Source organism: Nothoprocta perdicaria, unplaced genomic scaffold (genome assembly GCF_003342845.1).
Source record: "Nothoprocta perdicaria isolate Ctin4 unplaced genomic scaffold, notPer1 scaffold_275, whole genome shotgun sequence".
Lineage (NCBI taxonomy): Eukaryota > Metazoa > Chordata > Aves > Tinamiformes > Tinamidae > Nothoprocta > Nothoprocta perdicaria.
In genome coordinates, this window is record NW_020455505.1 from 657455 (window position 1) to 718402 (window position 60948).

General features: G+C 42.9%; 3 long non-coding RNA genes across 3 annotated transcripts; all 3 read left to right on the forward strand.

The window, feature by feature from the left end:
- Window positions 1–38221: 38221 nt before the first annotated feature.
- On the forward strand, window positions 38222–41195 carry LOC112948708. The gene is made up of 3 exons (XR_003249682.1): window positions 38222–38409; window positions 39693–39839; window positions 40317–41195. It is a non-coding gene; the product is annotated as an uncharacterized LOC112948708 (long non-coding RNA).
- Window positions 41196–44268: 3073 nt separating this feature from the next.
- LOC112948709 lies at window positions 44269–45349 on the forward strand. Its single transcript, XR_003249683.1, has 3 exons — window positions 44269–44332; window positions 44461–44624; window positions 45213–45349. It is a non-coding gene; the product is annotated as an uncharacterized LOC112948709 (long non-coding RNA).
- Window positions 45350–46566: 1217 nt separating this feature from the next.
- LOC112948710 lies at window positions 46567–60413 on the forward strand. Its single transcript, XR_003249684.1, has 2 exons — window positions 46567–46678; window positions 60088–60413. It is a non-coding gene; the product is annotated as an uncharacterized LOC112948710 (long non-coding RNA).
- The last annotated feature ends 535 nt before the right edge of the window (window positions 60414–60948 follow it).

A 60948-nucleotide genomic window follows, 5' to 3' on the forward strand; every position in this document is an offset into this window, starting at 1 on the left:
GCTTCTTGTGCGGCCATACCTGCCATCCACCCGTGTCCTTAGCATGCAGTCATTAAGGTGCCCTCGTGCTGTGTTTCAGAGTGAGCAGCCCAGATGAGACTCTCCAGGGTGAAACCATGAGCAGGGAAGTGGTCCTCTTGGCCTGGTGTGTTTGGGTCCCAGAGCATGGGAGCTGGGGCACTCGTTTCCCAAAGGCAATGTGCTGAATGCAGTACGGTATTTTCCATTTTGTCACATTTCCCTCAATTGATTTTCACTGGACACAAATACTGCACTTTGGGATCGTCATTAGCTGCCAGTTGATTGAGTTTCTCCATCCACGGGGGAGCGGCTGGCCAGTGCTGTGCCAGGGCTGCTCTGACTTGCCAGGGACAAGCCATCCACGCGGCTTCCCGAGAGCTCCTGCTCTCTGTCGGAGGCCTAGGGCTGGGAGAGGTGCTGGAAGGGCATGGGGAAGGGATACGTGGGGGAGCTGTGCCTGGCCTGGTTCCCGTGGCACAAAGGCTGTAGGGCAGCAATGCTTTTCTTTCTGACACAAGCTGAGTGAAGAGGCTCGGATTTTTATTTTTTTCTCTCTCTCTCGCTGTTACTGTATGTGATAGCAAAAGCTCCTGTCTTTGTTAAAACTGACATGTTTTGGAAATACATGCCAATTCTGACAACATTTCACATAGACACAAAAGAGGCAAAGTGCCTTAGTGTCAAAGCATCCTGTTGTGACATTTTCAAAGTGGAAAGTTTGGGGTTTTTGTTTCAGAAGAATCTTTCAAGATGAAATCCACTTTTTAATGCCAACATCATTTGAAAATTTTGAGAGGATGAAATCAGCGGACAATTTTTCGTTTGATTAAAAGGACATTCTAGCTAAGGCAAATGGACGGTATGGACTTTATTGCTCTGGATATTTTTTAACCTTTTTTTCCTTTTTGGAATTGCTAAAAATATGAAAACTTTAATTTATGCTGTTTCTAAGGAAAATATGCACCTCCAAAAGTAACTGTATCAAAAATCCTTTCTTCTTTGCTGTGGCTTGTCAGGTACCTTCCACTGCTATCATTTTTTTCCCTTGCTCTGTCTCACACCACGACCTCTACCATTTATATGAACAAATTCAGTTCTAGAACTTCCAAGATACAAGGAGATATTTGACTGGGAAACCAAAGTGAGTAAGGCAGAGCTTTTGCCGCTTAGAAGCAGGTCAGTGTATGATGTTGTTTTTAAGAGTGCAAAGAGAAAGAATGTGTTTCAGGAGTCAAAATGCCTCTGCATTTTGTGACTTGTGCAAAGTCCATAGCGAGACTGATAACTGGAAAAGGGTTCTGTAAGTGCAGAGTTTTAGTCATGTGAGCATTAATCTTGTTTTGTTCGTGTACATCAGCGTCTTTCAGGCTACTGAATACAGTAAGAAACCACTTGCATCAAACCAGAGGTGCTAAGGGAAATGGAGCTAACTCCAGGCTGCCTGAGAGCAGTCTGCTCTACAGAGCTGCCGCAGCGCTCTCATCCAGGAGTCCTGGCTTTCCCTGGCTCGTTATTGCAGCAGCCGCAGGCGCTTTGGGAGGCCCCTTTCATCTGCAGCAGGGTTCAGTCGTGAAGCCCACAGTGACAGTCAAGGGGCCAGATCCACCCCTCAGTTTCAGCAGTGTTTGGGGAGCGCTGAGAGCTCTGCGCCTGCTGAGAGCTGGCTCCCCGCCGGGCACCTGCAGCCTGGTGCTCCAGACACCCACAACTTGCTTTTCTCTGATCGTAGTTGTTGTTCTGGCACCCTCATTGCCTCTCAACTGCATTTATTGTGACATGGATTTAAAGCAAGGTAGTAAAGTTGTCAGAGGTGAAATACTGTCGACTTATTGCATCTGCATAAATAATTCACCCATACAATTGCACAGGTGGGTTAACTTAAAGCGTGCCAGCTAGCCGTTGAGCAGGCAGACCACAGAACAAAGTGTAGGACATCTGGCATCTCTTTTACAAGACTACAAATACCCAGTTACTTGGCACATATTGTCAAAGGCATTTTATGACACAGATAAATATTTGCAATATAAAGTCACAGCTTGAGTCCTTAGCTTGCTTTATCACCAAAGCTGAGGGAATTAAATGTTTAGTAAAATCTGTGTTAGCCCAGTGCCCTTTACAAGGCTACCACCCTGTATTCTCAGGATAGTCTACAGTAGGTCATGCTAAGTGCTCTGAAGCACAGAAGAACTAATTCCTAGAAACACACACACATTAAGGCAGCCTGTGCCCGTACTGCTCCAGCCTGTATCAGACTGTTTCCCCAAGACCAACTGTGTGGTTAGTGAGAATTGTTTGCAATTTACTCTCATTTCATATTCTGTCTGCTGAAGCTGCCTAAGAGAGCCAAAAGCCCACCATAAATGCAAGATGCTCTGGCTCCATCGGAGTCAGTCAATATGTCCAGCTTGATTTTCTTTGAGGCACTTACATGAAGAAAAGCAGCCCTGAACTAAATGTAAACCCGTAAAACTAAACCTAAGGCCCTAAGTAAGCAGTTAGAATAACTTTTCAGTGCAGGGGAGATTGGATTGCATCTATCCTTAGTCACCTCTTTATTGGCAACTAGCAGAAGAGACACATAATGCGTGAAGTAGCTGATGTACTGCTCAGCTTGCAGTACTGCAGCTGTGAGTCCCTCTTTGCTCATAGCTGGCTTACTGTGCCTATTGCCTTGTACAATTTCTGTTCCTTGTGTGCCAGTTCTCTCTTAGCTATGAGATGACTCATATGCCTGTAATATTCCAGCTGTATAATTTCCTAGGTCACCCGTACTATTGGTATGAAAATGATACTAATGTCACTGCTTTCATGAAGCTTGTGCCTATTTTGCTTTATCAGTTTTGTTCATTTTGAAGAGCTCAGCTAGATCTACTGGATCTAGGACCTTGAGAAGTTTGGGGCTGCTCAAGATGTGAAGAACAGCTATTAAAGACGCACAGTGATGGTGACGATGATGAGAAGGTGATCACTTTTTGGTGTCATTCCTTATATTCATATTATTTTGGGTGTTTTGAAGAAGGGGGTATGAGAGCCCTGTAGTGTGATTTTTCAATTCACAGGGTATATCTTGCCATAGGAATGAACAAATACCCTAGAGAATCATGTCCTCAGAGTCAATTTATGTTGATGCATTTCCTGCATCACAGAGATGACAGACCTAGCCCATTCTATCCCGACATTGGAGTTTTTCTTGAATGTTGGCCAAAGTTAAACTTGGCCCACCTCTGTGCAGATGCACTGCACAAAGTCTAGTGGGTAGAACATTTTTATGGGAAGGGCGTTAGGACAAGGTTTCTGGAGAAGTAGACTATAAAACAAAAAAAAATCCCATTATGTTCCAGTATTTTTGGAACCACAGCAATTTTAAAAAACGATTGACCAGTTGTAAGTGCAAAGAAATTAATTGATGATTTTAAGCAAGAAATACAGGATAGGTAATACTGTCCTATAAACACTTCATTTGGGCACAAAGAGGCTATTAATTTTCATGATTCTTCATACCACAAGACAGAAAAGTAATAGCTCAAGTCGTGTATGATGAAATCTAATGTTGTGGTATAATTTTTTTCCATCGATCGAGTCCCAGCCTATCTTGGTTGATTTATAGGAATAACGAGGAACAGGAACTTACTGCAGTATTGTAAGGGCCAGTTAAGTTTATGTGCTTTAGTGATGTTCAGAGATAATAGATTTTAAATTATAGTCTATGTTGTACTCCTACCGATGGACGCTTCCCTTGGGGGACTGCACAGGGGAGGTTGTTGGTGAGGGAGTAGCTGATGCAAATGGCAGTCATCCCACCACTTCCATTTGGATCTCTTGGGTACCGCTGGTCATCAGTAGGAAAGGAGGACAACTATCAAGGCAACTTTTGATCATAGCAAAGGAAAAAAAAATAAAAAAAAGACCACAAGCTCAAGCATCAGAGCAATCTAGCCTCATGCATGCATATAACTCCCAGAACCAAAGGCCCTAGCATCAAGAAATCTGGAGAGTTACGTGTTTGGGGCTGTGAATTCTCATACATATTACTGGTGCTTTTCCCAATTGAAAGACTAAAAGTTCCAAAGGGGAAAAGGAAACATCAGTGTTTCCTTTTCTTCCATGTTTTCTGCCTCATTTTCTCTGCGTTTGTGCCCATATTTAGCATGGCTTTTATCTTGATATTTTCGTTGATGCCAACACCAGCATTTTCAATTACTTTTGCTTTGCTTTCTCTCTATTTTGCTATGGGTAGCTATGGAAACCGGCACTAAATGTCTATTCGGATACCTGATCCACATGATTTTTTCAGAACTTTAAAAGAATGTTTTTTTTCATCAGTCCCCTGGTCTCTGTTTGTCAGCTTCTCATTTCTAGTCCATGCCTGTTCTAGCCTGGACATATGAACATGTTATTCAAGGGCTGCGTTGAAGAACTTGTTGATAAGTTACTCTCGGTCACACAACAAGCAGATTTTTGCTTTATGGTTATTACTTTTGAGGCAGGATCTTTTCCCGTCAGGGAGGCTATATGATGATGATATTCACATACATGTAGAAGACTTAAGTCTTCTGTATTCTGGATAGATATTCAAACTCAGGGCATGGAAGGAACTGCAGGGAAAGAAAGGGGGCAAAAATGGGAATGCATTATAAAAGATGAATAAATGATTCATAGGTACTTTAATAAACTGTTGATCTGTGTAATAGAGTCCTATGATTTAAGTTGTGGCACACAGATATCTATACTGCAGCTGATTGTGCCTATCCATGTGCCTATGCTTGGAACATCGATCCATCGTTTTTAAAGCGACCAAAGTTAGAAAGTGTAACTTTAATAGGGCTGTGTGTTCCTTGCTGTCTTTTGTGGAGGCAAACGTTGTTGCCTCTTAGCAGCTCTGTCAGTGAAGCAATGTGGCATTTACAGTTTCTGACTAGTTAGGCTTCTGAAAGTAACAGCTCCTACTCAGAGATCACAGGTAGCTCTCATCTACCACCTGAAGATACCATAGAGAGGGACAAGCCAATCTGTACTAGGCAAGTTTCTTTCATTCCTTCTGATAACACCTGTGGGCACCAGAGGCAGAAGGAGCTGTCAGCCAGCTTGGCAGTCCTGCAGATACCAGGTCATTCGTCCTGTTAGCACCTTCAGGTAGGCAGCCTCCCTGGGCCTTGGAAATAGTAAGCACGGCACCAATAAAGTGCAAGGGCATTCTTGTGAATATTTTTTTTTGGTCCTGAAGTCCTAATCAGGTCATATCATGCTTGTACGTCACTGAAGAAAAGGCAGCACATGTAAGTAAGCGTCTGGGAAAAGCCCTTTTTCCCCGGGTGCTAGTAAAATATTCCCCTAGGACTTTCCACTGCAGTGGCCCACTTTGCTTATCCTGGTCCTGATTACCTCCTAAGCTTCCCTGTATATTGGAGCAGTGTAAAGAGGCTGGGATAAGTCCTTCCTTGAATGTCTTTGAATGACTGTTCCTAAATCTTGAATTCTGCAGTCAGACAGAATATCTGAGCTCTCATACAAAATATTGATTTTCTTTTTCCTAATAATGGGATTACTGGAAGAGTTGTGCAATAGAGTCAGTGTTTTATTTCTATACTTTCATCTCTCAAATTGATGGCTGTACAAAAAAAGATCTTATTATTATTAATATAAACAAAGCTGATTTGCACCGAGGACTAGAATCAGGTTTCATTAGCAACCTGTACACAAACCAAATGTGACAAGGGAATTCTTACGGTCTTGTTGCATTCAGTTGCCATTGTGATTAGTCTAATGTTTTGCAGATTGCAAAGTGATTTCAAGTGCTGCATTCTCTTCGTTATGGTTTGATGGCAATTTTAGGTAGTCTTGTTCCTTGTGTAGTTGATTATGTCTAAAATATTTGCAGTTTCTGCTGCCAGCATCATCTGACAGATGCCTAGAAACACTGCTTAACTCCATTAAGGCTCAAGGCAGCATTAAAGAGGAAAAAAAAATCACTCTTGCTCTTTGCACGGGGAGCTGCTGAAAGGCCTCCTGCGGGAGAGGCTTTTTGGAGAGAGCTGGGGCTGGACTAGCCTTCCTGAGGGCAGCTGAAGGGCAGCTAAGGGCTGAGATTATAGATATAGAGGAGTGGCTCCATGCACTAGTTCTCTGAGCTGCTCAGAAAAGTATGGTGTGCTTTGACAGAGAAAGCCTGTGGTAGCTGGGAATAAAAGGGGTTAATACCAGGAAAGCTGTGTGGGATTCCCCGAGTGCAAAGATGGGTTCCCAAGGAAACTCCGCCATGTGATGCAATCTCCTGGGATTTCTGTGGCATATACAGTCTGATATCTTCGCTGCACACCTGGAGCACGTGGCCAGCACTTAACTGAGCAGCCCAGCGCAGCGGGAGCTAGGATTAGTGGACACGTCCACAGCCATTTTTCTGGCAAGCTAAATTTGTTAACCCCTTCTAGGGGAAATTTTCCCAGCTCAGATGGCAGTCTGCTTCCCTGTTTGATGCCAGAGGGATACATGCGAGGGAAAAAGTGCACAGTCTTGCCAGAGAGAGAGGAGAGAGCAGGGAAATGATTTTTGCTCTGGGTTTTTGCAAGGGCGTGCGAGGAGACTCGTGCTGATCTGCACGGTGTCACATGCTGCCAGAGCCAGCCTGGCTGCTGGAACTCCGCCAGATAGCACACCGAGAGAAAAATATTTTTAAGCATCTCGGAAAACTCTTCTCTGAAAGAGAAAGAGAAGTTTTACTCCCTCCTGTCAAGTTGCCAGCAAACCTGTTGCTGCTGTGCTCTGCGATACTGTCGTGATCACTGCCCAGAGATGCACTGTGCTGCATGGAGCTGCTTTGCAGGCTGGCGTAGGCTGTCAGGACCACTGCAAAGGGCCACCAGAAGCAGTCCTTCAGCTGCAAGAACACCAGTGGGGTGCTGCTGTGGGGATGAACATGAGCCTAGGTTTTTCTAGAACTGCTTGACAAAATGCCATTTCAGTGTCCAAAACAGAATATTTCCTGGGAAAAATGAAATTTGCATTGGGGAAAATGTCAAAGTGAATCATTTCAGGATTCCTGTGTCGTTTTCATCATAGTGGAAAGTTTTCTTATGTGATTTAGACATCTTTTCATGAAGTTTCCCATCATCTTGAGTTAAAAATTTTCATGGCTTGTGGAAAAGTATAAGAATTTGGGGAAATATTTGGAATGCTAATTTAGCATGTTAATTCCCAACAAGTACACAAAGCCACAATCTAGTTCAAAATGTTTGTATATCCCATAGACCAGACGGTCTAGTTTTGACAAGCACTATTGATTTCCAATTCCATAAAGTCACTTTCTCATAACTGTACCTCAGGAGAGAAACAAATGTGTTTTGACACGGAAAGAGGTCAGGCTGCATTTTGATGGCACTGCTCACACTTTGTCCCTGAAACAGACTGCACATTTGGAAGAGCGACACAATTTACTACCAAATGAAAGGATGTGAAGAACATTTAGGTTTATCTTCTCCACCAACAGGCTTTTTAAAGATACTTGTGGCAAGCTGTTCTGTTCTGATAGCGAAATGCCCGTGGGGATCTGTCATGCCAGCAGAGGCCCCAGGGAGCTCAGAGCTGCTGATGCAAAGCTCTTCGCAGGGTCTAGTGACTGTATTAGGTCAAAGCAAAGACCAGACTAGGCTTGCATACCTTAAGAGTAAGGGCAATAGCAGATGTTTCATGCAGGGCATCCCACAGCATGCTTGCTGTGCGTGGAACCAGCATTTGCTGACTGCTGGAAGAGGTGGTGTGGGGAACCCAGCAGCCTCTTCGCCTGGTCCAGGAAACCTCTGCCAGCAACACGCCTGCCACTTGCCGATGTTTGCAATGAGGGTCTGTAGGGCAGAGTAGTGACAGGAAAACGGGCCTTCCTCCTCTCCTCCTTCCTGCGCTTCTCCCTCCCACTCCTCCCCCTCTCCATGCCATCCATATTACTGAAAGCAGAAATTTTTGCCCTTACATGGATACAGGGGTGGGTGGTAGTCACCCTGCTCAGCATCCCACCCGCTCTGCGTGGGAATACGTGCACCGTGCTCCACATGCTAATATATTCCACATGACACCATGCACTTGGCTCTGCTCGGTCAGGCTAGTGCCGCAGGCAAAATCATGCAGAGAGGGATTAGGGAAAGTGTGCAGAAGTGTCTCCCTCTCTTCTCTTGTTTCTTTTTTCTTTTTTCTTTTGTTTTTACTTAAGGTTCTTGCCTATCTACGAGGACAGTTCCCGCTGAAAAGCCACCCCAATCTTTCTCTGTTCACCTCTCCTTGTCAGGCTTTCTCTAGGAAGCTCGCCTCATCTCCCTCCCACTCGTCCTCAGCAACCTGGATGCTTTGGATAGCAAATGGGGCAGAAGCCTGAATTCCAGCTGTGAGCAGAAAGCTGAAGCACCTGGACCTGCTAATTATTTAGAGACTTTAGTAGAAGCTTGCCATTTCAGGCAGTGCTGAGGGCACTGAGTTACTGAGTTAGTAAAAAAGCTGTGTGTGTCACGCGTTAGCACCCTGGACATGAATAGGTGCTCTGCTTGGATGCGAGATCCAAGCCACATGCATGGAGCCAAGTGTCTCCAGGTGGGAATACGCCAATCCATATGCTAGCAGTGGGAAAATCAGAACAGCAGTAGCTCAGTGAACAGATTAAATGAGTTGTGTATCTATCAGGCTCTGTTTCTTCTCTTTTAGGGTTCTGTTACACAGCCTGGCCTAGATCTGCAGAGCTCCACTCCATAAGGTAAGACATGCACCTAGAGTTCGTGAGGAGCAGGGAGAAGGGAAGTATTTTGGCTAGAGGAGTCAAAAGCAGTCTCTGGCAGCATATATATTTGAAGTCTTCCTCTCACAGTGATCTTTAAGAGTAAATAGAATATAGAGCTAGGATTTCATCTCAGAAAGACAGTCAGACTGTGAACACAGAGGTCACCCGTGTAGGGCTCAGCAGGTGGGACGCCAGCACGTGTGACTTTCTCTGCAGCAAGCTAAGTGGTGTTTTGTTCCTCCCTCTTTTTGCTTCCCTGCAGAGGGGGACGCTGCCCCCCTCTCTCTGCTTCCATCCATCCTTCTCAGTAGCACACGGTAACCCGTGACCCCCCAGATAAAAGATGAGAATGCTAATTGCTTGGAAGCACTCCACAGAAAGTGGACTCTAAGTGGACTAATGCTGAACGGCAATGGAAATTACAGCACGGACACCACCAGAATCCATCACAATTAATGCGATTAGAGGAGATACCACAAGAATTCATAATGATCTGTGCACAGAAGTTTTCTCAGTGCATCTGAGACGTGCTTTGCTCTTCTCCTGCCCTCTACTTGCACACTTTGAAGAGTACAGACAACGGAACCCTCCCAGGAGCCTTTCATCCTGCCCTGTACCTCTCTTATACCACCCTTGTTTCTAATTGTATGCAAAGACAACAGCAATGGCAATGACTTCATAACGAACCTTCCTAATGAATAAATCACCCTAATTTCAGGGCAAAGTTAGCACAACCATCTACTGTGTCGTTTCTATGAATCACAGTGAAAAAAAGGCCATGCTTGTTGAGACATTGCTTATGCAAATGCAGTACAGCACTAATGAATGTAAGCAAAGTACTGCTGTGCCAAGACAAGGCAGGCTAGCGCCAAAAGGCTCAGGAAGCGGCTGCCACTTTGTCCCAGGGAAGAAGTGATGGGCTGGAGCAGAGAGGCGCTCAGGATCTGGGGTCTGTTCTATTCAGTTATTTTAGATTCTGTATTATGCTATTTATTCTTTTGGGACATACTTTTCAGGCTTATCATTCCCAATTTATGGACCTTCCTCTGGTTTCCTGGAAGGTGTCATACCGCAGGGGACATTTTGAGCCAGGACTATTCAAAGATCAGCTGCTTGGTGAGAAGACAGCAGCTCACAGGAAAGGCAGCGTAAGGTGCTGGAAACAGAACACATTTAAAAGGATCCGTGGTACCTTGGATTGCTTTTGTGATTCTCCAAATCCTTAATCAACCTTAACACCTTACAAAGCAGGACTTCACCAAGGAGATATCTCTGTTCACACTGGTGTGTTGTGCTTGTGCTGATATTGAGTATCTTAATGTTATTGTTTATACTCCTTAAAAGCATATAAAATAGCTCTAGAGTCAAACAAGAGCTAGACTTGTGATGCTAACTGCTTTTTGTGCAGAGGGTTAAGAGAAGACTGGCTTCCAACAGCCAGAAGGGCAGCGTAGCTGGGTGGGGGATCAGATGAGACAGCTAGCTTCAGGATTTCCAGGACATGAAAGCAATTGCATTGCTCTCATACGGCGGATGCAAGGGGCACGCTCAAGTCATGCAACTGGGGCATCACTGCCTGGTGTTTGGGTTTTGAAGCCTGCCAGTGTCACTCAGGGCTCCAGATTCCAGCACCTGCAGTCTCCCTGGATAGGTGCTATTGCCCTTGGGATGCACAGGCCAGGGCTGGGAGCAGAGGTGCTAGTCAGGCCGCAGCGAAGCTAGTGAGACGTCACTTTTCCTCGTGCGTAACGCTACCAGAGTGTCTCACATACTCAATTCAGCCTGTGCCACAGCCTTCTTGCTGCTACCTGACGTGGTTTTGTTAAAACTATCTAGGCCAACTTAGTAATAGAAGGTGTCCGTTTACCAGCATTTTATCAGATTTGTGCAGTCTCGCTTTGCATTCTCAAGACAAAAGAAAAACATGCCTCAAGCACACTGATAAAGCGCCTTTGAATGGAGACAGCTGAGTCGCATGCCATTTCACAATTAGCACTTTAATTTTGCACATTAATTAGGACGCTGGTGTTTAGAGAGTACAGTTCTCATCGACCCACTTACACTGCTCAGAGAAGGCCTAAAGAGAAACTAAAGTTTGCAAACAAATCAAAGGGAAAAAAAAAGTCATTAGCAGCTGGGGTCCATGATCTGAATACTGGTGACCTGCGACATTCTTTACAGGAAAGGCTTCGCTTGCCAGAGCATGGGAAGAAACAATATTTCAACAGCAGCACCATGACACTAAACAAATATAGGCACACTGAAGAAAGGGAATTACTTTCCTGTGCAAGGCACAGGGCAAGTTACAGACAGGAATCCACGGTCCAGCTTTACCACCTCAGCAGTGTTGCTTTGTCTCCGTGTGCTTACATTTCCTCACCCCTAAAATGGGAGGAAAGTTCTTTCTGTCATCTGCCTTTTCTGTGTCTTAGTGGTGCAGGCTGTAAGGTTTTGATGGACTTTTGATAACCGCAAATATGCAAACCTATAGAGACGAACACTTTGGGATACGCATAATCTTCTGGTTACAAATGGAAATCCTTCTCCCAGAAATTGTTACAATGGTTCTGTGTAGCTGTAACACCCTTTTAAACATTATTATTGAGAAGAAACAAGAAGAAAAAAGTTGTTACTTATTTTGGGGTCTAAGACCGATAAATTTAACTCAACAGCATGTAAAAAGACCTGGATGTGAATTTATTGTTGATCACTCTGATAAAGTGGGATTTACAGGCTCTTGTTTGAGTAAGGATGTGAAATGAAACCTGGAAATAAAAATGGCCTGGGATGAGTATGTCCCAGCCATAATATAAACAGTAGTACTATTAAGTAGGAACTATGGATGAAGCAACAGATATATTTATCTTGAAGAATTAGAAACACTGAAAACATGTGCTGCTTTCCAGGAAGTTAAAAGCCAAGAGAGGATAATTCCTCCCAAACCGCAAAAAGAAGAAATGAGATTACAGGGAGGTTAGCTGGAAAATATAACTTCATCATGGCAAAAGCAGAGACTCGCTCATAGTTTGAGGCACCTCACATGGTAGCCAGAAGACAACAGAGATAATCCTACAGTAGGAGCATCCAAGGTAGGGTTTGTGGTATGGACTGTGTGTTCAGTTTTGCAGAGGGAATGAGAGGATAGAAAAAGGTAGTTTTAAAAGGGAGCAAGGAGAACTTCATGCAGTCAGACTTTGCTACAGCCCTGCCAGCATGTGAATGAAGACATTCCTCTTTCAGTGTCTCATCTCAGCATGCTGAAAGCAGTATGTTTTGCCTCCTCCTCCTTCCTGCCCCTGGCACCAAATAGGCAGGGGCTCTAACACTGAGCATTCATATCGGAGACTGCTGCTGGAAAACATACAGCAGGTTGGAGAGTTGCATGAATGTTATTTGTTTCCTTTGCACAGAGGAAAAAAAAGTTGCAGAAAACAGTGTCCCTTTACTCAGTAGTTTGCATGCTATTTTGCTTGACTTGAGTGGTAGAAACCTTGATTAAGGTTCTAAACAAGCTTCCTAATACGGTATATGGGATACAGTGTAAGGAAAGGAACATTTATCTGCTCAAAGCAGAGGGTGTTTGATCAGTTCCCCTGGGGGGCCCCAGGTGTGAAAGAAGAATGACATAGAGGAGACACTAAGTCCAGCAGGACAAATAGTGGGTAATTGCTATCATGTTCTTTGTATCTTCTGAGCTGTCTGTCCAGGCTGTGGTGAGCCTACAGATGTAATTGATAAACTGCAAGTGAAATCTGTGGAAGAAATTAGTATTACAAGACTCCTAATCTACACAAGGGTAAATCCATTAGCTTGAAAGCACTATTTCTGATTCCCACAGACATGAAAGAACTCAGAGGGAAATCTTGAGAGTAAAATTGCCCTGGATCATGGGCATTTTTTGGAGGCAAATGCTTGCGGTGCCATAGAGTTGCCTGGTACAAATCAGTTGAGAAAGGCTTTTTGGAAACACATATTTTGTATGGGAGCTTTAACACTGACTACACACTATAATACATTCCACAGCATCTGCACTTCCTGAGCCTTGCAGCCAGCCCTGCACAGTACATTGGCAGCCAGCAGAGGAAAAATATTATCTTGCTGAGGTGCTGGCTAAAATAGTATCCAGATATTGGAAAGCAACCACTGATGCTGAATCCAACTATGTGAGGATGAATTTGTGTGTGAAAAGCAAGTTTTATGAGGAAACTGTCTTCTTTAAAACATCATTTACAGGCTGACTTTGAGTTGTTTTCCTCTAGGTGAGAGCACTGCAGTCTCCGAAAGGAAATTTCGTTGCCAAAACCACTCTTCATGTAAGGGTGACAGCAGAGTTAAATGCGAGTAAAATCTATGGTCTTTTCTAGTAGAAGTAATGACAACTACTTTGCATGTATCACTTATAAAAGCCAGAGGCCTCTTTATTCATGCACAACTTCACATCCAGTCAAGCCTCAAAGTAAAAAAATGGTGCTTTTTGATTCAATTCTTAATCTTTTCCAAAAAGCTTTGTATGATCTTGCTCTGGAAGGGCAAAAATGAGCAAAGCAGTGCATCCGATTTACCATCAGTTATAGAGTCCAGAAACCTGGAGACTAACGTAAACAGGTCTGTTTGTTTTACAAGTGTCTGTACACATAATATTAAAATCAAATATTGGCTCTGGAGTAGGAACTCATAATGGGATTGTTGCCCACTTCATAAATAGTTTTTTGTGGGGATTCGTATCAGGTTCCATACAAACAAACCTGAAGTCAATATTTGCCTGTCTCACGTGTGATTTTGCTTCTTATGCAGCACCTCTCAAAATGAGACAAAATGTGCATCCCACTGAGGTCTTCACCTTGGGGGCCTGTTTCCTCAGGTGAATGTGGGCAGCAGCAGAGCCTCTGAGCTGGGGAGTGAATGCTGTGCCTTGTGTGTGCTCTAGCTCAGTGATAAATTAAGGAACAAAAATAGCAGAGGCAGGACTAAAAGCACCAACTTGGCTGCCTGCAGTAGTCTGCTTTCCAGATCTGCCAGTTCCGTTTAGAGCCAGAACAAAGATGACTTTGCTTTTCTTTCTGCTCTTCTTTTCTTCTTGTTACTGGAGAGAATATGTGAGCACCTCAGAGAAATTAAACAATTATAGTGTTAGTTTCCACTACAAGCTGCAGACAGGAAGTATTCAGTGCAATCCAGATCTTAATGCAGCAAATAGGAGTTTTGCAACTCCTATGCAGGCTCACAGTTAAAGCATGTACTTCACTGAAACATTCTGATTGAGGTCTGTGGTCCTCAGTGGTATGTAAGGTTACAGTCAGTCCTGTGCTTACATGTTTTCCAGATCAACACCTGGGCTTTGATGGATGTCTTGCTTGGCATTCTTGAAAATAGAAAGACATTTACCAGAACCTACATTCTGCAGGAACAGCTGGCCACAGACAAAGATGCTAAAGAGAAAAAGGATGGAGAAAGAGTAATAACAGGTGTTAGCACGTTTAGATAGTTGGGCCACTGAATTGAAGCTTGGGTTTTACACGGGCTTGCACAGTCCTAGAAATAGGCTAATGAGATTGCAGAGGGAATCTGTTGCTGACCTAAAACTGAATTTCATTTTCTTCATTTCTGGAGATTGTAGCTGCTCCTCCCACTCTACATCTATTTTTCTATACACGGATATATAAATACAGTTTCTAAAAATAGTAAAGTGCCTTTTAAATACAAATACAAATGTTGCCAATTAGCCAATGTCTTGCACGATGCGTGGAAAATATAAAATCAAAATATTCGTCCAAATCCACATATGACCACATCCTTAGTTGGTGTCAATGTTTGCAGCTCTGCTAATTTCTTTGGAGTGTGGCCACTTTATGCCTGCTAAGGATATGACTCAGTAGAATCCAATTGAAAGACTCTTTTTGTCTTTTCTAAGATATAGATCTGGTCTTCTGTCATTACAAATGTTTTTAAAAATCTGGAGTGTGTTAGGTGTTGGAACTACCGCTGCGGTAAACAATCACATTGGAATACTTTCCTACAACCTCAAATCCCAGCAAGCAGAAAAAGTAAAGCCTGTTCCCCTCTCCTTTGTTTATGCTGGGACCGGTAATGCTGATTTTCAAATTTAATTTAACATAAGTCTGAAAGTTGCTCGATTGTCCCAGCCAACAATTCAGCCATGTTTCTGGCATGGCTGAATTCAGACCGGACTATCTATGCAGACCAAAATATCGGCATCAATGAATAATAAGAATGAATAAGTATAAGGAATATAAATTTTTCCCCAACATGTGCCCAGTCTTTGATGTTTAGTTACAGCATTGGCCAGGAAAGAGTGAAGGGAGCAAATTCGTTTACATACTTACAAGGAGATGGGAAATCACCCTCCAGAGTATGGAACAGAGGACTGAATAAAGATAGGACTTTGAAGGTACTGTGAGGGAAGTTGAAAAAATAGAATAGTAACACTTGTTTATTAACCAGTCTCCAAACAGAAGATTAAATCTCCGGACAGTGAGATTTAAATCCGTTAAATCCAGTCAGTTCAGATGGTGTGTATCCTTTCTTAACAAGAATATTGTCAAGGTAGCATAATAAGACAGATGCTACGTTGTAAATAAAAAAAAAAAAAGAAAGAAAAAAAAAGAAATATAGCAATTAATTTCCAAACATTACTGCACAGAAGAGTTAGTAATGACATACTGTGATGGGGACTCCACCACATTGAACCAGATGTCTCATAAATTACAGGAGCCTTCTTAGAAATTCCCTCTTCAAAGGCTCACATTTTGGATGCAGATGTGAATAACTGGACATGGAAAAGCTGTAGGAGTCACTTGGCTTTGACTCAGGATGGCAAGAGAAATGCAGATGAGTTTGTTAAACACTGGCTGAATTGTCACATCTAAGGGCTTTTAATAATTACGTCCTCCACACAGTTGCTATTGTAAAATAAATAGGTAAAGGCTGCTCAATCCCAACTCCTGGTTTTGTTTTTACCACTTGTAGGTTATGGGAATGTCTGAGGAGATGGGAATAAGCTGGGTAATCTCTTTCCATGGCAATTTAGTCTCTCAGGTGTAACCACTGAAGGAGCTAGAGCCCTGCATGTATCTCTGTGAAACTTACCCTCTCTCAAAAGACATCAACACAAGCTCTGAGGTATGTGAGTTCTTAAATTCTTAGATGCATGTTTATTAATATAATCCCATTAAATAGGGTAGGTTTGATGGTAGAAGTGTCTATAAACAATGTGTTATTGGGAAAAGGAGGAGAGGAGCCTGCAGTGATTTATGTGAAATGTAACACATACTCTGATCCTAAGGAATCCTGGCTGAGATCTTGCTTGACTGTCCCACCCTTTACCTGGCTAACAAGATATTCCCCATATCAAGTCAAAAAATACTTCCTTTTTGTAGTGTTAATTGAGACATATCTTAATTTTGCTGTCTTTGGGTAAAAGGCCATAATTTGGACACTGCTTGTAGAAAGACAGAAAAAAAGAGCAATCTCCTTAGCAGAGGTAAATCACAGCAACTCTCTTGAGGCAGGGAACCCAAGTTTTATGCCTGTTGAGAATTTGGCCACACCTTCTTTCAATGTGTGAATGCACTATTTGTAACTACCAAATAAAACCCCATTTAAATAAGAGTCTAATTCCTACAAAGAAAGAATGTATGAGCCAATGAAAACTTGTTTTCTATTAAGTTCCAAACTCCATTATGTGGAAAGCACGGGAATTAGGTTGCACACAATGTACCATTTATTAAAACAATTGTTACTGACAATGCAATTTCGTCTCAGTGACAATAATGTTGGAATGAGAGGTAATAGCAGCTTTCAGAGGGAGAAGACATACAAGACGATATTTTAGGAAGAGAAAGAAGGTGTAGACAACTTGCCTTAGCTGGCACAATTTTCTCAAGACTGTGGACTTGCTTTACGCTTCTGGTGTATGGCAACTCAGAGGCTTCATGGCACCACAGGCAGTTTGGCCCTTGTAGAGGGGGAAAGATTCTGTGCAGATATTTGTCTGAGTCTATGCACAGAAGTGCAGTTCTTGCTCAGTTTTTTCATTTGGGAGAGTGTCACACCAGCAGCAATCAGAAGCAGGAAAAGAGGGGGAGAGAAGTTGATGCTTTAAAAACTCAAGTGGGCATAGTGAGTGTAAGAACCCTGTTGCTTATTTTTAATGCTGCAGCTCTGGGGCAGGCTTTGAAAAATGGACACTCTACATCACGCTCCAAATATGCACAAACATTGTGTGATTAAAGCTCTCTGCATCTCAGTACATGAATATGTATTATTATTTATTATTTATATGCTACCATGAATGTACACGGCACTTTTCAGACAAATAAAAGAAGATCTTTCCTGCTGTGAAGTGCTTCCAATCTAAATACTTTGTGGAGCTCTTAAAGTAGCTAATTTAGAAATCCAGCTCTTAGTGCTGCTTTTTAACAACAGCAGGAGTGATCCAATGGAAATCATTTGTTTTCATGCTGATGTTTTGTGAAGGTCTCCGCAGACTGTCCCTTGCAGCAGGTTTCAGGCTGCAAGAGTATCACTCGAGTCTTTGCTAGGGAGGAGCGCTGACATTTTGTTGGGCTCCTTGCAAACACTGCACTGGAGGAAGCTCATTGAAATTCAAGGTTAAATCCTCTGTGTGTTCAGGCCATCGCCTGTCCTAAATTTCTACTGGGATCTCAATCTCAGTGCTGGAGTGAGCTCCCTCTCTATACCATGGAGATGTGCAGCACAGCAGAGAGGAGATTTTTGCCTCCATTTCTACATGTGTGCCCCTAACACATCCTGCTTCTCTCTTGCGCTTATCCCTCTTCCAGTACGTTCTGGAAGAGTCTAGAAATAAGGCACCCACTGCATGGAGGTATATGGTAATTTGGCCAATGACACTTTCTGTCCCCATAAAATTCCCCATTACTTTCTGACCGGAGCTGCAGCTCATTTTTCCTTCTAGTGCATATTGTAAAGCATTACTTTTTCTGCCTGAGCTCCTGAGAAGGAGTTGTTGTGCTGCAGGTAAGGGTCCTGATGTCACATAGCGTCACGGAGACATAGAAATGTCTTCATTAGTTCAGACTTGCAGTATGTCTGGCTCCCCTGACTTGCTGAAAAGGCAGCCCCTGTGACTCGTCAAAACCTGATCTCTGGGCAGGAGCAGGGGCTGGATAGAGCTGCTTGCTGTGCATCTGTGGAAGCATTGCAGGGTTCTTCAGAAATCTTTAGTATCAACCACCTTAGCAGATAGGTCCCGATGGCAGAGGAAGGGTGATTCCTTCTGTTGTCTATCTTTCCCAAATATTTTGATAGCAGTAGATGTAGGAGACAAAGCTGCTATCAAATCCCACTCTGGGCAGGGAACCTAAGCAGGGAGACCATGGTTGACTAACACCCATCTTCCTCAGTGTTAACAGAGGATTTCTAAGCTCTCACATTAATTTGATTCAGTATAAAGTGGCTGGTTTACATTTAATTTCAGACTGATTATCACATTTCTCACACATTAGCCCAGCTTGTCAGGCTTGCACTAATCTTAAGTAGCTCCTGGATGGTGCCCTGAGCAGGAGAGCCAACGTTACTGGAGAGGAGATATGCAGCAATGAACTGTGCTGTGATCCCTTGGCTTGATACATCCTCTATTAACAGCCAAAGGTGCCACTGAATATGGTTGGTGTCTTTCAGTTACCTAAAGATATTTTTCATAGAATCAGGCCAATAGTCTTTTCATTTATAACTTGCTTGTATTACCAGAGCCTCTGGAAATCGAATAGAGAGAAAGACCCTTGTTGTGTGATGTCCATAACATGCACAGTGTCAGGATAGCAGCAGCACCAAGTAGTGCACAATTCATAATGTGTTTCTTGAGGCTCTCTTCCGGTTCTCATGGACTGAATCACCAAAACGACCCTGTCTGTCTTGATCCAACTGTATCACATCTCAGCTGAGATACAAACAAGAGATCAACCATTTCCAGATTCAGTGTTGGGGGGGAAAAAAACCCCAAACACGTCTGGAGAACATGGTGTCCAAATGGCATAAGATTCCCAGGAGAGCCACTGCTCTATGTGCCATATAAATTACACAATCCACCAGGCAGCAAGTTGGAGGCACTTCAGATAGCTGTAGCTACAACCTCCATTTTTACTACTTTAAAGTTCTGGCTGGAAGCCTAGAAGAGGGACTGCGAAGTGGTGCATTCAGCCTGCTGGTCAAACTGGAAGTGCTTGCAGTCCTCGGGCAAAGCATCAGGAGCACTAAAGGCATGGCTCTCTGCACAGCAGGCCTGGGGAGCCTCTGCCATGAGGATAAAGAGCAGAAATAGTCCCAGCAGCTGACTGCTGCTGCTGGAGAGGAGAGGAGAGGAGAGCTGGCTGCTGCATTTCCCCCAGAAGCGCTTCCAGGGATATTTCAGATGCAGCGTGACTGAGGACACTCAAGGAAATTTTACAGCCCCAGCATTCAAAGAAAAGGAATTTCCGCTGCATTTAGCAGAGTGCCAATGGTTCCTATTTTAAGGCAAATGAGAAAAATAGGAGACTCTAAGCAAATCTGCAGCCAGATCATCTGAATAAGCTGAGTGTGCTTGCCTCTCCTTCTATTTCATTTTAGTGATTCAGTCCAGTGCTATCTGGCTTTACATCAGACTGACACCTGTGATGTCAGTGCTGTTACCCCTTGTTTATAGCACCATGAGAGAGAGAGAGAGAGAGAGAGAGAGAGAGAGAGAGAGAGAGAGAGAGAGAGAGAGAGAAGAAAAAGTGAGCCGGTTTCAGTAAATCGGCCCAGCCTCATTGGCTCTCATTAACTCACCCTAACATGTCCAGTGCATATTGGCTTAGAAGAAAGGTAACAGTCACGATACACAGGGCAGGCTTTTGCAGTGAGCATTTTCAGAAGCAAGATAACAGAGGTTGGAGCTCCATCCCTGCAGAATATAACCTGCCATAAATATAACCTGCCTCTCACTGTCACCTGCCAATAAACTCTGTGGTTGCTGGGGCTGCCTGAACACAGTCCACTATGGAGATGGTAGCTGTGCCAGAGAAGGAAGGTAGCTTTTGCCTTCGCTGATGAGAACTGAGAATTCTTTCTGCTTGGAAAAAAAAAAAAACCTAAAAAACTTGCATAAAGTTCCCAGTTCTTTTCAGTTAAAAAAGTCCCCCTGGGTGGAAAGGAAGAATATGTCAAAAAAAAAAAAAAAAAAAAAAAAATGCACCTCTCTCTTAGCTGGCAGATCAAGAAATTTTGAAAATCATCTCAGAGTGGTGTTTCCTCATGGCGGGGGATGTATGGGAGGAAGTCAGCCAATTCCCCTGGTGTCAATCCCTCTTGTCAGTGATGGCAGCAGCTGAAGAATAAAGGAGAGGCACCAAAAAGGTCTGTTTTTCTCTTTTCCTAGAGAGCTCAAGTCTGTCATCCCGATTTAGACGAAAGGAAAGCCCTGGTGAGATGCATGATGTGACTTTGTCTCACAGGTCCCATGACTCAAGCTATCCTAGGAACAGAAACTAGCACAGAGCTCTCTCAAATCCCACAATTATCAGACATCTGCCTCAGAAATAGCAAGGTGTATTCTGTCAGCTATACAGTGCTGCAACCCTGGGAGAGCCACCATCCGTAGCCTGGGATGCCCAGACACTGCCAAGACGCATGAGCTCCTGGGTCATGTTGGGAGGGTTGTTTCTCCAGCAGTTTCATTGACAAGCTTCTTTCTCTTTGGCTGTAGAACCTCCCCCGGGGATACTGGTACTGCATTTACATGGAACCTGCTGCAGTGGTGATGGGCAGCTGTGCCAGCCAGCTGCATCCCAGTGACAAGCCTAGAGCGCTGAGGGGCTTGCTGTCTGCATGGAGGTGAGATTGTCAGTCCAAGGAGTGCATACCTAAGAGGAGGTGGGATTGCTCCCAACTTGTTCCTGGGGAAGCTTGGAAAAACACTGCAGAGGACAGCTCTTTCAGGGAATCTCTCCTTTGTTCTGTCCTCTGATACCCTCCAGGCGATACATTGCTTTGCTCTTTGCCATGGGTTGGGGTGACAGGTGCTCATCAAGTAAGACGGAGGACAGTATCTCTTGGGACATGGCCTGGCACACTTGTCTCATTTACCATTCCTCCAGGCAGCCGGCTCAGGAATCCATCTGGCAGCACAAAGGCTTGCTGCAGAGGCGGGTTTTAATGGGGCCAAGCAACAGCTAATTGTGTCTCTTCTCTAAAGGACAGGAGGCTCCAGTGGAAAGGTCAGGCCGCTAAAGGCTTGAGTATGCCATGTAGATAGGAGTTATTTTCAGTCAGATACAGAAATTCCAGCATGTCTCTTCCCTTCCTCTCGTTTCTATGGCAATGCCAGGGCCAGGCTGCACTGGGCTGTACGTGGGCTCAGACAGTAAAGGGAGATACTGCCGCATGTCAGTGGGAGCATCACGGCCCAGGGAGCGGGAAGCCCTTGGGCAGATATTGCATGCTCTGTACTCAGTGCTTCATGCAGAGGGCAGTGCTGAGCAAAGACAAATTCTCTCTCTGCAGCGATCTGGCACATTACAGAAAAACTACTACTGCATGAGTAGTGGAAGGCGGGAAGGGAAGCCAAGAGGGGTCCAGGGGAAAGACTCTAAAACCTAGGGAATGGAAATAAAAATAAATTAACTAGAGATAATACACTCCCTTCCAAAGGATTTAAAAATATATTGTTGAATTTAATGGCAAGGGTTTCATTCTCTGCAGGATTTTATAGGATGGCCCAAATGGCCCATAGAAAAGCAGCTACAGTCTCCTCAGGAAAAGCCTTTTATTTGCTCTTGCCTCTCACTTTTCCTGTTTCCTAGCATGGCTCAACAACTGCATAGAATGTGCATCTTTTGGGAGACCTTAAAAGAGTTTAGGAAAGCCTTATCACCTTTTCCTAAGACATCCAAAGAGACGGTGTCCCAGAACTAAAAATCTCATCTCTGTGCCAGGTGCTCTACATTCAAGTAATAAGAGATTGTCTCTGCCACTGAAAGAACATGAGATACAATTAGAAAAATCAAGTAAGCGGCTACAGGAGGTTCCAGCCTGCAGGAGCTGCAGTCCGTGTGCTCTGTCTGTTTTGTCAGGATGGTCGCGGCCCTTTCCTAAGGCACACTGATGGCTGAGTTCTCCGTGACAGGCAAGAGCGCAGCCTTGGCTCTGGCCCGTTCCACCCAAACGTAGCTCTAGGTGCTGCCTCTGGTGTGGGACACAGGTCCCTAAGGCCCCGACTTCTGAGTGGTGACATTTGTTCTGCTCCAGACTCATGTTGCCAGGCTCAAATCAGCCGTGCCTGGAGTCTCAACTCCTGCGTGTCATGGGTGCTGGAGCTGGCCCCCAGGAGCACTGAGGTGTGCAGGCAGTGGCCTCCTTTGCTGATGCTGGTTAATTACATGGCCCCTGCTAAATCCCTCAGGCTTGAAATAAACATTTTTCAGAGCCTAGCAAAGCTAAACATAGCATTATGTTCCATTCCCAACTGATTCCCATTTTAATTTCCCCCTCAGCATTGCTTTTCTTCTGCGTTTGCTTGCAAACACCAAGCACTTTACTTGATTGCATGGAGCAAGTTTGCTGATGTTGGAAGAACCTACCTTTCTTCTTGCTTTTTTCTCATCCCTGAGGGGTCACAGGCAGCGTTCCAAGGCAAGCACCGGACAAGCCAGTTAATATGAGCTATGGAGAAAGAAGCTGGAAACCTTTAATATGTGGAAGAAAAAGGTCCATTGAACACTTCCAGCAAGTCATGCCTGGACCATTCCCCCAGAGACACAGCCTCTTGCCTGGTACCAAATGCTACCTGTTGTAGAGACCTAGAAGTTTGAGAGACCTAAAAGGTAATAGAGACAAGTTTCACCCATGTGAGAATAACAAACTTCGGGGGGATATCCCTGCAGCATCTTCTCTTTCTCACCCTTGCTGAAATCCTCTGAGTGTGGCCAGAATTGCCATTAGTCCTTTCTCCATGACATTAACCCTCAAGGCAAGCCCTCGTTCCCTAATAACTCATGGCCAAAGTTAATCAAAACACACTAGGCTTTTCCTTCCTTTCAGGAGACGAAGAGCTAGCCAAAGAAGTTACATGGGGTTGCCGCCTGCTCTTTTCCTAATACATATGCACAACCCAGTCATCATTAGCAGATAATTTAATTAGATAAGATCGGCTATCAGAGCTAATAACCCCATACAAAATGAGCTTGTGCCAGCCATCAGCCGCGCCAGAAGAGGAGGCAGCTCTCACTCTCTTAATTAGTTTAAGGGAATGTGCATCTGTGTGTCCCGGCTATGAATCAATAGCGGGCAGCCCTTTTTTCCAGCCAGGTGTCTCTCTGGCAACCATGCCGGCCTTCCCCCCCCGGCTCCCAAGCCATGGAGCCACTCGCCAGATGTAGCTGCATCCGCCCCCCCGGCCCGCACCCCGGCGGCTCCTCCGCTCCCGCTGCTGCCTTTGTTCTCCTCCAGGGCAGCTTTTATTTATGGCGGGTGCTGAAGAAGTACTGAATCCCTGCAAGGGCTCAGCTCCAGCTCCAGGAGGGCGCTTGTATGGGAAGGGGAGGAGAAACAGAAATTGCCATCTGCCGGCAGTGGATGCAGTCAGAGAAGGTGAACGTGAGCAATGCCTTTTAAAATACTTGCAAGTTGTACCTTCGGGGGCTTGGTTTTGCAAAATAAAACTCAAGGCTGGGTCCATTTTGAGGACCCGGAGTTTAGCACAGAAGTGAAAGGATGTTAGAGCAACATTCATGCCTTTGACCTACATTTACTCTTTAACATCTCTGTCCTGTTCCACCTAAGCTCATCTGGGAAGGCTTGAGTAGCAGTATCTGAAATAGGAAGCAGAAAACATCCTAGCAACAGGAAACACTTTGATGGGGAAACAGCACAACAGGTAGATGGTAGTATCATTTGCTGCAATGGGCTTTCCACACGTTAAGGTGCAAATGAGTAGCAGGTGTTTGGTTAAAGAAAAACTCCACTCCAAGACCCTGCTGGGAGCCTCCAGGTCCTCTGGCAGAGAGAGACGAGAGCCCCTTGGGGAGAAGGTGGCAGGGATGTGCTGTGCGGGGCCTGGGCAGCCCTCCTACGCAGCCACGGAGTGCGGTGCCACGTGCTGCTGGTAAGTCAGGCACGCCGTTTCAGCTGATTGCTTTGGTGGGAAGCGCCTCTGCCTTTTACTGGCACGAAGCCCATATGCATGGGCAGTGAGGCTGCTGATTTTGGGGGGGTTCTTGGAGATAAGTGTTTCTGTAAGGGACTGGCTTGCTGCCTTCTCTGTGACCTCACAGCATTTTTTGTGTCTGGGTCAGCAGTTTGGAAGTTTGCTCCTTAGCATGTCTTGTCCCTAATTCAGTTGGGCAAAGGGATGTTCCTCCAAGTCTAGGGGTTTGTGACTTTATATTACTCATGCAACTAGAGAATTTTTCATACAATAAAAATATATAATGATAATATGCATATAATATAATAATATTTTTGCTACTTCTATTTGCTGCTGTTAATAGTTCATAGAAATGTGATGGCTACAACCAGGCTTTCCATTCCTTTTGCAAAATTACATATGTATATCTCCTACTGCTGCTTCCCATGTTCCCTTGTGTTCTACCTTCTCTTTAAATCAACTGCTGAGACGTTGAAGAACAGATTAACCTTCTCTCAAAGCACTTAGGAATCATTAACCCATCATAAACTAATTTAAAGAGGTATTGTATATCATGTAGAGTTACTGGCATGGTGCTGTTACATCAAAGATTAAAAAGCACAGCAAAACAAAGATCCCAAAGCAGGAATGCAGCTGGCTCACTACTCTCCCCACGTCGTTCGGCGGAGCAGGTGAAATAGATATTTACTGACAGCTTGTGAATGCCGTAAAAATTGCTACAAGTTCAGTTTGTTTCTTTTTTCCCCCTCACATTCCTTTTGTTTTGTTTTTGTTGAAAATGCTGTGCAGTAGACATAGCTTTAGCATGTCACAAATTCCTCTCCTACTGCTTTTCAACAGGAGATGAATGGAGAAATCCACAAAAAAGCCCCAAATCCATTTCTTTTCCCTACTGCTGTCTCCTGAGTTGTGCTTTTGCGTCAAAATAGGTATTCCAGGACAAGGATGAAGATGCTGTCAGTTGTGCTTATTCCTCCATTTTTACAACGCATGTTCCTCTCAAATCAAAGCATTCACGGACGTGCCCAGGAGCTGTGTCCTTCCCCATTCCGTATTCTTGGCCTGTATTTGTCCGTTGCCTTAAGTTATTTTAACAAATTAATTCCTTGATGTGAAATTTGTAGGAAAAAAAAACTGACACAGGACATCTCTGACTCATAAATCCCTGGGAGGTGTGAGAAATGGAAGAAATTGGGAAAGAGGGGACAGGGGAATCTCTGCCTACTTACCCCATTCTTGTATTTGTCTCAAAGTATCTGTTATTGCGCTCTCATAGAGACAAGCTCAAGGGTTAAGGCACCTTGGGTCATTGTAAATACAGATTCACTTATCACAGACAGAGAGAAGATGAAAGGAAAGCAACAAGCTAGAGCTGAGATCAGAAGGTCCACTCTAACGATGTTTCACTTTAGATAATAGGACATGAGGAACAAAGCTTTTCATAGGTTTCCCAGAACTGGAAAACTTTTCTAAGACTTTTCTAAGGGGTTTTCTGTGACGCACAGCAGTCTTCCAACGCAGCCTCTGTGTGCACTATGTGGGAAAGTGATTTTTCTCTGGCACTAAGGGATCCTGAACAGTGCCTCTAGGCATTCGTGTAATTACTTATTCACCCTAACACCAGCTACCAACCTGATGAGGGATGGGCACGTGGCAAGCTGTAATTAATGTTACTGCTTGGCTAAGAATTATGTATATCCTTTCCTTCATCTACTGTCTGCTGGTTTGCCCTGTCTTTTCTCCAAGCTCTTTGAGGCAATGACTCACTTTCTCTTTAGGTTGGCTTTATTTGCTTACATTAAGGCTAAGGCACCAATATGAAACAGAATGTCCACATTTATACCCCTTGCTGAGCTCCCTACAAAAAAGAAAAAGGGCTTTCCGCCAAAATGTGGAACCTTTTAGGTCTTAAATTCTTAGCTAGGATGCTCATCTGCAGCATATTTATATCCTCCCTCAGCTGGGGAACCTGCTTGCTGGCAGAAAGGAATGACCAAGTCACAAAGCATGTAATATTTGCATTTTAACTGGTATTGCCCAAGCCCAGCCCTCCTCCAGTGGCTCCCTCCAGTGGCTGGCTCCAAAAGCTGTGCCTCCAAAAGCTTCTGCAGAAAATGGCTCTGTTCACAGACATCGGAGGACTAGGTTTTTGGAGACGAGACTTTAGGTTCAGAGCCTGGGGGAACCAGAAACCAGCTGGCGACAGTACGTCAGCACAGGTGGGCTGCAACCCAGTATCAACCTGAAGGACAGGGATTTCAAGTGCAATTTCTTCCTGTTAGCAAAGATTTGGACCACATATAGGACACAGTGCTTACAGTTCTCATAGGGCTTAATATCCGTGCGGATCCTAGAGCATCCTCTTCCTTTTGCTTAGAAACTGAGCAAATAGCAATGATTTTGTCCTAGTCACCTGTTCTTAGTCTGGGAACCTGACATTTCCAAGGTGCAAGCTCTCTTTGCCAGGGAACAAAATGTCCAAGTATCTGAGCTCAGAGAAGCAGAATGGAAAGCTGAGTCCCCAAAGTCTGCAATGTCAAGGCGAAAGAGTTGCTTACAAAAAGGCCACTTTTTCCAGAATATTTTCCATATGAAAATATCCATGGCCAACCTGCCTCCTGGAAGCTCAGTGTGACAGCCACCAGCAGTGGAAGTGGCCACCACTGATCCACCTCACTTGCTTTGTTACCCAAACCCGAATGCCTTAGGATAGGGGAAGGCTGAATCCAAAGGAAATGCAACACCCATTTTTTTGCTGTGTGAATTGTCTGATGTTGTGCAAAGTACGATTTGATACAATGCAGGTGACCCCTTGCTTGGGAAACAAAGGCTACTGCTAAAACATTTCAACAGAAAGAAAAATGCCCGTATCAGCTTGGCGGTGCTTCAGTCACCGGCAGAGAAATTGGCAATGATCATCCATTTAGTTCAGGCACATTCGGGTCAAAATCAATCTTGTCAAAAATACATCACCTGCATTCAATAAGTTTTTTTTTTTTTAAAGGAAAGAGGGATATAGACTACAAGAATAAATTACAGCAGAATGGGACTTGGCTGGAAACAAAGCTATCCTTTGCTTTGAAAGGATAAATACGTTGTTCACTCTGAACACTTCCTCAGTATTTAACAGCCAACTTGGCAAAGAGGTTAGGCCTGCCATTGAAATGGCCATATCCCAAGGTCAAGTAATTGGGATGAAGTCAGCGGTGAAGAGGATACTGGGTTTCAAGCACCCCATTTTCCAGGCACAAAACTGGGGAAAAGAGGATTCCATCATCTTTAGTGCTGCATGGAAATGGTTGCTCATATAAATGTGGGGACTACGTGTCTCTCTTTTCATTGAGAAGAGACTGGTCCTGCAGACACCCAAAGCACCTGTTCCAGTGATGACTCCATCAGAGTCAGTCAGTGTGTCTCACCACAAGGATCAGTTTTCAGGACTGGAGCCAAAATAACTGTGGTGTGATTCACCTCTGCTTGTCTCCATTACACTGCAGTCATGCAGTCAAAAACGGGATGAAGCCACAACTAGCTGAAAGCACAGATTCTTTTCCTTTGATAGAAATGGATGCGAAGACCAGTTTGTGAGTTGACAGTCATTTGCGGTGATTGCTGTTTAAGGCTGTGGTTATGGTTGAGAGCAAGGTACAAGCTAGGGAGAAGCGGGGCTGGAAAAGCAGCTTTGTTGTCGAGAGTAGGTATATTTCTTCTGAAGTCTCATTCTGAATTTTCAACCGACTACTGGTTCCTGTCCCATTGGCTTTCGGGGGATGATTCTGAGATTCTCCTGCTAAATGAGAATCTTACAAGTGCTCTGAAAGATCTCCTTTGGAATCTCACTGTCCCCTAATGCTCATAGCCCAGCTTCCTAACATCATCATCCAAACAGGCCTCTTTGCTCGTGTGAATGCCCCACACATTTACTTGTTCAGGCTGGTACGGAGGGCTATGGTATCCAAAGCACAGGGTATCCAGACCAAGTCTCTTGTTCCGTCTGTGCCAAAGATGGTCTTTGCATTTTGTTGAGGGCAGCAAATCTGAGCACCTTTCACATCTTCTGAACACACCAAGCCGTTGCGAGCTGGCGCTGAAGCCATAGCTCCAGGCCGGCAAATGACAGTGAGAGAAAAACACCTGCCTAGCTGTTGTGAAAGGCATTCTGTTTGCCAGCAGAGAAAACTGCTTTTGCCTTGGGAGCTGGGAATTATAGCTCTGTGTGACATATATGCTTTCTCTCCTCTATACATAAGCCTAAGAGGCTTTGATCTCTCCAAATTTGCTGACATTTATCTCTCGCCTGTCCAATCTTTTGGGGTGTCTCTTTGCTAAAGTAAAACCTCTTCTCTTGATTACAAAATATTGTTGAGTTTCAAAGCCTGTAGATTTGCTTCACTCAAACATTTTAGTGGCAAATCCTCTCGTTACATCAAAGAGACACTTACTTATTCCAGTATTGCTTGGGTACTTGGATGGGCAAAATCCTTCCATTATTTCATATGTATGTTTGTGACTCTGGCCTTTTGTGTCTAGTAATGCAAAACACGGTCTGAAAAACATCACCATAAGGTACTGTAGCCAAGTGAGGAAAGCAAAACATAAAGACAACAAACACACAGGGCCGGGGACAGAGCTGAACACAGTAGCCACATCTCCTTATGCCTACTTGCATAAAAAAAAAATTGCCTGCCTAACTTTTGCCTGGTCTCCATCCATTCCTTACCAAGCCCCAGCAAGGACACAGCAAAAATCCATGTCTTACATGTGACCTGTAGAGGTAAGACATGGTGAATGTGATCTCTGCTTCTGGTGTTCTCCTGTGTCACATCTATCCTGTTAGCCGTTGATACACCGGTTTTATTTTGCTCGGAATATTTGGGAGCAGGGCGCTTTACAAAGAGAGCAAAGACTTCTTGCAAAGGTTAAATTTCCAGAGCAACAGCTCCCTGGAGAACTGTGCTCCCACTCAGGCATGTGAGCCTGGTTGTCAGGTAGAGATTTCCACACAGATTCAGTCGACAGGCTCTAGGCAGAAACATTACCCACCTCAGCATTCCTCTAAGCTTTGGAAGCGTCGGGGATCCCCAATGAGAATGCCTCTAATGTTCTCAATTTCACAGATGGCTGGGTGAGTGTTGCACCAGAAGAGAGTGTTTCTGCGACACAAGTGCTCTAAAATAACTTGTTCTTCTCTTTCTGTCTAGTTCAATTGCAGGTCAAGCTTTGGAGTAAATAATACAAGCAATTGCAGGGGAAAAAAAATCTATCTCCATGACCTACCCTCCGCTCCAGCTCCGAATTTCTGATTTAAATCATTTTTCATTTAGAAAGTAGAAAAAAATGGATCATGAATGCTGTGTTAGCCTAGTCTTCAGGAAGCTGGTGTCGGGACTGATCTGGAACTGAAGTGCTTGCAAGGATTAACTCTGTACATTCACCTTCCCAAATGGAGAGTCTGCATTCAGCTCTCTGTAGATCTCACCAGTCCCTTATGGCAAGTGATGTTGCTGTTCTTTAAGGAACAGCGTAATCACAGGGCAGATAACTCTGAGCAACCATACATGAAATAAAGCTGCGCTTACAGCTGCAGATAGCTCTTCAAAGAACGGTAACATTTGTGGGAAATGTCCCTGTTTCTAATTTGCAGTCAAGAGTTGGTGCATTGCTTTGTTTTGCTGTAATTGCTCAGGAATCAGCTGATGTTTCTGGCAGTAAGTGGACGAGCTGGCACAGATGATCCCTGTCAAGATAAAGGGGAGTTTTGTTGGTTGTGAGCAATTCCTGGGCTTCGCTGAAGTAGCAAGTCAGACTTGTAGAAGCACATGGCCAAGTGATTCAAAATATTTTCTTTCCAAATCTATTCTGTAAAGCCAAGCTCAGGGAAGGAAAGAGCAGGTGGTGATGACAGATGCTTAGTGGTTTAAAAACACATAGGTGTAGAGAGCACAACAAAGAACAATTTTCCACCTTTGGGATATGCTTGGGGCCCTCTTCAGACAAACCAAATTCTACATTTGCCCCTGTGCTTGCTATATGAAGAGCATTACCCTATCACTTTTGAAAAGCAAATCAGAAGCATTAGGCAAGGTGCTTGATGGTTGGAAATGAGTGGAAAAGCTTCATCCACAACTTCAGAGTTGCACAGAAACTAATGAAAGTAGCTCTAGATCTACACAACCTCCAAAGAACCTAAAATGGGAAATTCACATTGCTATGTCAACAGCCAAGCCAGGAGCTGTGAACCATAGGGCTCCAAGTTTCCTGCAACCTTTGTCCAGCACAGACTGATGGCTTCGCTCCATCCACAGAGCTGTCATCAGTGATGAAGTGACTGATATCACGAAGGAACTTAGCAGCACAGACACCAAGGTGTAGGTATAAATATTAGGGTGTCATTCCCAGAAGGAGCAGAAACTGAAAGTGATGAACCAGAAAAAGTGATGATCAGGGATGTTCAACTCTGAGATGGGGTTCACTCTGGACATTAAAAAATATATATTGGTTGCTTTGGGCCATGAAAGAGATGTCGAGAAGATACAGTAAAAACAGTAATTGGCCTGGCACACCATTTATCAAAGGGGCAAGAGTATAGGTTACCTTGTCAGAGAGTTCTCTTCTAGGCCCAGGGAATATGAACTGAATTAATATGCTGAACATACAGTGCAGAAGAAATCTGTTCTGCAAAAAGGCACGGTCAGTTGTGGAAAGTCAAACCATCCTTAGTTCTTTTCTGGCTGTAACTTTCTCTCTCCCATGGTGGAGGGGATTTAGAGTGTGTGTCCTGCTAATATGTTGGTTTTAGCAAGAAGCAGAAAAAATAGAGGAAAATAGCAACATTGTTTTAGACTACTACAAACAAAGGCTTTTGGCAGGTGGAAGAAGGAAGAATTGCAGACTTTTTGCAACTTTTTTTTTTTTTTTAAATGGTGTTTCTTGTAATGGCCAAAGATGCTGAACAGTTGCAGGGGAGGGCGGCAAAGAGGGGACAAAAGGGAAGCCCAGCTCCTCCTCTCCATGCATTACAACATCCATGCTTGCAAATATGGAGTGGAATTCAGGTATTTTCTGCTCACCCCATGGTCATAGTTGAGATTGTTCAAATTGTTAAGCAGCATCAGCCTTTCATTTTCAGAAAGGTTATGCGTATGTGCACATCCAAATACTGTAATTTTGTGGAAGCCCCATGGGCCAGACTCTTTAGCATTGCCGCTGTAGGGGGAAAAATCAGTGTGATCCTATCCCCAGCACCCATCACCTTGTTCCCATCCTGCAACTTTCCCCTTCATCTCTTTTCTCAGCTCCCATTTTCTGTCTCGCCGCCATCCTCTTGCAACAGAGAGATCAAGTATCTTTACTTGAACAAGTGGCCAAGACCTGCAATGAGCAGTCCCTCAGATATCCTTCACCCCTTCATTCCAGCACAGCAGTAGCCTAGGCTCCTTCCCTCTCCGAATACCAGCCAGGGTCAACATATCACTGACATAAACAGCTGCTGCCCGGCTGGAATGCTGTGTCATGTCATTCACATCAGCAGCACCATGTAGTGGCACTTTGGAACGATTTCAAGGCTTACCAGACTCCCACTAATCTCTTGCTGCCTGACCAGAGCCCACTGCACCTGTAGTGGACTTGACAGTCAGTGAATAAGTGCAAATAAGTGTAGCATTGTCATGTTAACTGAGGGCCAGGTGAGGCTCCAAGCACAATATTTCTTTGGTCAGATGCAGGCAAATGCAGAGATGGAGAGGTTGGCATGAGTGAGAGCTGAAAGCTTTTCTGTCATCGGGGTGGCATTTTTTGACCATTGTACTTGCATAGTTCAAACTGGGAAGAATAACAGATTTGGTATCATAAGTGGGGAAAAAAGAAAACCTTAGTGAGCAAGTCATTCCATAAAGGACAAGAGGGGTGTCACCACTGGTTAACACCAAAGTTCTCTGTTTTCTGATGTCTCGGAGAATACTAGGAGTTGTCAGCTGCTGTTACTAAGCCTAGCTGGGCAAAAATGAGCTCTGCAGATTGTGAGAATCAGAATCTCATTCATTTCATGGGAGCAGCCTTTGAAGATTGCTGCAGTTGCCATCAAGTCTGTGATTCGCAAGGGATGAGGATAAGTGACATACCAACTACTACAAGTATTCCTTGGCAGAGAGGTGTTATGCTGAAAGTCTAAGCCAAAAACTACATTTCCAGGTAGGGATGAAAAAAAGCAATGAACTGTTTATCATCTTATTAATTAAGGAGAGTGAGCATGGACAACCCTATGAACTGTGAGTCATGAGGTGCCTGCCACAGGAATAAGGGGGCTTAGAGCAGAGCAAAGAGCAGGCATGACACAGGAAGCATCTGAGCAAGATCAGCTCAAGAGCTGTGCAGTTTTTCATCAGATCCAAAATATATTGGAGGCATAAGAGTTTATTTATGCCACAGATGGCAGTTTGGTCTCATTTTTATTTGAGCATGCAAGGAAAAATGCATCTATCCTAGTTAAGTAGCAGAACACAACCTTTGCAAGGATAGAAAATGAGAGGAAACATCTTAATGTCACTGCAGTGAAAATGACAGCTGTCCTTGCACTTGCTTCTCAGGGAGAATTAGATGCACAGTCCTCCCCATTTCAGGAGTACAGAGCTGCTATTCCTGATTAGCAAATAGCAGCTCTGCACATGGAAAACTTGCAGGATCCGATCTTGTAGGCAACAGCCACTCTGTGCAAGAACAGGTAGAAGCCAGGAACAGAATTGGCAGGGCTCTGAATTGCATGCTAGCAGACCACAGTATGAATCTGTCACAGTAAGCCAGGCCCTTGCTGCAGGACAGAAGATAAACAAGGGTATCCAGGATTTCACTGCTCGCAGTGACTGTTAGAGAGTTTCATATCTTTTTTTCCGCACTCTCATACTATCAGCACAAGATGCCTAACCCCAGCCTGCCATTCAATCCAACTCAAGATATCTCCTCTATATGCCTGGACTCTATTTGCCATACTTTTCAAGCCTTGCAGTGCACTAAGTGGCTGAAACATCATGAGTCATCAACTATTGTATTTTTTGAGCTGTATTCACATGAAAAATGCAACTGTTGTGGGAGAGATCACCATCTTAATCAATATTTTGCATCACTGAAGATAGTTTTATGCTACAGAAAGTGCATTTGTACCTGGAGTTGTAGGAAAAGAAAAACAGCAAGCTCACCTGTTGGTATCAATTCATTTGCCTTAATGATTATATCACCAATCAGAGGCAACTGGTGCAGCCATTGGTAACAAAGCGTAGCTGCCATGCTAAAGGAGTCTCTAGGTATCAACAACATCATTCGGAGCAACATCATTATTGTGGCAATGGAAAAAAACAGATCATCCAAAGATGTAACTTAAAAAGGTTTGTGTCAAGGAACAAGCCTGGTCTGATTTAAAATGTGATCTCCACAGTGGCAGGGAAGCTTTTGAAGACTGTCGGAAAACCTCTGAGAACTAGCTTTATTTTTTGTTAAGTTTTTTGGGGAAGAGATGGATGTTTTCCCTTTAGACATCTCTAAAGGTCATCTGGCTGAGGTGTTCAGCCATTCTTGCTGCCGCTTTCTGCCAGAGTGTCGGATTTATAGATGCTTACATACCTCTGTAACTTTGTCCATAGTTTACACAGTACAAAGGAGGACACCATGGCTGAATGGTTCACTGTTTTCTTTCACAAATCTAAGAGGGAAAATCTTTGTGAAGGTTGGTAAATTTCTTCACAGAGATAGCACAGCTGTTTTGGAAAACAAAGCATCTCTCTAACACCTCAGGAAAAAGTGTACTGGCTTCATTTTTTTCCACTTGGAATTTACTGCCTCTTGCATTCAAAGTGAAGAAATTTGATATTTTTAGCAACGAGGTATTTGGGGTGAAAACGTAAAGCAAAAATCCAGATATGCATTTACTGCAAGGATAAGCTGGAGTGCTGACAGGCAGCTTCCATTACAAGAGGGCAGTCAGGTAAAACCATCATCCTTTGGATTTGCCTCAAGAAAAACAGAAAAATTCCTTAAGAAAAATTGTGGAAAACCTATATTAGATAGAAGCTTGTGGGTCAGAAGAGGTTGTGTTACAAGGTTTTTTTTTAAAGACTATCCAGCCTGAGATAACAAAGAGGCAGAAAGTATAACGCAGGAAGCTCCACAAAGTGTAGCAATAGGTTATTCTCTGGATCTGCAGCAGAACTTCCTGAAGTGAAATGATTCCAATGAAAAGCAGCAGCCTGAGGGAGAAAAAAAAGGGGCGGGGGGGCATGTGAAATGCTACCTTTTACAAGCAAAAGACAAAAGCAGGCAGCGTGTGGCTGCTACATGACACCGGAGCGAGGAAGACTTGGCCATCCAGGAGAAAAGAACAAGATCCCTGGAGACACAAGCAACATGCAGATCTCACCGGGCTCTTCAAGGGGAGGGGAGAAACATTGCCCTTGAATCACAACACTTGGCAGGATGCCATCCTTCTCTCAGCATCTTTGCTTGTGGTTAGGCAAAACACCACCACGTTTACTGCCAGACAGACCCAGCTGGGAATGAAAAGCTGACAACTGAGTGGATATAATTAAGGTCTGTTGCTCTTAGTCAGACCTTAATCAGGTGAACATTAAAGGAGAGTTCGTCCAGCTGTGTGGCTGATACGTAGTGTACTATGTCAAGAGACATGAGAGGAAGGAGACAGATTGCACATGATGGGGACAATCCATTCGAAGCTGACAGCGTGCAGGAGGCAGAAGTGCTGGGGGACAGCTTATCATTGCCTCCTGACAGATATTCCAACCAGCTTCCATGGGAAAATTCTTCAGTGTGACTGTGTTATTTGTAATATATCTTGATTCAGTTGATTAACCTGAACACTGCTGCATTCAACCCCGCTCAAGGATGTGCATATTTAAGAATGATCTTATTCTCAAGCGTTTCCAGTCAAATTGGACAAAAGGAAAAGACCAGTTTACTGATAAGAAATTGCAGATACAGAAAATTACATCTTCTCTCCACCTGAGAAAAAACAATGCACTTTCAGTCCGGACCTAGGGAGTATCAGACAAGTTTGTACTGACTGCACTTTCCAGCACAAGCTCTGGTCACTCTCTAACCTCGTGAACTGATCTTGCTCACAGCTGTCTCTAGAAGCACCAAAGCAAAGAGGAGGAAGGGTATTTGCTTTAATTCTGGCCTTCAAGTATCTAAGGAATCTTTCGGCAGCTTTGCAATTTTAAAATATTTAAAGGGATGCCATTCCCCTTTTGCCTGCACTTTTTACTTGAGCTACAGTATATTTAGTATCGCTTAAGCCTGATGTGATTTGAAATGGCAGAAGTTTTAAATGACAAAGTACACAACGAGAAAAGCCTCATCAAGCCTTCTTTCTAGCAGCACACTGGCACTGCTTTAATGATGCACACTCACAGGTGTATCATGTCTCTGGTCCTCAGGGGTTCCTTTTCTTTTCAGTTTCCTTTCACAAAAGCCCATGCTGTGGGAGGTGAAGTGACCTAGCTGTTTTGATGACATTGTTTGTCTGATGCAACTACCATTGCCACACATCCTTCTCTTCTCTAGGGACCAATTTGTTTGCCTCCAGCTTCAAAGCGCTGCTTCATTCAGACAGGCTGAGGCATTAATTAGAAGCATGACTCACCTGAAGCCACCTGTATCTAAAGCAAAGGCAGCTAATGGCAAGGCCACTGCAAGGTTACGCAGCTGCTGCTGAGTTGCAGCTGGATTGTACTTGCACTGTAACATGACTTCTGAAATATTGGAAGAAAAAAAAAAAAGAAGAAGAAAAAGGAAAAGAAAAAAAGAAGTGTCTCTAAGGCTCTGCTAACCTGGAAAAGCTGTGCTTACATGCTGCTCCTGAAATACAGCATTCCTGCCAGTTATCTTGCAGATGCTTATATAACATGTAAGCCAAATCCTCCTTCAAATAAGGCCCAGACTGGAACTCCCCACATGCTGTGGAAGAGAAGCATCAATGGAGAAGAACAATAATGCAGATTCTTTGTGTTGACTTTGGTTATGGTGCTAAAACCTGTCTCTCATCTGCAGTCTTTCATCCCATGCTTGTGAAGTGATTTACTAGTGTCAACAAAGGTTTCCAACACTCTTTCGGAGCAGAAGTTTCAATCCTTGTGGATAGAGATATTTGTGGTACTCAAAGGTCTACAGATCTGCAGAAATTTTGCGCCAGGAATACAGTGCATTGCTTCTGATTCCTGATTTTCTCTCTCATCCCATGAGCTCCTCACTTGGCTGTTGGGGCAGCTGTTCTCTGCTGATGTCAATTGGGAAGCATCCAGAACTGCTATGTGAAGTCCTACCTCCTCTTTCAACTGAATCGTTTTAGTTCTATCCCTCACGAAGTCTATTTTTCATTATTATTTTAAGTCTGTAGACTGCAAGTCAGAGGCTGGCTCCCTAGGGCATCAGGCACACATAACAAAGAAGTTTCCCTGAAGAAATGGGTAGTGAGCCATATTTCGGTTTCAAAACTCTAACTCAATTGAAAATGCAAAGATAAATATTTCTTTCATGAACCTATAAAGTATCTAGTTCACAGACACAGGTGGCCGCCATGTATTCATGCTCCTTTGAAAATTCAATTCAAAATAAAGCTTTTCATGCCTATACTGGCCTTTCTTAAAAACCCACCTGAGTTTTCATATTTCTCTAGCACCATTCCAGAGCACCAGAGCCTCAAGAAGGACAGCCAAGCTTAAAGATGCCTCAGTGCTGAATAGGAAGGCAGTGAATGGATACTGACAGGATAACAAACTGCACAGTGTGAAGTGATGGTCTCCAGACCTCCTCGCTCCCCAGTCAGAAAGCAGAGCAGTTGCTTTGCCTGGCACCTGCTCTGCAGCAGGCCCGGAAAAGTAGGGCAAAATGCATTGGGTGTTTTACTGCACTTGTGTCAGGCCTGGCAAACTACAGCATTTAGGAGGATGTTAGCGGTGCTTTCATTCTTTCGGTACTTCATTTTGTGCCCATCTGTTCTCCTGAATGGCGTTGAACTCTGTTTTTGGCTTGGACCCGTTACCGACTGGAAGGACCAGCTCGGTTCAGTGGCAGAACAGGGATGAGATAGAAGCCGTAGCGGCTGGGCTGGGCTGCACGCAGAGCCGCACAGTGCAGCGTGCGCGCAGAAGGATCCGTCTGGCTGTTAATACACACACACAGTGTGCGCACAGCCCCCCCCCCCGCACATATGTTTTGATCCTAGCTTTGTAACTGGCAGCTCCAGGAGTTGGGCCAACAAGCTCTGGCTGTGATTCCATCTGAATACCGTATAAGACACGTTCTAGTACAAAGGTGGTGTTTGCAGCAGAAAGATGAAAAGCCAGGGGTCGTTTTCATCTCCTTTCTGCCTGTCAGTGACATCACTGATTTGGGCTCAAGCCCTAAATAATCCCCCTAATCTACCAGATCAGAAATTCTCAAACATGAAAGTGCTGAGGCTGAAGTTACCCAGATATGATTCAATGCTTGGGTTGAAAGAGTCCAGAATCATAGATGAGGAAGAGCTCAGGCATGTGAGGGGTTAGGCTGGGCCTGGCAGCGCAGCCTTCAGAAGCAGGCGCTTCCTGTGTTACCCTTTCCTATGGCAGAAGGGAGTATTTACATTGTCTTAGCAGCCCAGTCGTGAGGCAGCAATGGGTGATGAAAGGGAAAGCCTGGAGAAAGAGCCTCACTTAGCACAAAGGAGCGTGGCACTATTGCTGTGGGCAGAATCGTTCAGTTACTGAACCCAGGGTTCAGCCCAGGGCTCATTCACGGTTGCTGTCATCACCACACACAAATGTCAAACCAGGTCTTATCAGAACCAGGAGTTTAATGAGTCAGTGATATGAAGGAAACATATGCAGAACCTTAGAAGCATGGGAATAACTTGAAGAAAACTAGCTTCTCTTGTGGGAAACCAGAAAACTGTGCTACTCCCAGTCCCACCTATACCCTCTTCCATGAGACCGGCTCTAACTCATTCTTCTTGACGGAAAGATAACTTGAAACAGATGTTTTTATTTCCCTTTTAGCAGTAGAAAGGAGGCTGTCATTGTGGCAGTCAGCAAAGCAGATCAGGTATAGCTCAAAGCAGGTGAAACTCCATCACCCCAATTGGGGCTTAGGGAGCCAAGCTGATATATGCCTGCCGAGAAGCTGCCTACATGCAGCTGGGGTAATTTGCTCAGCTGGTTTGTGGCTCTTAGTGCTTGCTTAGGGCTCCAAGTTACCCTCTATCAGGAGAGACTTCCCAGAGTCTTCTGGCTCGTTTTTCTCTCCCACATGCATAATTGTGCTTTTATTATTCTGTGCTGAATGCAATTTTCAACTTGCTGTTTGATAAATGTATTTGTGTAATTTAAATAGGTGCTAGGAAGGTTGATGTTTCTGTCCTATAGATAAAGATGATCCTATGCAGAAATTCCTTTTCTCTTCCCTTTATGCCTGTGTGGCTATTCAGGTAAAAACAAATTCTTTCTTTCCTTCTCTTTCAAATACAGGGATATGGAATCAGCTGTTTTGGTTTGTCCCTCAGAGAAGCCCAAAACAGCATTTCAACTACGTCAGCTGTGCTTGAGAAACAGTCCTGATTTGGTTTTCTTCCCTCTAAAAGAAGTGATTCAGATGTCCTAGGTTTTTTCCATCTTGCTCTAGAGAGTATTTGAGCACAGAACTGTGTCTCTGTCTGCAGTGTTGGACTCATTTCTGACCTCTGCAATCATTTGAGGGCAACTTTGCCGCAGAGGTCATTTTGTGATTCAGTCCTAGCTTCTTACCAAGCTTGTTTTCCTTCTTTAACCCTGAAATAACTGTGTGAGCACAAGGTTCTCCCTTACCAGTTTGTGCATTCCTTCATTCTGTTCTTTCCTTTTTAGTAAGAATTTTCTTTGTTAGAGAAGAGAGAGAGATAAGCTGGGACCATGGAGACATAAGTCCCATGTTCCTTTTATGACTCTTCCCAAACCTTCTATCCAGCACCTCCAGGATCACTGGTCTTTGCTCCAATGGTGACATGTCACTATTGCTGGGAGCCATTAGCTCTCTCAGTTTCCTAAAAGCAACAGCTGCCTTGCTAGGAACCCGGTTGTACCTCATTTCAAATGGTCTTTCTTCCAGATATGACTTGGAAAGTGAAGGGGCAACAAAAGCAGCTAATTTACTCATCTATCAGTAGAAACTTCACCAAGAAAAAAAGAGCAAGTCATTTTGTTTTGGAGTAACTTCTCTGTAGCCAGATATTGGGGATTTCCAGCAGCTGCACAGTCCTCCCTACCTATGGTTTTTGGTAATGAATACTAACAATCCTTCACTTGTATTTTAATTGCCTGCCTATCAAGCTTTGTTACTCTGCCCCCTTTTCCTTAATCTTTCATCAAGTGTCACTTTTTTGTTTCTTCTGTTTTGACAAGGCATTTAAACATTTCATTGAAGGGAGGTGTGTGGAGAGGGGAAGAAAGGAAGAAAGAAAGAAAACCTTCCCTCTGCGTTTAGAATGTTCCTTTTTCAGATTAGAAAATAAGTGGCTTTGGTATCTAATTAAAAGTAATAGGTTAATTAGGAATACTTAGATCCTTTCAAACCAGCCTCTATTGACTGCTTTGCAGGCAGGCTACAGTCATAATCTAAACAATGCTTGCAGCTAAAACAGAACGTGTGAGAGGAGGAACCCCAAAATCTAGAGAAATGCTACCAGCATTTACCCAGGAATTCACTAACTGTATAACCTACATTTTCTACCAACAGGAAAGTGTAATCGTTGCTGAGGTGAACGTTGTCTGCTTCTCTTGATGTTCGTCAAACTTGTACTTATTCTCACTACTGCAACTGCTGCTAGGAGCTGAAGCCTTATCTTCTACCAACTAAACAGCCATTATGAGTTAATTTCTGGTGGTGAGTATGTCTTAATCCTTTTTGTCTGTGCAGTAGGGCTGAGCTGGTGGGTTTAAAAAAAAAAAAAAAAAGTAACCTTGGAATTAGAAGAGAGGTGGAAATGCGAATTAATTCACTTCAGCAAAACTCAGGATGAGTTCAGGTGATGGAGAGATCTGTCAGAAGAGCAATGGCGTCTGGCAGAGCACTGTATTATAAAAATATATTTCAGGGTTTATACCAGGTGAGAGCAAAGAACACACAAAAATGGGCCTGGAATGAAGCTAAGTTGATATAATTACAAACTTTAATCAGCAAAAAATGCCTTGCTGGGCCTTTCAGGCATTTGTCAGAAGCTTCCAATTTTTTGCTTGCCCTTGAGCATTTCTTTTTCCATAAGCAGTTTTCTCAGTAAGATGTTCCCTACTGCTTTGCTTAGGATATGGCTCATTGTTTACCAGAACATATTTAGACACTGAAAATATGCTTTTCTTTCAGGAGAGCTTCTGATGTGTGCTGATTTGAGATCTACATCAGCAAATGAGATGGGGAAAGGAGTAAGGGAGGGAGGAAAAAAAGCAAGATTGAGAAAGAAAAACAGCTTTATATGCAGCATCCAATAGTGCAGGTTATCTAATAACAGAAATATAGTCCTAAAATCTTGGTTTTAAGATTCCATTGTTGTAAACAAACTTCTCCTTGGTCAAAAACCTTTGTCGGCAATCTCAGCAGCTTCAAATACTGAGCTTTCATGGTCTTCTTATTCACATTAGACTATTACTGCACCAGGAACAAAACCCATATGAAGGTTTGAGGGACTTTCCATGATGATGTTAGAGCCTTCAACATTCCTTCATCCACTTCTTTCCAAAACCACTGTCCATCAGATGACAGATTTCAAAGTATAGGGATATCACTAAGACTACCTTCTGTAGCCTGCTCGGCATCTCCTGGGCTACAAGCAAATGGGCTGCCCCAAGCAAGTCAGAGAGGCAGTGATGAACATGACAGTGTGCACCTTGCAAAACACAGGGTAAAAGATGATGTTAACCCGCAGATTCCGTGATAATTTTGTGCTAAAACTGTGGCAAAAAGTTTACACAGAAATGACAGAAGAAATGTAGCTTGTCTTCTAATCTTCCAGACTTCCAGAATTTTGTTTCTCTGCAGCTCTTTTCCTATAGTGTTTGGGTTATGTCAGCTGCCCACCATCAAGAAATGGGATTCTTCTTTCACACTGGGGTAAATCAGGCATAACTGCATTGAAAATGATGGTGCTGATGGTGTGACAGGTTAATTGATCCCTAAATATCAGCTTTCTGCAGGGCTGTGCAGAGTATTCAATGCTGATCTTTCAGACCATTCTACTAGTGTTTTTTTTTTCTTCTACAAAAACATAACATTATTTGAAGAAATGGTAATTTTTTTTTTGAGGGGGAAGGTTGGCTCTTTTCAAACAAAAGAGCCACTAAAGCCAGCCCAGCCTACATCTTCCGCATGCTGCAAAGAAGTGCAAGAATCTTGTTTTAGGAAGAAAAGGGGGAAAAAAAAAAAACAGAATAGATACTACACATTGAATGTCCTCCTAGCTGTTAGAAATTAGGGCGTGTTTTAAAGCAAGAAAGTTAATACCCCTTCCCATATGCAGCAATATTATTTCTGACAAGTGGATATTCTGTTCCCTTGCTGCATCCTGGACATTCGCAAAGGCCTACTTTGAGGAATTCCATAGTTTCACTGCATATTATGTGAAACAAGTATTTGCTTCCACAGCGTAGACTCCTGAATTTTTGCTTCTTTATTTTTTGGAAGAGCACAAGAAAAATACCGAGACTTTGGATGAGGCACTGCTCTGCCAGCCAGGCAACCTTGCTTTTGAGCCACACAGAAACTATCAGTTACTTTGGAGACAAGCAATGGCAATAACTAAGCAGGTGCTGTCAAGAATTACAATTACAAATCCTGACTGCAACTGTCCCTTCTTTTCCTTCATGGAGGCTTGCCCAGAAAGTCTTGCAGGAAAAGGAACAAACAGGGCAATGAGCTGAACACCCCACATGCATTCCCCAGTAACCACTGGGAAAACCAAGGCTCATTTTCCCTTCTCTTCTCCCATCCTCTGCCTCTCTCTGCCCTTGGTCTTGCTACAGCAAGCATTGCAACTAATGAATCAAATCCCTGTCAGAACCAAACAACCTGCCTGTTGAGCATCAAATCATCTGCTGACTCCGTATTTACCTTGTACTTAGAGATATGGTGCATCAACAGTCAGCCTCAGATCCTGCTGTAGTTCTCATGCATGTGCTCCCTTCTGCAAACACATGCTATGGATATTTTGGTATCCCACTTTGTGAGGCACTGGGGAGGTTTTCCTATGAACTAACACAAGATTAAAATCTCACAGAGGAACTGGGTCAGCAGACTCTGTGTTGGCAGCTGCTGGGAGAGGAGTGAACAAGCACAATGAGGAGTTGTGGGCAGGGTTCTCCATGGAGGAATTTGTTGAATATCACTAGCAAGACTGTTGGATAAATTCACACCGTTTCTCCATACTTTGGCAGCAGAGACGAGGAAGTAGCAGTGAGAAGGAAGGGCTCAGAGCAAAAGTGAGAAATAAGGTATCTGAATATTTAGGCTAAGTTTTTTTCCCAGAAAAGTCTGAAGAACCATTTGTGTCCAAATCCATAGTCTATGGTGTTTAAGCATGTGAAGTCAAATCTGCTGTGTATTAATTAATACAGGCTGGACTGAGCACACTATGTGATGCTGACAAGATGTTGACTTTGCTCGGGAGTGTTGAGAGTGAAGTGCAGGGAACTTTACTCTCATGAAAAAATCACTGAAGATCCTGCACAGTGAAGGCCTGTTGGGATTAGAGACTTGTTTATGCACATCCAGTCTGCTTTGAAAGGCTCTAGGGCCTGACAGGTACCCACAGGTACCTGGGATGTGTTATAAAAACTCCCACTGCTTGTTGCCAACCAAGGAGCCTTTCTATAGATGGGCAGCTGGTGCTGTTTTGGTTAAACCTGAGTCTCAACCCTGAGCCACACGCTACAGCACAGGTTTGTACGAAGAGGCTCACTCTCATATATCGCAATCACAAATATGAAATGAGCTTATTAAATTGAGATTCTCAGTAAAATCATGTACACCCTTTCTCAAATGGAAGAGGAGCTCTAGCTCTATGAGCTTATTCTTAGTTCAGGATACAAAACCAGAGAATAACTCCCACTGTCATACTTACTTTGGAAAAACAACCTCCTCCTAGAGACCTCTTCACAAGGAGATTTTGCATGGTTTTGTTTAGAAACATAGGATAGGAAGGAGCATGTGCAGTCATCAAAGCTTGTTACTGCAGGGAATCATGCCCTATAATCCCCCCCCACATGAATTTGAGCTTCATTATAGCACACACCATGAAATAACTAAAGAAATGGCAATAAACCATTGTTGCTGAGTCCCTTCTGACTTCACTTTTATTATGGAGATAAATTAATGCACTGCAAAGTACAGCTTTCTGTCTGCCCGATAGCATGTGTGCAGCCTATATTTTGAGATGGGTGGCTTTGAATCACTTGTACAACTTCATTTGCTTCATAAATTCATGATAGAGGATGGATTAAGGAGGGCTTTTAATTCTACAGGCCACCCAAAGACGTTGGCACTTCACTCGGTTAAGTGCCCCCTTCATTTAAACAGTTAGGGCGCTGTTTTTTTGCCATGACTGTAATTCCCAGATGCAAACAAAGATGGTCTGAGATATTGCAGAGCATTTCCATCCACTGTATAGTTTTTCTTGAGTAGAAGGGCTTCCAGTTCTATTTTTCTCTCAAGGCTGCTTTCTAGTAATGACAGAAGCAAACTGGCTTGGCAGTGGAGTAATTTATGCAGTTTCACTACTATGAATCTTGTCCCAGTTTGCCTAATGGAGGATTGGACCAGAGACCTCCTGAACTTCCTTACAAACTTCCTCACAACCAACATGACTATAGCTCTGTAGTCTCTTTGCTGAAACTGGTAACAACGCAGGCACTAAGCATTACAACTACCTAACGCTGTCATGGTTTTGTAACACTTGCACCAATCTCAACCCACAAAAGACAGCTATACTTTTTCCCCTGATAACCAAAGAGAAGAAAACAAAGCGTCCTGAAATCAGCACCTCTGTGAAGATAAAAATGCCAAGCTCGGGCAGTGTAGGGAGTTACTCATGAAGTATTTGAAATGTTTAGGGTGTGGAGTGTTAACTGGGTCATCAACAGTAGGCTGAGCCCTCCCAATTCTCTGTCTACTCCACTGATGGTCCTCCTCTTCTTACAGGTGTTTCTAATGATGGTTAGTACAAGTAAGCACCTTCCAGTTTAATCATGGCCACTCCCGGCATCTACAGCTTTGGGGATATTGTCCAAGAAGTTATTCTCTAGCAGGGTACAGGAGAGGCACAAGTTCTTCCAGGTCCTATACAACTTGGCAAGTGCTTGTTTATTGGCAAATAAATATAGACCTAAGAGGTGCGTTCCTCTGATTCTTTAAAGCAGTAATCATTTCTGACCATCCAGTTTGCCAGAAGCATTATTCTCACTGCTGTAAAATTTCCAAATACCTTTCCACCTCTCCTATGCTGGTGTGGCTGTTGCAGGTCTTGGAATAGTGTTTCAGCTCTAACTCAGGCAGAATTTCCAAGTGCTAGTAGATTCTGACAAGAGGACTAATCCTTTCAATACCCACTGCAAAGAATGCATCATCTGGGACTGCAAAGAAGAGTTAAGCACACAGCCTGACGGAATGACTCTGCAAGACAGGGTAAGAGTGGAAGTGAGTCCATTTTCAGCATTTCTCATCTCCTTACATGTGTATGTAAACAGCAGTGTTCCCTTTGGAACTATACCTTGATCATCATTTGTGACCTGTAGCTTTCTGTCCAAGTCTTGACATTTCTCTTGCTCCAAAATAGCAAATACTCTCTTTTTGGTCAGTCTTTCATTTTAAAATGCTTTCAACCCACTCTTGTTGCAATGGTTGCATGATTTCCAAAGGCATCTGGCTGTCTCTGATCCCCTGGGTCTTGCAAAGGCTGTACAGCGAAAGATATTTTCTTATAAGCTGTCACTTCTCTGATATCACCTCCTGATAGCTAGCTCCAAAGTGAGTCTGCTGCACCTTGCTTAAGTTGCCCAATATACTAAGAAAGCACCTTGAAACTGGAGGAAGAGATGAAAAATCATGCCATAGCCTTGTTCTATGGCAAAACAATTTGTTTGTGCTCTCACTTCTTTTTTTTTTTTTTCCCCCCCCCCCAGACAGTAAATAAAAACACCAACACATTTCATATGCCAGAAGGTTCTAAGAATTTCTGTTTCTCGGGTCTCTTGTTTGGCCTATGTCCCATAGCCTGAGAGGACTGAGCTCCCAGAAATAACAGAAATCAACAGCAAGTAGCAAATGATACTGCCTCCAAGGAGACAAATGGTTAAAAAGACTGGATTTTGACTGAAATGCTGACAGTCCTGTTCCCAGCTGTGCCAGTGACTTCTGCAAAGGTACACGGTCTCTCTCAAACTCTGTTTTGTAGCATGGGGCTGCTTTTTCCTCTGCCTCTCCAGTCTTAAGGACAAGGCCTCTCACCATGTACATGTCCTAGCAAAGGGATCTGACCTCTGCTGTGGCTGCCAAGAGTAATTGCAGTATGGGAAATAGTAATGAGACTGCCTTTCTCCTCTGCCTGGGAACTAGGTAAGGGATAGCATGCTGCTTGACATATTAAAAGAAAAAAGCAGGCACAGAAAGGAGATGGGATTTGTTCCAGGTCACACAGCAAGTCAGTGGCCAGGAACAGGAGCCAGCTCCCACTCGTCCTCTCAGAGCCCTCTTCCTCTTGCTCTGTGCTGAGCTCTTCAGCCTGTACTTTAATCGCTAGACCATGTTTGTTTTCATGGTCTTGCATTCTGCCCATAAAGCACGCCTACCTGATATTGGATCCTCCCGCCTTGGCAGAACAGGTGGGTGGATAACAAGGAGAAAGCTTTCCGTCCTTTGAGTCATTTCCAAGTTAGGATTTCTGCTAGACTGCAGTACGGTGAAGTTCTCAGGGGGATTTCTAGACTTTCTGACTCCTCGTCACAGTAATGCTCCCTTGCCCTTGGGGAAAGGAAGCATGCAGAGTGCTTTAAACCTGAACTGGCAGACAGGAAATGTAGTGCACTGGCGAAGAAGACATGGAATGATAAGAGGCTGAAATGTGCGGAATCCTGAGGGGAGAGAGGAGAGTACAACCCTCTTCGCAACATTAGGATGCATCTACATGTGACTGTAATTCAGCAGGAGGCATACTAGGAAGGCCCATGCAGCCATTTATTGGCCCATATTTGAACTTTAGTACTTTATACTAATACTTTTGTTTCTCTACAGATGGGAGGGAAGTCTTACCTGAAATATTTGCCAGCATTTACTGAGTAAGCCAGGCCATGCAAACACAGGAAGTTTTCTGACTGCAAAAGAGTTTAAAATCTCTCATAGAGCCACCAGGCCATTGGAAAGAGTGCTGCTTTGAGGCAAACGCTGTCAGCAGTCCTTTTGCAGGGCCAGGGGGGTTCAGAAATTTTGGGAATCTGTCCTTCTGTCCCACCTGTGAGAAACTTAATATCTAGCCCATGTTTGAGAGTTGTCCTCATTTTGAAGCCCCGTGAGGGCGCCTCCAAGACTGCCAGGGCAAATGCCTGCTTGTGTCTTCACATACCAGCAGGGAAGAACTCCAGGCCCACCCATCCTCTCATTACAATTCACTAATCGGAGACCGTGGGAAGGAAGAAGTCTATCTTCGGTGAGTCATGTTTCAGCAAGAAAGCTCTCTGCAAGAGGTAAGCCATGACCACATTTGTCAGGGGGGCTCTGCTTGTGGGAATTGCAAGTTCGATGAGCCAAAGAGTAATGGAAAGTGTCATTGCTCATTAGCCAGAACATAGATACATAAAACCTTTATTTTAGCACTGGATGTGAATCACAGGCTCTGATTTCATCTGCACACAGGTTTGTTTATCTCATATTTGGGAAGACTTAGCATCATCTTCGTGTTTTAGCAATGTTAGATTCTCCACCTCTATTCAATGAAATTTAACAGGGTAAGGGAGCTTGCAGAGAAACTTCTGTTTAGGATTATATCATGAAGAGAAATACCTCAAAAATAGGTAGGAAATGCCTTTACTAGAACTAATAATCAGGTTGCCCAAAGGTGCTTTGAGGCAGTGCTTATAAAAGCATCGCTTGGTTGCGTGCCATGCAGCCACCACCCTACAGAACAACAGAAACAAAGCTATGGTGAAGCATTGCAGTAGCTATAAGGAATGTTGCCGGTGTCTTTCATGCTTTGCATAAAATCAGCTGATCAGCTGTTCTTGTAGTAGTCTTGTTATTTATAGAATTAAGGAAAAAAAAGGGCAATTGAATTACTAGCATGTGTGCTTGAGTACCACTAAGATTAATGAACATCAGTGTGATAAATTATAGATATACTGACTACAGAATCACTGTGCAGAAAGAAAGGATACAGTGAAACTGTTGGTTTTGACATGGTGGGTGTCGTGCTTGCTATTCCTTGGCAAACAGCCACCCGCGACTGAACAGCCCTTACGGGAAGATTCAACAGGCTTTGTTACCAGTGGATAGCAATCTGAACATTTAAAAAACAAAAAAAGAAGAAAACCACTCTCAGTTCAACTGAACTAAATTTTGTCTGAGACTGATGCCTCCTGTGACACATTGCCATAGCAACAAGGAGGACTGTGCTAGAAAAGGTGCCGACTGCATTCTACCCTTCATCTTTGATGATGCTTAAACTACCACTTTTTTAGAAAAGCCAAAATTTGCTGTAAAAATAAGATGAGAGTGAGACAGGCAAAGAAAGGTTTGAATGGTGGGCGGGGGAGCTATCACGCTCAAGTCGCCAAGGCCAAGGTGTCTAGAGAGGCAGTGCTTGGCAGACCTGAGGGCAGGATAACCCGTGCCTCTGGCCCCAGCAGTCTGGTGCGCAGCCTCAGAAAGCTGTGGGGCAGTAACGGTAGCTCTCATGGCCTGAGAAAATTGGGATGTCAAAGTGTGTTGCAACAGTGATAGATCTCTTTGGGGAACCTGAGTTACTACGTCCTCCTGGACTGTACTGTAGCAGTTGCTCAGTTAGGTACCACACTGCATGGTGTCACGCCATGAAGCCAGAGACCAGCAAAGGCTGGGCCACAGGTGATGCACACATTGCTGGGACCAGTCAGTTGACGAGAGAAGGCTTCATTCCTACCTGCGTCTGTCCCAGGTGCCTAGGTTTCTTGGGAGTGAGTTCATGAGGCGGGTCGCCTGTCCCATCAGCTGCCATGCTCACTCATGTCCCAGCCAAGGCCAATAGGGAGGCCATTGCACAGAGCTCACTTTTGTAGCTGCTCTGGCTGGTCTAAAATGGATCTGGTCAGTCGGAAGTCTGGTCCAGATTATGGAGGCTGCACATTCTATTATGATACGTATTAAAAATGTCCACAAATCATTGTGACATCAAATCCTTTATAGTCCATGTGTTTCTTGGATGCTAATGCCAGTAATCTGCTACAGCTAATTTTATATTTTATTTGAAGACTATAAACGGTGAAATACTCTTTAAAAAACACCTCTGATGTAGGGTACCAAGTAAATATTTATGTTATTTCAGTGAAGCAATGCCTTATGATCAGACAACCCCACAAAAGCAGATAAACTCATCAAAAGAAACCACACCTGAAATGTGAACATAAAAAGCCTTCCTTCTGAGAAAGCCTGGTGCCCAGGTGATGCTGGGTTGTCTTCCTCAGAGAGGAATCATTTTCTAGTTTGCAGATGTTTCTAGATTATTAACAAGATGGGATATCTGGCCCATTCCTTTTTGGACGTTAGGAATTTGATGTCCATGGAAATACAGTACATTGTCATGTACAAACAAGAAGAAAGGCTGTATTTACTGATATCACTGTTAAAAAGAAGCCTGAGGATTTGGTCATAATCACCATACATGTTTAAACATGGAAATATTCTGCTGTTGTTTGGCACAAGCTTATTGTAAACCAAGTATTTTGTCTTGAAGGTTGCAGATTACAGTCTTTATATCTAAACATTCATTAGCAGCAGAAAGGAAAAGTTTGTTTTTTGTTAGTTATATTTCCTTTATTTTTGATGTACTATTTAAAAACATCAAATATTCCCAGCACCAAAACAACATTAAACTCTTGTAGAAAGTTCGTTGCTAATAGCCACAATGATTTTTTGTTGTTATTCATAATAACATAGTGGCCCATGGACATAGCTACATTTGGCTATTGAACTGTCTTTCTACAAACACATTGTGAGTCTAAACATGATCCCAGAAAAGTTACTGTCAAAAACTGCTATTGCCTGAAATAGCAGAAGACACGTCCTAGCCTGAGCATTTTTTCTCAGTTTTGATCTCTCTCTGAAAGAAAATAGATTTGGATTATGTTGGCCTGTCTTAAAAGCTCTAGATTTTCTACAACACCTTTTGGCTTTGTACTGAGGCCCATCATTTTTGGAAAAGATTGTGCCTGTGTTTGCAGACAGAATTTTAAAAAGTGTTCCTACAACATCATACACAATCCAGTTCATCCATTTAGGTAGCTCGAGGAGAAATGATTGCTATCAAACGTCTGGCCCCACTACTCCTTGTGTGGTGCAATGACTAGTCGGTCATTTTGTCCGAATCCATTCTGCATTTTTCTGTGATGTTATTGACGTTACAAGGGACAAAAGTTGCCCAGGTGGAGTTAGAGGAGAAGGGCTTTTGCACCAAAAAGGAGACAGGAAGGTGAATGTAAGTGAGGAGAATCTGCTCTTTATATGAGTCAGCTACAAAAATTTTTGCTTAGGAAGATGTCCATTGACTTCACTTGGCTTTAAAGGACTAAGTTTGCCTAAAGAAATTTAACATTACTTCAGGCAGAGTTCTTACCTACCACGCCAAATTTTTGTCTGGGAGATACTGAGAAAGAGTAGGTTGTTTCTTTGTTTTCTTCTCTTAAAGCATTCTGCTTATTTGTTAGGATGTACTACTGTCCAGTCTCAACCCCAATAATACCCCAGTGGGATTCAGCAAGATTTCAGCTGCTGCAGAACTGGGTGTGAAATTCAAGCCTGTACAGGAGGTCAAATTGCAGTCCCATCCTTCAAGGAGGAAGCAGGGATTTAAGCTATATGGCAGATGCCTGCAGTGCCTGTAGCTGAAGGGTACTGACAAGCCTTTTGCCTTCAGTTTTCAAATTGCTGCATAAATGGTTTTATCATTGCCTTTCCTGAGAGTCACACAGTTTCAAATTGTGCATACAGAGAAGGATCTAGCCCCTGACCCCTTTGCCAGAGTGCTTCTGGCTATTCCATTTGATGTATAGGGTTGCTGAGAGAAGATGAATCATGTTTTTAGTTTTGAGATGTAATAGCTAGTGGCAGAGAAATATCAGTAGGATGATTTTGAAAACAAAGGTACCAGGCAAGTTTTTCTCGCCAGTTGAGAACTCAATTGGAAAATCACCACCAGGGGAGAGACCCTGAGCCTTCTATCTGTACTTACCTTCAAAGCCAATCTTGCTTAAAAACAGTAGCAAAATTTATACCACATTTACAATTTTGTCTTTTGCCATGTTGGTGCTGGTGTACTTAAAAGAAGTCTACTGTCTTACAAACTCACCTCAGCAGGTGGGCTCAGCAAGATCTCTTCAGCTCATCTACAGGATCGTGTTGCTTCTAAAATCAAGAAACTTGTCTTGAAATGAAAAAAAAAATGATAACTTAGTGATAGTGGTGGTGAAGGCCATGACAACTGTTATTCCTGAAGTGGTTTTCCTGGTTGCCAGTCCTGCCTGAGACCCTACTGCTCTAGATTCTGTGTAAATGCACAATCATGTTCCATAAACATTGTGGGGCAATGAGCTCAAAACAATAAATTTCAGGAACTCAAGTATGAAATACAGGGCTTTTTTTTTTTTTTCCGTGAATCCTTACCTGCAGTAACTGCATAGTGCTTCTTCAAGTCAATGCAGAAGGAAGACTTTTAGAGTTATCCTACACCTAATTAGTGTGAGCAGAAATGATGTGCGTGTTTTGGGACAAGAGAAGTCAGTTTGCCAGGTGTGAGTTATTTCTATTCCTGGTCGGTCTAGATCTTGCTTCTGCTAGCGCTGGAGGATCACCCCTCTTTCAAACATATGTCCCTAACATTTGAGATTAGTACAGTACACAGGGTAACAGCTTGTAAGTCATGGTTAGCATTACTGCAGGTTTCCTAGTACATAACATACCCACTCATGACCGTGACACCTCGTTGTCTCTTGTTTGGCTTGTTAAGGAAACCAGCCACTATTTCTGGGGTCTCCAGTACGGGCCAGATCTTAAAACCTCTTTAAGATTTCAGCATTTTTCAAACCGTAGCCCTGATGTCAGAGAAAATTTCTAGCCTATTAATTTATCTATTATAATTAGCCTATTATTGATCTACCGATAAGATCCTTTCAAGATGAATTACTCGAGTGTGATTTGCTGCAATTTTTGAGAGGTGGTACAGAAGATGTTTTACAATGACACGTGTGCTCTGCCATAGATGTGGCAGGAGCTCCGTAACACTGTTAAGGGTACTAGGTCTGGTCGTGTGATACTGCTGTCTTCTCGCCACGTGGCCTTCAGGTGGCTCCTTTGTGAAGAGCAAGCGAGCTGCCTTCCCCGGCAGCACGTCTCCTCGCTACGAGCTTGGAACGCCCGCGCTGCAGGATGGAACAGCCAGTTCTAGCGGCTTCAAGCGCTAGCATTGCTATTCAGACTGCATTCTCCTCTGTTTTCCTTTATATAATAGACTTGGGAAAGGAATGCCATGGCTAGACTGCTTCAAGGGCGCTGTTTTATACTGATCCGAATGTCACAAGTTTACTGTGAAGAATTTACCCTAGTCAGTCCCTGAACCAGAGAATGCTACTGGCAGCACCCTAGATGTGCAGCGATACAGAGAGAGCGGCAGCCCACACAGCCATCTCTTTCCTTCAGTAAACTGTTGGGAGTAATATGTTAATCTTTTTACAAAAGAAACTATCCTCCTATGAGCGGCACAAGCTAAATGCACTGCTGTCAGTGCATTTCTGAGCTGTGACTTTTTCCATTCTTACAAGTCAGATGAAGTTCTTTTCACAATGAGGGAATCTTTCTCAGTGTAAAATATTTTGGCAGGCATGTAAGTGGCACATTTTGCTGCCGGCTATTGAACTACTCTCACGCTGATGGGGTGGGAGGAGTCAGTTGCGGTACAAAGTACCAAACCCTGTGTTCTTACCATAATAAACTGACTCTAATAAATCAGGTAAAGTCAGGTAATGATATTCTGCCCCCGCCCAATTCACTCTGGATTGGCAGTGGCTAGAGAATTTCTGATGTGGCAATGCTGTTAGGACCTGCTAGCCATCAGTACCTTTGCAAGTCACCCCAAAGGCTACTACAATGCCTTCAGGTTTTGCTCTGTTTCCTTGTTTATAAAAACATGTTCTTGGATTTCAAACATTTCAATGTCTACAGCCTAACATTCAAAGGAGAAATGTGTTGAAACACTCATCAATGATTGTTCACGTCCATCACTCACCACAGAGCTTACAAATGCTCCTTGTAATGCTAGGGAAAGGGGAAATGCAGGGAAAGAGATGTGTCTATTCACATGGAATCACAAATTTAAAACTAGGGTATTATTTGATTCGTTACAAAAGCATATAGAGATATGAAATTGTTTTCTGAAGTCGGTCAGGAAGATGAAATTCCATCTAGGCGTATAAGAAACAGGTCCAAATATGAGTTCACTGCAGCTACACTCTGTGTATCTTCAAAATACTTTAATCACAAATTATTCTGAAAGTGCAATTCGCTCTAGTTTAAATATTTTTATTCTTCTAAGGTTAAAAATTATATTATGTATTAACTAGCTAGTATTTTCACTTCTGTAGTATCTAAAAGCTCTGATCAGTATTCCAGTCTATTGAATATTTGAGATAGCAGTCAAGAAGTTGGCTCCTTCCACAAAGTGTTTGCAGTGTAAAGGTATCATAAGACCAAATTACTAAAATAGAGGAAGTACTAGAGAACGGTGATATAATTATAAGCAGAATGAAAAAGAGTAGTCACTGAATCCCAAAGGCTTAGCCACCACCTCTGAGTCTCCTGCTATCAAGTCTTTTCTATCAACTCTTTAATAATGCTATATAGATTCTGTTTAGTTTCAAGATCTGAGTGCAAAAGAGACAGGAGACGAAAGCATAACATCTACAACAGAACTCTCTACTTGGTACTCAGACTACTTTCATGTTTTAGCAACATCTTTCCAAAAATAATTTTTGGAGGACAGGCTAACTTTGAGGTAGAAAATTCTTATCATTTATGAATTACTACTTATGGAAATTCTAATAAATGTTCATCTCACTGGCTATATGAGAATCTTACATGGCAAGAGAGTAAAGCTTATCTTGAAGGAAAAGTCTGCTGATCTTGCAGCATTCATCCTCAGTAGATTTGTTAAAAACACAGAACTTCTGCATGATCAACTTTAATTTCATCATGTGAGTTTAGTTTCCAAGTTAATGTCGTTTTGGATGAGAACTATAGCACAAAAGGTCATCTGTAAATAAAACCCTACAAGTATCACAAATACACACATAGCAAGAGTTGGACCGCATGCAGAGACCATTTGCTGGGGTGTAAGTTTGGCCTCACTTTTGTTTTCAGTCTGAAGAGGCATGAACTGGAAACAGACCACAGAAATGAAAACAGATTCTTCTGCTATTGTATTTTTCTTCTATTTGCTCAATTTGCTCCATGATTTATATAGAAAATGCAATTTGGAAGATTTTATTGTTATTCTAGCAATAAGACCACACAGTGTTCTTTGACTCTCTTACACTGCATTGTATTATTTTGCAGCTTTCTCCATGCTGTTAGATGATAAATTGGGGCAGTGGGTAGAAAAACCTGGAATGAAACTAGATTTTCTGTTTCATGAGGTTTTCCAAATTTTAAAATGTTTTTGCTTACAAAGTGGAATAACCTTCAAAAATAGCAATTTCTTAAAAAAAAAAAAAAAGAATCTGAGGATAAAATTACTCAGGCTTCAGTTGGTACAAGTTCTCATTTGAGGTGCCCCTTCCCTCCCTTTAGCAAGAGTGGGAAGCTAGGTGCCTGACTTGTCTTCCTCAGTTAATTACCTAGGCTTTATGTAAGCTGAATCTGGGCCACAGACCAGAAATGATAGTATTCACCTTCTTCAAATAGCACTTTCCTTGATAAAGAGCAGAAAGTAATTGTTTAAGGAACCTGAAAATATATTTCTATTGACATCAAATCACTGGTCAGTTCTCCAGAGTAAAATCATGGCCTGTTTTCTAAAAGAACAACTAACCTGCACTATGATAAAACTGTGTCTGAAACTGTGTCAGGTTGTAGTCATCCTAAATCTGAACTCTACAGTGAAGATATTTACACCTCTGTTAATAGGTGTAAATAGGCAAGCTGCAAATTAGCAGATTTTGTGCCTTGCACATCTCTTCCTCACTGCTCTTCTCCCCTCACCCTGCCTCCGCCCCCAAAAAAGTACAGTATGAATTGAAGGTGAAGGGCAATGATATTTTTTTTCAGCTTAGAGATGCTTTTGAGACTCCCCACATCTGGATCTTGAGCTTGGAATAATGGTGTACATAATTCCATTTGGGTTAAGGTAAACCGAAAGAGGAGCAGAGGAAGGAGAGTTCTGGGATGAAAGGTCTTATTTAAAGTTTAAATAAGCAACAAGTATCCCCAAAGAATATGCATGTTTCATAGCAATGCTAAAAGTACTATAAATAAGACAACTCTGCTCCTTTGGCGGAATAGTGTGACCTTTACTTTGCAGCAACACAGAGCTGCTGCTTGAACCAGACTGTGTGTGTTGCTTAGCAATGGAGAAGGGTCAGCTGCTCTGTCCAGAAGGATAAAGCAAGGCTTTCTGTGCTCCTGTGCATTATCTCAAGAAGTGAGGAAGGAGAGAGTTGGAGATGTTTGGGCTTCTCTGTGAAAGAGAAAGTGCAGAGCAGAAATGAAGAGCGAGCAGTTTGGGAGCAAGAAGGCACAAGGGTGAAATCGCTATTCCATTGAAATTACAGTAGGCTTTTTTATCGACCTAAATGACACAAAGATCTGACCCTGGAAGTACTGCTGTGTTACAATAGGCATTTACTTCTGGATTTTCTCTAGCAGGAATTGAGGAAGGTGTTCTTCCTTTGGATAAGACATTCCAGACTTGCTGTTTTGTATGAATTCGTGAGATTTTTGTATAGCTTGTTCTGGCAATTATTCTAAGCCATGGACAAGCCAAAGATGGAGAGAGCAGTAAGGTTAGTGCAGCTAAGGTACAGGATTGTTACAAATAGTTTGGAGCATATTGGCTACTGTAACTGAGTCCTAATCTTGAACAGCCCTGCAAAGGTGCTGCTGCACACTCATTAGTTGCGTGCTTGTGCACCGAAACATGCAAGGAGTGGGATTATTTTAGGGATGAAGCTTGGTCAAAAACAACACCAACATTTGCATAAACGGTAGTATGGTTTCTTTGCCCTATGCAACCATTTTCACTTTATATGTTTATAACGTAAATGCTGACAACAAACTTAAGCACATTACAAATGGCTATATTTAATGGCCTGATTCTCTTTGTAATACTGTGAAAGAAATGCATTGCAGATATTGATTGCTAGCATAATTATGAGTCATTTCCTCCTTTGATACAGTGCGTGTACTGGTGAAGTTTAGGATGCCCGAGAGGCTGTTTTGGGTTGAAGAATGGAAATAGAAAGGGAATGTGCTTTGTATTATGGGAACGATTTTCATTCAGAAAACGTACCTTTACTGGATAGTTCTAGAGAAGAAAGGATTCACATGCTGTCTAATATGGAGCTGGAAGAATAATAATAAATAATAAGTAGTTAAATTAAGAGCAAAACCAGCTCTTTCATCAAGATCAGCGATACTACATCACAGCAGATACTATTGTAAGCTAACCCCATTTGCAAAATCACTGTGGTGAGCATGCTAGACAGGGAGCCTCGAGTCTCTCACGAGATCGGAGGGCTGCATAACACTACTCAGTCATTCTGCTGTCAGCCTCTTAATTACTGACATTACTGTAATAGAGCTTTTTGTCAAGTGGATGGGGGAGTGAGCAGGAAACAGTCTTTTGTTGTGCTTGAAAACAGTAGTATAGGATGAAATGAAAGATTGGCCTGTTGGTTAATACTTTAAACAGAGACTCAGGAGACTTGTTTGCAGTTCCCTAGTTGGCCACACGTTTCCTATATTGAAGTACAAGGTCACTTAATCTAATTTCGCAACTTGTTCAGCAAAGTTGACTTTCCTTCTGTCTCATCTCCTTAAAATGTATGCTGTCCTGGGAAAGGACTGTTTTCCATTATGCCTTTTAAATTACTCAGTGTAGTTTTCGTAAGTGGTCCACTAAAATAATAAGGAATTTAGGAAAGGTTTTTTCTTTTTTATGAGCAGTCCTCAGTAAGACAACAAATGTGCTGAAATACAAAGCAATAAAAAGGAAGATGTTGAATCACACTTGCTTGCCAATGCCGCTAATGGAGTACAGCGAAATCTAAACAAAGTATGTTGCTTTTAGACGTGGTAATTATACTCTTTGTAAGATTTATCGAAGTATCTTATGTCCCCTAGGGACAAACTGACTGAAAAAATTATTAAAGGGAAATGAAGGTTAATTTCTGATTTGGAAACATGTGCTTTTTGTCTCCAAGCAGTGCACATAAAATATTGCAAATAGTGTAGCAGTATTTCTTGTAGACCACAGACAAAAAGAGCAAACAGTATATATCATAGATTGTGCTATCCACCCCAGGGGGGGGATCATGTGTTAGCAAGATACACTGTTCTAAAGGGACATAGAGAGATTGATAGGTTTCAGAATAAATGGGAAAAAAAATATAATTTTTAGTCGAAACTTACAGTACCTTCCCATTGTGCTCTTGATTTGGCACATTGGTAAGATGGTAAACATATTCTTTTTGTAAGGAAACTCTTTTTTCCTCCATTTTTCTTAAAAAAAAAAAAAAAAAAAAAGTTGAGGAGGAACTTTTCATAAAACTATAAATGGAGGGTCTCAGATATTTCTGAGCAGTTTTGTGAAGACAGGAGATGCCTACAGATCTACTAGATCTTTGGGATTGTATAATGCTTTGAGGGGTCTGACCAGTATTTTGCATACATTTTTTACAATTTTGTAACCTCTGTCCTGAGGGAAAATGCCTTATCTTTGTCGTTAGAAATTCTTCAGTGTAGAAAACCAAAAGCCATCTCCGCGTAGGCTAGCAGGACCGTGCCCAGCGCAGCGTCTCTGCCCTCGTGTCCTGGGGGCGGATCCTGAGCACTAGCAGGAGCTGCTGCTATCGCCCGCGGTGGGCACAGCCGCTCTCCAGAGAGCAGGGCTGCCGTGCGGAGCGCGGGTGCAGGCATCGCACCGGCTGGCCTCACCTGCTCCCGCCCGTGTTATCTCTGTGGGCATGGAGCCGTCCTTGTCACCCAACTGCTGCCTCGGTGCTGAGGCTTCCCTCGGGCAAGGGGACTGGCACGTTGCCTAAGACATTGCCTAAATCCTATTTTGAAGGTGGTGTTAGTATTTGTTAGCCTAAGACCTTTTACCTATAGGTGTGGAGATGCAACTGCCACAGTTACTAATGTGCTTTATATGACAGAATATGCCCTGCAAAGGAATGAAGTGTCCGTTTACATCCAACCATTCAGTGATGACATTATTTAAAACCATGACAATTACGGATTGCAGACTTATGTTGCAAGAGGAGGAGTGATAAAAACTGAGAATGAAAGCAGCAATCATGGAGGGAAAACCCATTTGGGAAACACACAAGATGTGTTTAAAAAGTCACCTTCCTTGTCCAAGTCCACATAAACTCCAATGCTGTCTTCAGGGAGTTCCTTCAGTCAAAAATTCCAATCAGCCAGTATTTTAACAGTGAAGTTCTTCACCTTGTGTCAGGTTATGATTTCCTTTGCTCTCAAAAATCTGAGCCTTACTTATGTAACGTGTGATCATCCAATAATATCCAACAGAAACAAGGCAGACCAAGAAAAATGCAAGCTTCTCTTGCGTTAGTTCCTGCAAAGTATTAGCATACAAGCTGAAAACCAAATGGATTTCCTTAGCCACAGGTCCACTTGGAACCCTTCAACTTCATTCTCTCTGAGCTTCTCAGTGTTAGGGGGATTTAAAAGAATCTTTTGATAATTGTAGGAATAGGCTTTCTTTTATTTCTGTTTGCATCCAAACAGCTGAAAGAAACAGCAAAAACATAAAACTTGACTTTCCTTTATTGTATTGCCGCTGTAAAGGAGAAGAGTTCCTTGAATTCTAAGGTGCCCTTCTCATCTGAAACGGATTGAGGGTCACTCTTGTAGAAAGGAGGAAGAGGAGCAAAGACTTATAAAGAGACCATTTGATGCAGTACCATGAGTAACTCTTTCTCTATAAGGAAGGGAATGGAGGGAAAAAAAAAAAAAAAAAAAAGAGAATCTTCATTAAGAAGTTGCCAGGTAGGACTCATGGGTCATTTATGTTTCAGATCTGCTTCTACAAAAAAAATAAAACAGAAAAAAACTCCACCGTTTATCCTGGGTCTAAATGTGAAATAGAGCTCCATGTTAATAGAATGTGGTTTCTCATAGCTTTCATATGTGCTTGAACATTCCTGTCAGGCATATTTAGACTTTTTCAAATAAAAGCAGGTTGAGGGATGGATTTTCCAATTAAGACAACCATTTTGGTACTTGCTGCCAAGTTTTAGCCTCTTCAGTTGTGATTATGCATGTACTGTTTTGCACATGTTTTACTCCATATAATATGGTGTTTCTCCTAATTAGCGTTAGTACAAAGCAGAAGTAGGAGGTTTCTTCTTTTAAAACAGGTAGGTATTAGTGACGGCTATGTTATTATGAGTTTACAGGGACTGGGTGATGGATGCACTTCAAATGCTTTGGGCTAATTAGAATGTTCCAAGTTGAAACAAAATACTAGCGATGGCATGGGAAGAGTGTAAAATAATAGACAATTCATCCTGAAGCACTTTTTACATCCTGCTGCTTTTCTGTGATTCTGAGCAGCCCAGAGACGATTTCTGCCTTCTGAGCTAAAATGTGTTAACTGGATAGACGAGAATTTAAAGTATTAAAAAGGAGACGTTCACTGCACACTATAAGCCTAATGATTTTACATAAGGGAGTATATACAGTAGATTTCAAGTTTTCATTCCAGAGAATGAAGGTTTTGTTATTTCCAAACCCAAAATTCCATTGAAAATAACTGCCAGACTGTCTTCATGAAGTTTCTTTCCCTTCATATGTGCATGGATAAATTTATAACAGTCACATACAATTTCTTATCTCTCTGTGTGGAACCATGCAATGTTATTTAATTACCTACTTACACAGATGGGGCAAGCAAAACCCTGAGCAGGATAAATGTTGAAATATCTTTGGAGTTTGCTCCAGGTGCATAGATGACTTCTTTTATGTCAAGATTCTGAATATCTGGACTATAACCCCATGTCTGAAATTCTGATGACTTCATCTTCATTCTTGTGGTTGATGACATCAGCAGAACAACCTTGGAAGTTAGTCCTATAAATCGTGTTTGCTAGAGGAGGAAGGGGAGACATTATTTTTTTTCTTTAGACATTTTTGCTGAAAAGTCTTTGTTACAGCCAGAAGGATATTTGTAGGGAATATTTCTGGGTGTACTGCCTGTTTGCTGAGAGGAACAGTGTTTTGAGGTGCCTTTTGCCTAGTATTGTTATCCATCACTATAAATATCTATGGAGAGGAGAGCAATGCTGTGATGAAAGAGAAGACTGAAGAACATTTGCTCAGTGTACCAGTAATGCCTGCCCATATATTGTTCTCACAGAAAATCCACAAGAAATTCTTTGCAGATTACCTCTTCCTAATGGTGCAAGTATAAGGAACACGTTGAGAAACATGATTACTACTACTTTTTAGTGATGAGCAACATATCACATCTGTCATGATAGGAGTGGTTCTTACTGTCCTGTTTTATCAGGTTTGAATGTGGGGATTTGACCTCTGTAGCAATTCTAGATTTTAAAGTTTTCTTCACAAGGACTGAATATAAATCATCACAGTCTGTTCTGTTACTTCTTTCTAGTTTGACAGATGACGTCTTCTCTTGACCCTTCATGATGTTCTGCTGTCCCAGGGAAAGAATTTCCAGTACATCCTGTAATAACACTGCCTCAACCAACCAGTGAACAGCTATATCAAGGGAAGGGGTGTGCTACCTATAGAAAAGGTTATTTTGCAATGGTTTTGTGATGATGTAGTTATACCTGTTCTATGAAATGCCTGTCTAGCTATGATTCTGGTAACTTGTTCTCAAGTTGGCATGATGGTAGAAGTAGCATTATTGGACAGACACTACTGCTGCTGGTTTTAACTCTGGGAGAACTTTATCCAAATTTCCTGTTCACTTCCTGTCAAAGCACCCAACAAAGTCAACAGTTTAATCTTGCCTGCACAATTTGCCCTACGATTTTATAGATGAAGGAAAAAAATGCATATGGCCCATAAGACTACAATTTACAGATGTGGGGGAAAAAAAAGGAAAAAAATAGTTCAGATAATGTATTTATTTGAAGCGCCTCGTTCAGCTGTGATATTAAGCTTACTACCACCTCAGACCGGTCTGTTTTCCACTTTCCCTGTAAGGACCACAATTTTGTTTTTGGGATACTTAGCTGTTAAAAATATCAGGCAAGACCTTTGGTGGCTTTGCTCCGTGAAATCTTTTTAGAAGATGCTTCTATTTCCGGAAGTCCGCGGCAAGTGAAAGAGTGCCCCCTGCTTCTCCATTCTTCTGTTCCATCAGTGAGTTGGAGAAAGGTTGAGATGCCATTTCCATCGCTGACTTCCACGAGGCTGCTTCCCATTCATTCTTTGCTTATCCTGGGAAATAATAATATGCTATGCCATATAGTAAGGTGTTGCTCAATAGCAATAAAGATACACT